The sequence below is a fragment of the Diadema setosum genome, chromosome 17 (assembly GCF_964275005.1).
Source record: "Diadema setosum chromosome 17, eeDiaSeto1, whole genome shotgun sequence".
Taxonomy (NCBI): Eukaryota; Metazoa; Echinodermata; class Echinoidea; order Diadematoida; family Diadematidae; genus Diadema; species Diadema setosum.
Window position 1 is genome coordinate 26,908,952 of NC_092701.1, and position 72,089 is coordinate 26,981,040.

The following is a 72,089-nucleotide window of genomic DNA, read 5'->3' on the forward strand; positions in this document are numbered from 1 at the left end:
ACTTGGTTCTTCGTAAAGACCGAAATCAGTATGGGGGAGGCATTTTTATTGCTGTACGAGATGACATCACAATCAGTGAATGCCCACATCTTTTTTCCGACTGCGAACTCCTATGGTGCACTCTTGAGTTAGCAAACACCAAACAGCTCTTCCTTGGTTCTTATTACTGCCCACCAAATGAGCGTCAAGCTAGTCTTACGGGGTTGGAAAACTCTCTTTCTACCTTGATGGGAAATCGGCGGAGTCATCCCAACATCCTCATCGCAGGGGATTTCAATCACCCTGACATCAACTGGGAAAGCCAGACCACAAGCAATCCCACCTCTGCCACAACACACCAAAAATTACTGGACATCCTGCTCACAAACTCCTTATTCCAGTTAGTACGTGATGTTACCCGCCCTTCATCTGGAAATGTTCTTGACTTAATCTGCACATCAAATCCTAGCTTTGTGACCAATGTAGAGGTTCTACCTGGAATTTCAGATCACCATTTGCTGACATACACCATCAACCTGAGTCCAAACCAACAATCTAAGCCTTCACGGAAAATCCACCAGTTCAATAAAGCTAATGTCGATCAACTCCAGGAAGCTACAAGAGCTTTCTCAGCTGAGTTCTTTTTCTCAGATCCTGGAAAGCGTTCTGTTGAATCTAACTGGATGATGATCTCAAATTTCCTAAACAGGTGTTTGAGTGAACTGATCCCATCAAAGATGAGCAAAGGAAAGAGGCATCTCCCATGGATTACCCAAGACATCAAACAGAAGATGAGAAAACGTGACAGACTGTTTAAGAAAGCTTTCCGGCAAGGTACTACAGCTGCATGGAAAGACTTCAGAAAGTTTCGAAATCAAGTAGCTAAGATTGTCCATGAAGCCCATGACAACTACATAAACAACATCATTGGAGCAAGTCTGCAAGACAATCCCAAAGTCTTCTGGTCCTACATCAGAAAATGCCGCACTGAAGTGATTGGAATACCCTCCCTGCGCACTGCTGTAAAGCTATGTTCTGCAGCTGCAGAAAAGGCAGAAGTGTTGAACAACTTCTTCCACACCACTTTCACCAAGGAAGACATGCAGAATCTACCATCAAAGGACCAGTCTCCCTATTTGCCCATCGGACATCTTCACTTTGATAGGAGAGGAGTCGAAAAACAGTTACAGCAGCTAAACCCTTCCAAAGCCAGCGGACCAGACGAAATTCCACCCAAGCTTCTCAAGCTTATGGCCCACGAAATTGCTCCTGTGCTGTCCTTTTTGTTTCAACAAAGTTATAACACCGGCACAATACCATCTCAGTGGAAACAGGCCCTTGTCTCCCCGATTCACAAGTCAGGTGAGAAGAATGACCCTTCCAACTACCGTCCCATCTCTCTCACCTGCATTGCCTGTAAGATTATGGAGCACGTAATTCTTAGCCATGTCTCCAAACATCTGGCATCAAACAAGATTCTCACTGATACCCAACACGGCTTTCGCCAGGGCTTATCAGCTACCACACAGCTATCATCTGCAGTACATGACTGGTCTTCCATCCTCCAGAAACGCAGCCAAGTGGATACCATCTTCTTGGACTTCCAAAAAGCATTTGATAGAGTGCCCCACCAACGACTTCGCATCAAGCTCCAATATTATGGCATCTCAGGTGATACACTAAACTGGATAATGGCATTCCTCTCAGACAGAACACAGTGTGTGGTTGTTGATGGTTCTAAGTCATCATGGCAGAACGTCCCATCTGGAGTCCCCCAAGGCTCAGTCATTGGTCCGACTCTCTTCCTCATTTTCATAAATGACATCCAAGAAAACATCAAGTCTTCACTTCGGCTGTTTGCAGATGACTGTGTCATCTACAAAGAAATCTTGTCTGATGATGACCATCACATTCTGCAAAAAGATCTCCTGCAGCTGTCATCCTGGTCTACTACATGGCAAATGAAGTTTAATGTTGAAAAATGTGCTGTCCTCTCCATCACACGTAAACGCACTCCTCACACCTACACGTACCGTCTTGGCAAAGATGTAATACCTAGGGCCAAAGAATACAAATACCTAGGAGTGACAGTGACTACAGACCTGCGATGGAATCAGCATTGCCAGAACATCAGGAATAAGGCAAGTCGCACACTTGGCCTCGTTCGCAGAACTCTGTCACCATGCTCTAAAGAGGTTAAATCCAGAGCCTACACAGCGTTAGTCCGTCCTCAACTGGAGTACGCTTCAGAGGCATGGAACCCTCACACTGTCACAGCCGTTAACTTACTCGAGCAGGTACAAAGATCAGCGGCTCGGTTCGTTTACTGTGACTACAGGAGAACAACATCCTCCTCAACCTTGGTTTCAAGCCTAGGATGGGACAGCCTCCATTCTCGCCGGCTCCTCTCTCAGTGCTCTCTCTTCCATCGATTACATCATCAACTCGTTTGCATGCCTTTTCCTCACGGAATCATACCAGCAACCTACTTCGGAAGACGTGACCACCCAGCCAAATATGTCATACCCAAAGCTACAATAGACGCATTCAAATTTGCAACTTTCCCAAGGTCAATTCGACTGTGGAATAATTTACCAGGATCTGTGGTACTCACTCCAAACCCAGCCACGTTCAGAGAGGTTGCGCTGCCCTTCATCAACAAGATGCAACCTCCTGCTGGGTCCCACATGCTGTAAAAAGGGACCAATGTTTTTACTTGCACAGACACTCTCACTTTTATTGTACATAAGAGAGACACACACAACCTTGTCACTTTGGCACCTCCATTGGCACATGACACGATTTGCATCCCGGTATAGCTTCCTTGGAGCTGCGAATGGGATTACTGCAACAAGTAACAAGTAACAAGTAACAAGTAACGATAATGTACAACGTTAAACAATAAGGAGTGTTGCTAAACATATTTTACTACACGATTATTACGACAGCAGACATGATTGTATATATTGGCAAAAGAAATTGTTGTCCCATAATGAAAATGCTGACTTAACAATGTTCGTAAAAAAGAAATAATCACCGGGGATATACCGTCACATAATTATTCTCGTGAACTGTGATATTACTAGGCCTTCCCGTCCATTTTCGCACTTAAAAGAAAAAATCAATTTCAGAGATTTGTTTTATTCAAATTCGTCCCAAGAAGCACACAGAATGCAAATCCTAAAATGCCATTGTGCCATTATGCCATTGTTATTCGTTTTTCATCAACCGTTTGCAAAGACAACGCACTCCAAATCGACAATTGTCATTGAAAATCATCCTCTCCGCCAATCGACTGGAGAATGTAAGGATCAAATTAGCCTTTTAGCCTTTGTTCGCAAAATTTCATGAATTTTTCAAACAAATTCTAGTCAGATGGTATTGATCTTTTCTCATTTTGGCACGATGCCTTGTGCGACAGGATATTGAAGGATAAACGGCAGTCAGAGAAGATTAAAGACAGTAAAGACATTTTTTAATCATGTCGTGGCAAAATTTGGACTAGAGCTCTTTAATTTCCTGATTTTATGTTATTGCATCTTACGTACTAAACAATCTTTATTCAACATAAAAGACGGCAACAAAAATTGATTTTTTTTTATTTTTTTTTACACCAACATGCAAAATCGTCTTTAATCATAATTCTCCTAGAAATCGTGGATCACCGTTTTCAGTTGTGTGACAGTACATACGTTTGTCTCCGTGTGTACTCTGATTAGGGTATGTTTGTATGTGTGCGTGTGTAGATATGTGTGTATATGTGTGTCTGTGATTTGTGTGTGGGGGGATACACGTGTGTGTATGTCACTCCTAAACATGGAAAAAGTGAACGGTTGCAGGACAAATTGAATAACCAAATTTGAAGGAATATTTGACGAAAATTATCGCTATACAAAAGACGGAATTGCTTTTGTTGTTATGTGTGAAGAGAGTGAGAGTGACGAACGAATTTGAATTGTAAATGAGGAGAATGTGTGACAAATAACTAAATTGAATAGACTTTGTTGAAAAATGATCGACAAAAGACGAATTTGAAACTAGGAATGGCATATTCCATATTTCTCGGGACGAAATTGAACTACTCACTGCCCTACTTTGGCTAAATGAAGCAAGTGACATCGAGTACAAATGCTACAAATAAAGAAAATATGTTTTTGGATAGGCCCTTCAACATGGAAATTTGAGATGAGAAATAATGTCGGTATTCGTGCAAGTCATATGGTGATGCGTTTATGACAATTCGAAGAATTTTGATATTTCCGTAGAAACTCATTATCATGTAACTTGCTTCCTTTTGTCAAAGTATTGCAGATTCATAGCAAACATGAAAAATCTGGCAAAAGGTAGCAAGTGACAATTGATTATCATGAGAATGTTACTTGCTTCCTTTTACCAAAGTATTATAGATTTGTAGCAAACATAGAAAATTGGCAAAAGGAAGCAAGTGGCAATCATATCATAAGGATGTTACTTGCTCCCTTTTGCCAAAGTAGTTTAGAATGTGTGTAAATATAAATGATTTGGCAAAGGGAAGCAAGTGACAATCATATCATGAGGTATTATAAATTTGTAGCAAACATAGAAAATTGGAAAAAGGAAGCAAGTGGCAATCATATCATAAGGATGTTACTTGCTCCCTTTTGCAGAGTAGTTTAGATTATGTGTAAATATAAATGATTTGGCAAAGGGAAGCAAGTGACATTCATATCATGAGGTTGGTACTTGCTTCCTTTTGCAATTTTTTTCATGCAATTTTTGCTTCCTTTTGCCATCCGAATATGTAAGAAATGGGCCAAAATTGTAACTTTTGGATTTTCCAGTTAAATACAGCATGCCTCAAATATACCAAATCAATAGAAAAGTCAATATCATAAAAATGTCACTTGCTTTCTTTTGCCAAAGTAGGGCAGTACAAATCTATGAAACTGAATGAAATAGTTTGAAAACATATATCAAGTGTACAAGCGATTTGGATAATGAAATACTTTTGCAATTCATTTGCTGAGGGGCACGATCAACCAAATGAACATCAAATCAAATAACTATTTCGAACAAGATACAGCCAGCGGTTCTGGAAAAGTTAAGGTTCTTCCAAAGAGTGTAATAACACTTTGTAGCCCCAACTCTGCGTTCACGTAAGAGCATAAATGCTCTCATGTTCAAGTGTACTAAAAAATAACTGCTACAGTGAATTTACAGAAACGTGGACAAACTTATTCTTTTAAAAGTTCATCTCTACAAAAAAGCAACACCAACATCCTCACTATCAGTCATTTAGGCCTACCTTGTACTAACGATGTTTATCAGACTATGTATGTCTGGACTCTGCAATGATGGAGGTGTTCATTGGTAAGGTGAATTGTTGGATTTGTGGACTTTGTTATGATGAAGGTGTTCATTGGATTTCGTAAGGTGAATTGTTTGATGCACATACATGTAGGTTACCAGATCAGAACTGATGTCACTTTTTCTATCCTTTGCCATCATTTTGACGCACACATTTCTAATGGTATCCGTCTAGTTTATAGAAACACATTGTCTTTATCAATCACGTTTCATCCATTCAGGCAGTTCAATATGATTCGACATTTGATAGGCAATACTTTCATTTATCTCCAAATCAGAGAAAGAAAATATAGGTTTTCCCGCTCAATTTCAAAATTGTATCACTCAGTTTAATGATAACATCATTAAAATTCGCGATAGTTGTGATCGCCAATGCAAATTGGCATTGGATTTCGTATTTGTTCATTCGATTTAGTTATTTTCTCAAAACGCTTTTCAAATGAGTCATTTAAATCTATAGAAAGAGCACACGCTTTAACGAATGGTTATTAAATTTCATTTTCTCTCGTTGGAATTTGCTCTTTGTGCAAAACAAAATTCAAATGAGTCACCTGCAATTTAGATAAAGAGCATGCAGATTAAGGAATGGCCATTCAAAATAGTTTTCCTTCGTTCGAAATAATTATTCTTGCAACACAACTTTCAAGAGAGTCATTCATATTTAAACTAGGAGCATAAAGATTAGAAAAGGGGCATTCAAAATCAGATGGCAGTAGCATAGGTGTTTCTTCAGTCATTCAAAATCATGAAAGGGCAAGCAAGTCTTAAATAAGTGCATCTAATTTAAGATGCATCTTACAAGTTGTAAACAATAAGAACCAGTTAATATATATCATGCAACGGCTTAACAGAGCCCCCTCATAATAATTGTGTAAATGAACATTGATGACAAATGGAAAATATGAATACATATAAAGATATAAATAACAATATAAACACACATATGAATAAATATACAATTTTAAAGTTGTGAAATGGTTTGAAATTTGATTGATTTGAGGTAAAATGAACTGCCGTTAAAAAAATGAAAATATATAATGGCAAACCTTTTCAAGAGAAGTATAGACATGATTAAATATATAGATAATAGAAAAAAAACCAACAAATTAAAAATGAAAAAATCATTAAAATCAAATAACGACTCATTAAACTGAATCCCCCAAAATGAAATTGAGCGCCCAAACAGGCTCCTCAGACCTACTTTTTTTAATTTGAATGCACGAGTATCGAAATCCAATACACAGCATCTGAAATTGTATGTACGTTCACGATTTCGTATGCATGTTAATTAATTGTTTTGCTCTAAAAATGAATCGAATGATGATAACACAAAATCAAATGCTCTGATATGAAACTAATTTGCAGATTAATTTATTTGAATGCAGGATTGTCAACAGGCATAGAACTTTTTTTTTTCAATTTTCCCGAATAAATGTCTTAAATTTTGAAAACAGATTAGTATACCTACAATGTATACTTAACACGGCATTGACAAAATTAACGCCTGACATAACTTTACAGAGGAGAGATGAAAATTTGAAATTGACGATCACTTACCATGTTAGTTTTTCCCATGGTACAGATATTGGATGTGGTCCCATACAGCAAGCTCGACAATCTGTAGCTCCGATCAACCACAACGTCGCGGGAAACAGACTGATTTACACATAGGTGAGCAGATGTTTTGAGCGAGGTGAGCTGCAAGTTCACTTGCTTCACCTGTCTCAGCGTTTATTCGTTGTCCTCTTGTTTTAACAGTGTGCGCCGTTCATTAGTCGTTGGCGAATCAACATACCAACACGCTTATACTCCAGATGACCATGTGTGTGTGCGTGATATGTGATGTGATATATGCTGCAGATATGTTGCACTCGTAATACACTTTTTTCTTGTTATTTTGATTTCACGCATAAATAGTGATTATGGTAGTGACTATCCCTGCGTGGTATGTTGTGTGTTTCTGCGTGCGTGTGTGTGCGTACGTGTGTATGCGTGAGGATGCAGAGGTTTGGGATGGATGGATTGAGTGTGTGCGCATGTACACGGAGTATGAGTGTGTGTGTGTGTGTGTGTTTTTTTTTTTTTTTTTGGGGGGGGGGGGGAGGGGGGACTAGTAGGGAATAAAGGTAGGATTAGGTACAGTACGAGGGATAAGAGAAATATAAATGTTAGGTTGGGAGCGTAAGCCTTCATAAAGGGTAGATTAGTCAATTGATGATACTAACAGAAAGGCTATATTTTTGTTGTTATGGGGATGGGAAGTTGGTTTTTTTATTCAAAAGATTTCATTCATATGTGTCTTGTGTACTTATTGAGTGGAGATATCTTATTTCTTGGGGAAAAAAAGGTGTATGTGTATGTGTGTGTGTATGCCATACAAGAAATTTTGTTATTGTTCAGTCTTTATAGGGAACAGTTAAAAAAAAAAAAATATTTAGTAGGCCTGCAAAGTTGTAGAAAGCAGCATGGAATGTAATGGAAGTAGAAGTTATGTCGCCCTCTACGTAATGAAACAACTCTAGAAGTTTCATTCCCACACAAATCATACAGTGTTGTATTTACAGCATCCATGCATGAGAATGTAAATTAACACATAAATTACAAGTTAGTATACAGTGATATAAATAAGATTTACATGACACAAAATCAGTTGAAATCATTCTCAAGTACATTATGTTCATGACGGATAAATACAATTGTGTCTGGTGGGAACATTCATAGAAGCAGATGATTGTGGGAGTAGATCCCCAGAAAGAAAGTCAAACACGGGTTACACTCACACACATACACACACACACACACACACACACACACACACACACACTGCACGCACGCGAATGCACCTGGACAAGCGTACATACACACAAACTCACACACAGCAAAGAAAAGAGAACGATAAAGAGGAAAAGGAGAAAACACCAACAAAACCGTCATAGGGTCAGACTGTGCCTTCAAGTTCAAGTTCAAGTTCAAGGAGATTTATTTCATTTCCAACAAACAAATAATTAGGAATACAATAAATGTTCGTATATACAGATGTCAGGAAATCAGTACAAAAATGCGATGAGACATAATGACATGTATAATAAAGACACAGGTAAATTATAGACAAAGATACAAATAAATGTTATGTCATTATGGTAAAGGCAGAAACAAAATTGCTGGAAAAGAGGGGACTGCTAAAAAGCAGAGCTTGTAGTATGCAGTCCCCTCATGAAAGAAAAATAGGAAAAAAAATCAAATTGCCAAAAAAAAAAAGAGGGCAATTCGCCTAAGTGATACAAAAAAGACAGAGTAATACACACAAACATGCACACACGAGGACGCACATTAACCAACACAAGACGGCTCTCTTGTAAAGGGAGAAATGATGAGAGGATAGAATGATTAGTGAGGAAAATATAGTAAGTCCGAGGTGGACAATAAAGGGGGGGGGGGAGGAGGAGGAGAAGGAAATGGGGGTCATAACCAGGGCACTGGAGGCACAAAAGGCTCGGGCTCGCCGAGATACAAAAAGTAGTAAAATTAAACAGGGGGCAACAATTTTTAAAATCAAAAGTAAAGAAAAAGAAAAGAGTAACTTACTGTCATTACTATGTAGCATACGATTTTTTAAAAGAAAAGGTATGAAAACTTAATGCTTCGTTTTATATTGTTATCAAGAGAATTCCAGAATTTTGGTCCAGAAAAGGAGAATAAAGATTTTGCAAAGACTGTCCTCGTCAAAGGCAAATGATATTCATGAGATTGACGGGTTGGATAAGCATGAAAAGTTTCGTTTTTTAAAAACAAGACATCGAAGACAATGGGGACAGAATGGTTGTTGAGCTTATACATGAATTGTTTTAATTGTAAACGATATAAGTCGTGAATTTTCACAATATTATTATCGTGAAATAAATCATTAGTATGACGTCTCCACGATTTGTGACAAATGATACGAAGAGCTTTTTCTGTAATAACAACATTCTTTCTGTGTAAGTGAAAAAGTGTTTCCTCATGCGAGTATCCCATAATTCAAGTAAGGTAGTATCAAAGTAGAATATACCGATAACATAAAAAATACATTTTTTGGAAGATAAAATTTAACTTTATTACACCTATATTCCTTGAAGTAACACGACATACCGAATCAATATGTAAATCCCAGATAAGTTTACTGTCCATAATCAAACCTAGAAATTTGATGGAAGAAACTTCTTCTATGATCGTGTCTTCCAGGAAAGTATTTCTTGGTAAATTTTTCAACGAATTACTCAACATCATACATTTAGTTTTTTGCAAATTAATTGACAGTTTGTTCGCTCTTATCCACTGAAGTAATTTCATTAATTCACTGTTTAAAGTATCAATTAATCGATCAGAATAAGAATCAGATAAAAACACATTAGTGTCATCCGCAAATAATAAAAAGAAGGCGGATGCTCGAAGAATTTGACATATCATTGACATAAAGAATAAATAAAAGAGGACCCAATGAATTTGCTTGAGGAACACCACATTTAACATTTTGCATAGTCGATGTGTGACCGTTGATAAATACAAATTGTTTTCGATTGGTAAGGTAACTCCCGAACCACTCCAAGGCCTTTCCTCTGATACCATAATGTGATATACTATATGTTGTGGTCTTTGGTACCAAAGGCCTTGGAGAGGTCCAGGAAGACTCCAACAGTATGATAAAATTTATCTATAGCTTTTGAAACCTTTACTAAGGAAGGTAAGGATTGCATGAGATGTGCAATGCTTTTGGCGAAAACCAAATTGATGATCAGAAATGATTTTGTGGGTGTCTAAGAACTTCAAAAGCCTGATGTAAACAACCCTTTCTAATGTTTTCGAAATAGAGGATAACAAAGATATTGGTCTGTAATTGGAGACAACTTCCCTTTCCTCTTTTTATGGACAGGAATTACTTTGGAAACTTTCATAATCTCAGGGACAACACCATTACTTATAGATAGATTGAATACATGTACAAGTGGATCAACAATATAATCTATAATACTTTTTAAAAGGACATTATCAATGCCGTCATATCCAGAACGTCTTTTATTTTTTAAATTCTGAACTATATCTAATAATTCATTTCTATGCAAAGGCATAAAAAAACAATGAACTTGGATTGGGGACTTCTAAATAATCTTGAAAATTCAAATGAGTATGTGGAATATTTTGGGCAAGATTACTTCCTATTTGTGAAAAATACTGATTAAAGATATTCACTATCGAGGTAACATCATCAACAAGTAAATCACCATATTTGATTTACGGGGTTTATCCTTATATTTGTTCATTGTCATATTAATGACTTTCCAAGTATTTTGAATATCATGTTTAAACAAACTTATCTGATTAGCAAAATATTTCCGTTTCTCATAACGTAATATTCGTGTGAGGACGTTTTTATATGAAGTCTACTTATCATGAGATTGCTAGGTACGTTTGATTTTGTCAGCATAATACAAATTATTCTTTCGATTAATTGATCGCAGCAAAGATTTAGATACCCATGGAAGTCTAGGGGATCTTTTATAATTTCTATATCTATTTTTAACAACAGGAACATGCTTATCCATAAGCGAAATTAAAGTACTCATAAACAAATCATAAGCTTCATTTGAATCTTCGGTATCATATACAAAAGACCAATCCACATTACCAAGGTCATTTTGCAACCTCTCTATATTACCAGGTGTCACCTTCCAGAAAGTTGACACATTGTCATTTATGGTACCTTTTTTATTAAGGGGTATGTGAGTGACAAATAAGGTAATGATCGGATAAATCTGAAAGAACAATACCAGAGACCGGTAAGGCATTAATATTACAAAATATATTATCCATAAGAGTTGCTGAGTGATTGGTACACTCGAGTTTGTTTAGCTATAAGGGGTAAAAAAAGATGTGGACATCATAATATAAAAAAAAAGGATTGAGAAGTATTCACAGTTTTAAACTTAGGTAAATCTATATTGAATTATCCCATGATATAACAATATTTATTATAAAATACTAGATTATGAAACAGAATTTGCAAATAATCAAAAAAAAAAAGATCTTGGGTATTAGAATTTGGAGGTCTATAAATACAAGTATATTTTTAGCATGAGCGACCTTGATTTCAACACAGACTCAGCAACTTCATCCATACAATTTAAACCATTATGTATAATATAATCAAGGTTTTGTTTGACATATAAACCAACACCTCCTCCCATTTTATCAAGTCTACTTTTTTCTATAAAATCATGGCCTGGAAGAGAATATGTGGAAGCAGAACCCTAAGTGATCCATGTTTAACTTAGACTTATTATAGCGAAAGATGAATCATGAATTATCAAAATTCTTATTCAAACTTTATGTTCAAATGCATTAAAGAAAAGTAATCATTAATCAAGATTTGAACTGATTTGAACTGATTCATAGTATAACACTTGAAAATATTGAAATATGAAAGAAAAGGATTGAAAATGAAATCATGTGGACCTGTTCTGCAATCATGCAGAATCTATATAAGTATAAATCATATTAATTCATATCATCACCAGAGTACTACAAAAGAGGTTCGTTTTTAAGCTAACGTTTGAATGAATACCAACGTTGCATTTCACTATCTAAAGAATTCCCAAATTTGGGGCCATTGTAAATAAAAGTATTCTGCAGTAGCTTCTGGTATATGAAACATATCACTTTCTATTTCTTTATTTTTCTTGAATAAGAGCTCCAAAATTTCAGGCAAAATGCAATTATTCAAGTTATACATTAGAATTCCCAATTTAGTATAAACCATCTATTTTTTTAATTTCACTATCTAAGTAAAGCGAATCAGTATGCGCATATAAATTACGTCCATGATTACATCTTAAAATTCTATTTTGGTAACCTATAACTTATCATTATTTACCTTGGCTGAACTTCCCTAGTCTTATATTCTATAACTTAAGGATGGCAGCATTATAGTTGAATATAACATCAAAAGTATTTTGATTGAAAAAATAATGCTTTAATTCATTTAAAACCTGCATTTCTTGAAATCAGCTTCTTCTAATAAACAAGGCGAATGCTCCAATTCAAGTGATCAGCAATAAAAAGCCCCAATAATTTTGTTGAATGTACGAGACGTATAAAAGTTTGATTAAATACAGTTTGTCAACACCAACAATCTTGAATTACGTTTATTGTGCGTTTTACAGACTTACATGATTTCGAAACTCTTTAATACAATATGCACATCCATTACACTATAAAGAGACACTAGTCATCTTACAGCATTGCCCAATAATGAACGAAATCGACTGTAATAATTGCTTCTGCAATACCGTGCAAAAACACGTTTTAGGTACGTTTTATGACTGCATTATTTTCTTGTGATGCCCTACAGATAGGTAAAATACCATTATTTTGAGAGCTCGTCCGAACTAAAATTACTAAAGGATGGTGACTAGAATGTCTTGTAAATCCTGTATAATATATGAGTAAACGTTTCCAGATAAAACACATATAATGACGAGTCTATTAGAATGGTATTCATGAATGTACAAACTTTCCTGTCACCAACTTTATCACACAATAAACCATCTGACAGCTTCCTTCTTTGTGTAGTAGATATTTGATGTATTTTTCAAAGCTCATAGGGAAGCAAACTAGTTGTTTTAAGTAGGGACTAGAAGACAAGAGTTCGTCGTCTTATCCGCTCATCAATAACGACTCCACACTATGACCTCATTCAAGGTACATTGTATAATTATGATGGATGTTATTGGCATTTTAAAATAGTAAATAGTAGAATTAAGTTATACATGTAATGTTAACTTGCATTTTGAATGGCTTCACTTCTTATACAATTTAACACGAGATATGCTTATTTTTTTTCTCGACAATATAAAATATATTGTTTGAATGATAAATCACTAGTTTGTCTGTCATGGAAATTCTTTGTACATTAGACATTGCAACGATCAAAATTCATATCAAATACATTACAAATACACCAGAGACATGTCACAGAATGCAGCTGAGTGTTTCGGTGTTTGTTTGTTTTTTCGTAAGGCATACAATAATTATTATGTAATATTAAGTGAGGATTGATATTCCGTCTGTCTCCGACCATAACATGGAGATGCAAAGGGCTTTGATCAGCAGAACTTTCTTTCTCCTCGGAATCTAGAAGTTGAAGAGAACACAAACTTATTTACTTGGACACCAAAACGTGCTAAAAAAAAGAAATATTTTTTCCCTGAAATTAGCATAATCATTGCTTTTAAAACTGTATTTTGTTTTTCTTTCAGAAATATATATTGATAGCACATGCGCGAAAAGTTTGGTGCTCCAAGAACACACGACGCTTGAGATGAAAAGATTTCGCCCGTGATCTATGGCAAGCTTCGTGTGAGTACTCCCGATCACTCAGTCATCACCCGCACACTCCAAGTGCTTCAAAGCCACTGCAACTAGCCCGACGGAACATCAGTTCTCCGTTGGAAACTCTCGCTGACATACAACCGCAGTCGATCCCGTTGTTCACCCAATCTGAAACCGAAATCGTAACCGAAACTGAAATTGTAACAGGTTACACACATTCAGGTCCGTATAGTACACAGAGTAGGGGAGGGGGAGGGAGAAGGGGGTAAGTAATGTCTTTTTAGGGGGGAAATGGTATCCATTTTTATGAGGTTGAAAGGTTATTGTAATGATCTCGACTAAAGCAAAATTTTCACATTATGATTATAGTGACTGTAAACTTTCTTCAAAGTAGGAAATAATCTCAAGCTATATAGGAACTTTCGAAACATGTCTTGTCCATGAAATTTAAAAATGGATGTTATTCGAGATATTATATAAAATACTCATTTGAACTCAATGTGTCGATTCTTACAGTCAGTTTACTTTAAAGGGACTGTACAGTACTGGTTGAGGTAAGGATTCATGTTTTGAACATTCCTAAGTGAGATAATGAAAAGCCTCTTATATATGGAATATGAAAGAGCATGTAATTTTAAGAAGGATTCAACGTTTATTTGATGAAAATTGGTATTCAAATGGCTGAGATATCAAAAAAAAAAGGGCTAATAATAAAAAGGCGACATGCCCCAACTTTATTAGCATCTCTTTGTTTCACCTTGTTTTGGATATCTCAGCCATTTCAAAACCGATTTTCATCGAATAAACTTTTGATACCCCTTAGAACTGCATGCTCTTTGACATCTCATAGAGTGGTTTCTGAATATCTCACAAAACGTTAAAAGCTAAATATTCACCTCGACCAGAACTGTACACGCCCTTTAAAGGTCTCTTTTGTTTTGTTTTGTTTTGTTTTGACAGGAAACTCTTGTCTACTATAACTTTTTAAGAATCACATCGGATGATATTAGTCTGATTTAAAGCAAGACTCCCTATATACTAAAAATAAGAACGGCGAGAGTTTTGATATTTGATTTCACAAGTCCCATGGAAAAAACGTTAATAATAAAAAGATAGCTGGAAGGGTGGTGTGCTAAGCCTCTTCAGTTTTTTTTTTTTTTTTTTGTCTACTTTCATTCTAACGTTCTGTCCGTTTATGTCGTTGAGTGTATTTCCTTTTTTCCTCGTCATTGTTTGTTTTGTGCTTGGGTTAATAAATATCAATCCAAGGAGAAAGCAAAAGTCATACTTATCACTAGTTTTAATTGGTTCATTATACTTGAAATTGCATCTGAACGAAAAGTGCGAACCTATTGTTACTGATCAGTGGGTACTATGGCGCGCCAGAGGGGAATCAAATATTTATGTTCGACACCAACTAAAAAACCATTTCATCAAGTAAAATTTCATTCAACAAAAATATATTCGACAAAATATATATTTGATAAAAGATATATTCAATAAAATATGTATTTGACAAAAATGTATTCAAACAAAATATATATTTGACAAAAAATATATAGGTTTGACCAAAATATATATTTCACCAAAATATATTTGACCAAAATTATATTTGACCAAAAATATATTTGACCAAAATTATATTTGACCAAAAATATATTTGACCAAAAATATATTCGACAAAATATATATTTCACCAAAAATATATTTGACACAAAATATGTTTGACCCAAAATATATTTGACCAAAAATATCTGACGAAAATATATTCGACAAAATATATTCATTTCAACAAAAATATATTAGACCCAAAATATATTTGACAAAAAGTGTTTTACATACATGGCTTTCCATACTTTCGAAAAAAAAAATCATTCGATGAACGAAAAACCATTCCATGAAAATACATTTCATGAGCTGAAATACGTTTCATGACCAAATACGTTCGACAAAACGAGTACGCAATATTCGCTGTGTACCAAGCTGGCCCATGCGACTTGTCTACATGCAGCGCAACACGTACGCATGCATACACTGCACGTGTACCATGCATAGCACACTACAGCTAGCTAGCCCGTCATCGGCGCGGCGCAGCCGCTGGCCGCCGCGGTGGGATGCTCGATCGAGTGGTGGGTTCTGAGCGCGGTAGCTTTCGCGATTTCGATGTCGATCTAGCTCAAGACTTCACGCATGGGCCATGGGCTTCCACTGTTCTGAAAGTGGGAGTAGGAATGATCCCGCCATGGCGTTATGCAAAAGATTCAGCACAGCTTAATCTCCGACATTGCCAGTTGGCGAGCGCGAGATCGGGATCAGGTCGTGGCCGTGGCAGAGCAACATCAGCGGTAACCGCATGCAGCAGCGACCCCAACACGTTACTGGTTACAGCGCCCCGCGCCGGGGTTACATCATCACAATACAAATACATATAGTACTAGTATTTCATCACATCATCACTATACAACCAGCTATATACCTCATCACTATACAACCAGATACATACTTCATCACTACAACCAGATACTTCATTTGATGAATCTTCAAGTCTGATTGGTTAAGAATTGGGGCATACAGTCAGCAATTACAGCAGGGGTCGCACTTAACTTTTTTTTTTTTTAACTAGCCAGGCGGACTACTTAGAATCAATTTTGACACTGAAGCAATATTTTGGCTAGCCAAACGGACTAGTTACTACAGAATTTTATGATTTTTAGCTAGTCCGACGTGATTTTGGGTGGCCAATGGCCAGCGGACCATCGTCAATTTCGAACCCTGAGTTCCCACAGGACCCAAACTGACCCATATTATACTAAACTGCCCTCTTGATTTGTAGCAGCACATTCATATGCACATGTAGGGTAAGCACTTGGCTTCAATAGTGAGAGAGGTGACCAATATCCAATATGATTGCAATGCACGTGAAATGGCAGCGCAGATGTGTGAATTGGCTATCCAAGAGCTATTGCCATCAACCTACTAAATTTTCATCTACAATTTTCTTCATTATATAATACATGTATGTACAGATATGAACTGCTTTTCTTCAAGGCAGTTGTTGCTATCGGTGCCCCTGTAAGGTTCCTTGGGTCATAGCACAGAGCCGAGATCCCTCGTGGTAATGATATCAACAATTCCCCGAAGAGCAGTCCATATTTGCACTCTAGGAGATTGTCATTAAAAACTTCATGTCTGAATAGATGGGAGAAGTGTTGTGTGGTGGTTAGTAGAGGTGCCATTGAACTACGGCAAACATATTCCATATGTAGTATAAAAATGTCAATAAATGTTTGTAGAATATGTTGAAGGAATTGAACTACAGTCAACCTTGCCCATGTTGAATCTATTTGGACTGAAGAAATAGCTTCGATCAGAGAAAATTCAACTAATGAGGGATTAAAATTAATAGAATGTACCGGTATAAAGAGAAGAAGACTTGAAAAGGACCTTTGACTTGGGTGATTATTTGACTTATGCGAGGCCAGCTTAAGCAAGGTTGACTGTATTTTCATTTGTGTTGGAACTTTTGCAGCAGTTATCAAAGAATGAATAAAACTGGATACAAATATAGAATCCATGTTATAAAACTTGCAAGGATGATACACTAATTTCATCACAATCACAGTCATGGATTGAAAAGGAACACATATGCTATTATGTGCCAAGTTTTTTTTTTTTTTCTTTTATGTGAGGGTGTGTGTGTGTGTGTGTTTTCATTTGATTGCTCTTATGGTTTGTTCACTTATAGGTCTCCATACTTTTCAACACTGTTATTATTCCTCAAGTACTAGTAGTATGTTGCACTGAATCTTGTATGAAAAAAACAAACAAACACCAAAACCTCTAATTTTGCAGTCATTCACCTGGAGCATATACATTTGTACTGTACTCTTCTGAGCAGCAGTAAACTAATTTGCCCATTCACAATGAACTGGTTGTTTCCAGTCGCACAACTTACAATATATATAGAAAACTTAGTTTGTGGGATGGCATCATTCAGTTGTGTACACAGCTATATGATGTACGTAGTAACTATCTCACTTTTTCAGTCATAAATTTATCTTGTGTATCATTCATCCACTCACGCATTCAATCACTCCTTTCACTTTGTATGCCAAGTTAACAAGGAAAGATATTCGTGCCATACCAATCACAAGATGGAAATTTAATTGCAGTCATTAACAATTCTGGACATAAAAGAAATACAAAGTTTATGTAATAACACTGTATATTCAAATTGGCTTGCCATTATTCAACAAGACAGCTTGCACTGCTGTTGTATGTATTCCACACAACCTACTAAAGAGCTCTGAACCACACTGCTTTCACAGTAGTTTGGGTACAGTCCCTTTGTTATCAGTCCATATTTTCCATTCACAACAGACCCAAGAGATGTCACCTGTAGGCCACACAGTTTTGGGGGATAAATTGTTTCCTGTCATGAATCGCCCACTTATGGCCAGAAGTAACAAGATTTCAGAGGCTGAACTTATTTCACAGATGAGCCAGCAGGCAGTATTTCTAACATTATGGCATTGTTATTTCATGTTACTAAGTAAGATCTGAATATTACTGAGTACATGTATTACCAGGTAAAATTTGTATGCTTACTGTTATGTTGTAAAAGTTGCATCGCAGATTACAATTTGCACTGAAATAACCCCCATATTTCTCCTGTTGAAACATGAGAGATATTGAAACATACATTTTCTTCATCAGACACTCACAGATAAAACATAATAACATATGATAACCAATAATTACAGTATATAGTGCCTTTTCAAAAAAGACTTGAAGCACTTCAACAATTACAACACTGATCCACTTACAATGTAACATGTAGGGGGCTCGTAGGCATGGCACATCCAGTCAATATTTGAAATATTACACTTTGAAAAGTCGCAAGTAATTAATGCAGGTTTGATTCATTTTAGAAGGGATCTTTCTTTTCTATCAAAAACAGATCCCTTAACTTCCAAGCTTCAATCATATTTCTTACATGTCATGTGGTTGAAGCTTCTCTGGCATTGCCAGATTAATGCCACAGTCAAGGTGTCACAAATTCCAATCTTTCAAATTCATGAAATCAAATTCCAATCTTCTACAATCTAAATGAGGCAATTGGCACAAATGTACATGCCTTGTCACATATCTTTTTTTTTTTTCTATATTTTTCAAATTCATTTCATTTCAGTCTCACAATAATTAATGAATGTTAATTTTGAATGGCAAGTACAATGCTTCTGCTCTGAAATTATGCTGTATACTGTAAACCTGTTTCAATCAGAGGGGGCAGAAATTTGCTTACGACACAAGTTAGCCTTAACCCAATGAGGACTGACTGATTTTGCGACAACAAGCATTTCCCATAGACACCTGCCCTAGTATACTCCGACTGGTTCTCAATTGGTTAAGAGGAAACTCTGTTAAGCCAGACTTGAAGCACCTCCAGACATAAAGATTCTTACTCGCAAGTGGTACATGTACACTGATCTTTGAAGGCACTGAACACATAATAAAATTCTTGCTAACATGAAAACTTGGCTTACACCAGTCTACTGTCAGCCGCCATTACAGGACAAAGATCATCAATGTAAAGTATTGTATCATCCAATGAAGTCCCATTCTCTGAGTATGACTACTGCACATCAATAGTTTATACAGGATCCTGCTGTGTACTTCACTGTGAAAACAACCTACAAACAACCAGAGTTAACATGATACAGACTACAACTGTGTCAAAGATAAGGTGGGTCTGAAAGTCAAGACTACACACAAGGCCTTATGAACATCAATGCTGAACTGTTACCACATACTAGTATATTATTCTGTATGTACAACTTTAATAAAGATGTGGAGTGTAAAACAGATGCACCCATCGTGTCACTGACTTCATTTGTATTTCCAGTTCCAGTGTATATTGTAAGCAACTTTGTTCAACTTTGTCAATAAACAAAACTATTTCACATTGATCACTTAAGTAAACAGGATTGAAGTCAACATCCCTTTAAAATTAACTCTGAGACAAATAGAACTATGCAGATATTCATCAGTCTAGAGATACCACAATATTACACTTGCTGTAGGAAGTCTTTAATATTAGAATCTCAGATAAGCTGCAAAACATGATCAAGAGAGGCACTCCTGTATGGATTGTACATTGCTAAGTAATTGAAAAATAAAAACTTTATAAGACCAAGGAGGTACTAGTACCTCCTTGATAAGACGATAATTTGTACATTTATGAATAATTTCTGAATCCGCAAGAAAGATTCATATACACTCAACAACACTGACAAACAGACAGACACACAATAAAAACTCACACACCTATGAAGGAACTTTGTTCACAATGTGGACTAAATCACATTTTTGAACTAAGGAAAACCCACTAGAACTTTAGAAGACTGAGAGCTAAACACTATCAATTCTGTTTATGCTCTTCCAGCATTATCACAGCCAATGTGAAAAACTGAATGTGGATTTTTCTTCCCAACACCAGGATGTAAATCCTGCCTTTCCACTGTAAATCTTACTGTTTTCAACAATCTACATATGGCAGTTTATAGTTTACAGTCAGGGGTCCTTCAGCTCATATCATGTAATCTAACAATGTAAGTACATTTCAACTGGACCACAGTGATCAAATTAATGTATCATAAAATTTCATTCAAAGTTAAATGGTGCAGTGTTTCGAGATATTTACGTACATTGTAACCTCTGGCAATTTAAAGAGTCATGAATACTGAGGAAACACCACAGACAATATTTTTGTACTGAGCAAGGTGATATCCAATATTCTTACAGAGCTAGACCTGCTCATAATAAAGAGGATAAAATGGGTTTACCCCTTGCATAGAGACTATAAAATCTCTATCCCATTAAAAGTGCTATTCATTGGAGTGGGTAAAAGGAAAGCGATGGAAGGTTAATGGCAGGATGATGTCACGGTTTAGGGACAATATGAAGAATGATAGGAAAATGATGTGATGTCACATTAGTGTCATGATGATGTCACAGTGTTTGGTGATGATATCACAATAATGTGAGAATGATGCTATGATGTTATAAAGGTATAAGAATTATGTCTTGATGACAATGACGATGATGATGATGATTTAGTCTTATTCATAGAGGGTAGCCACTTTAGTGATCTTTGCACTGTTCTCCGTGTGGTTCCTGTTCACATTCATGAATGTAATTCAGCTATCAGGATTCTGTCATGATAATCTAATGATGATGATGATGTGAGGATGTCATGTTGATAATGAGCTGGCGATGTGATAGGGATGTAATATTGTCATAAAAATAATACAAACATTATTATGATGTCATGATGACTGAGGATGTGACATAAACACATTGAGTGGATTAGACATTGGAATGATTGGCAATGAGCCATATAATCAATCTTTCGCCTTCCCCTAACATCATCAGCTATCAACCAAAAAAAAAAAAAAAAAATGGCTTGACTGGGAGTGATGGGTTGACATTGGTACTGGTATTCCTCTGAGTAACCAGTGCCATAAAACTTGCAAATATATCAAAGACGATTCTGACAGAGAATGTCATGACAACTATGAAATCTGTATGTTTACTTGGGAAAGGGGAGGGAGAGAACTAACCTGAATTCAATTTCATAGGGGCATGATTTGTTTTGTCCCTTTAAGCAGCATTACACATTAAAATGTTCTTGTCATCTTATCATCATACAAATCTGTAACTGCTGAAAGACTGCAATAGTGCAGATGAAAGAGTTGGTATTCATGTACCAATTGCAAAATTTCAAATACATGAGATCAAATGCTACAGATTCAAGAAATGAACTAAATATGAATGCATTACTCAATACTGGCAACCTTCATCATCAATAAAAACCATTATCAGTCATAATTGTTTAAAGTAAATGCCCATTATAAGAACCATGAGAAACACTTCAATATAAAACCTTGTGCAAACAGGAACACTTCCATAAGGCAAAAAAAAAAAAAAATCATTGTATTGGCGTAACCCGCCCGACCCTAGAAAACCCCCCGACCCTGAACTTTTCACACACAAAAAAAAAGGAAATACATCGTTTTTACTGAGAGAGGGCGCGATACGGGTTTGCGAATTATCAAAAACAACAACAACAACAACAACACCTGGTGTCGGAAAATGGCCGTGCAGTACAGCGTGTTGGCGACTGATAAGTCCGGTTCGAAGATTTTATTTAGTATTATTCAGAGAATCGATTTGTCAGTGGCGCTGGGTGATTTAGCCCAGGAATTTCTGACCGGTATGTCGTGACGGCTTTTAAACTGGTTATATAACAAATTTTTGGATGCAACAGACCCTCTCTATCGAATGGGGTTTCATTAAATATGAGTTTTACACCTAAAATACAGGTAGCAGGTACAATTGTACACAGTCTTCACTTATTAATGACTTTCACTGAGTATACCCAACCAAACAAATGTCCGTGCACCAGTACATGTATGAAGATTTTGACAGATTGAATGCGTCAGAAATACTGCAAAACCACATAAGATTCCTGCCAAGTATCAATGAGACCATCGTCAGGTCAAACAAGTTCAAAATCACACAGTTGCTTGATGATGTGACGCCGACTCAACCGCCGATGACCCTACTTTTAATCTCCGGCACAACTAAGACAGAGGAAGTCAGCATCACCAAGAAACAGATATCTGAAATGAGCAACAAAAATCAGTCAATCGAGAGTAAGTCATTAAAAGGAGTTCTATGGAAAAGGGTAAAACTGTGCCTGATTGCCCCTCTAATTAAACAGACATGGAAGTCATTGTAGTGCATTAGACATTAAATTAGTCAATTATACCATCCAGTCAGCAGCCTATGAAACCAAATATATAGCATTATTTTCCTACAAATATCTTATAAAGTGAAAAAAAGTATAAGAAACCTCTAATTTTCTCAAAACATGAAGCAGAGCAGAATACAAGAAATCCTACAGAAGTGCTGAGGTTTAGTTGTGAAGAAGTACAATCATAATGACAGATGTTTTACACATAGTTAACTCATTCAATTTTTTTACTTTTAAAGGACACATTTGTACACATTAGCGTACAATGGGCAATAATTTTACAATGTGTACAATTAACAATTAGCCTGTGATATTTAAATGACGGCCCTTGGTTTCAACAATAACATGGCAAAAGTGTGTGCGAATACACCAGTGGGATGGGAGAAGGGGAGGGAAGTTCATGCCACACTCACCTTATACTGACAGTGCTTCCATCTGGAATATTTCCTGTAGTGGTGGGAAGTAGATAACCAACATCAGTTACATCTTGAAGGACAGCTAACCAAGGCATGATCTGCATGTTTGACAACATTACTTATCAAAATTATCACTCATTACTTTATGTTGAAACGTACTGACAAAGTCTGTACACAATTGAGTAATTTCATCACCAGTGGTGCATCAGACAGTATGTATGGTCTTGTATTCATACATGTATGCTACACGTCTTTTTATGACTTTGTCTGACACAGAGAAGGCTGAGGCAGGATTGCATCTAATCGAGAGGAGCAGTCATTATTACAGTGCCATCTGGACTGCTTGACAGGCACAAGTTGATAAATCCCAGCTCAAGATAGTATCATGCTTGTCCTTATACTCTGAAAAGGCTTCATGGAGCAAAACAATTCATTGCATACTGTATGTGAAGATGAATGCTGCTACTGCATGTACTAATATACACAGCCAAGTATCTATAAAGACAATGGATAAATCTAATCAAATCAATACATGCATCATTATCTAATATTACAATCCGCATTACAATCCGCATGACAAAGCATCTGACAGAAGATAGCTTGCTAAATGCACTAATGTCATCACTCGGCACAATGTAGCAAGGGCATAATATTACAATTATGTAAAGGAAGAACTTGACCAATATTAATAGAAATGTGTGTACAGTCATGGACAATAAAGGGAGCACTAACCTCTCTCCAGAAGACCCAGAGGATCCCCACGACGATGATGAGGGCAGACATGACTACATAAATAAGAAGAGGTCTGGTGATCATGGGGTCACGAACCTAACGAGGAGGCTTCCTTATTACATCCTTGTCCAATGGCTCCACTCCGAGACTGGACAGAGGAGTGGGGAGAGAATGAAACATTATCATACAGAAATGTAAACTACAGAATGCACAATTTTTTTTTTCATGTCAGTATTTGTTCATTATCCATCTTTGATAATACATGTATACACACTCTTTCTTTCTTTTTTTTAAAGAATGAACATATATTTGTCCTTTCTTCCAAATTAACAATAAAATCTGTAGCCATATAGACAGAAAGGATTTTTGGAAACAACATTAATGTGTAGAGTAGAAATAGTTGGCGTCCAGACTTTCCAATAAGAAGGGTCACAAAGAGAAGGAGAGTGGCATACAAATGAGACTTCGAAACACTGCTGATTTGAGAGGTATTGATTTTTACTTTTACAAAATTATTTTCCCCATGACTGAAGAATTATAATGGTACTCACTAAGATGCTGCTTTAGCCGATGAAAAGGTAAAATGAAATATTTTGAAACCAAAGCTTTAATGAGGTTCAAAGATATTTGCTTGAAGAAATTTGATTGATTGATTGATTAATTGATTGATTGATTGATTGACTGATTGATTGATTGTGAATCTTTATGCAGAGTGGCCTGATTAGACTGAATCAGAATAATGACTGCACTGCCGGCATAATTGCCCTCCCCCTTCAGAATACTCTCAGACCTGCTGATGTGTGCACATTGTGGCTCACCCTTGAGCAGGTGGTCCTTCCATGATGACGTTGATCCAAAGGCTCTGCATGGCATTGAGTGGGTTGGGAAACCTCATGATGATGGATAGGGCTATCAGGGTCCAAGGCAGCTATGCTCCTACCAACACAGAGAAACAAACAAACAAACAAAATCATATGTTGCAATCTATCTTCATAGATCCTTCACTTCATACTTTTGCATAATCATTAATGTGTCCATGCAAATTGGTCATTACGGGATAAGTTTTCATCAATAATTCAAATTTCAACTGATTTCTTGCAAAGTAGAAATCAATACATAATCTTATCACAATTTGTATTCATGTTTGTTTCAATCAAATTACAAATGATTATAAATGATTACACATATTTACATCATATTTGTTATTAAGGGGTCATTTTCAATAAGACTACGTTGTACTTCTCATGATTTCTCCATTATCATATTTGACACAGTGCATTTTTGTTTGTTTGTTTGTGTTTTTAATACAGATTTTGTCAACCAATAATGAAAGTGAAAATAAATGAGATGAATGAATGAAATGGATGAATGAATAACGTTTGTTGGAGAATAAGCATCAACCCATTTTAATTCTTCCGTGAAAACACTGTTTAGAGTCTTTAATGCCTATATTTGAATAATTATTCCACCATACAATTATTTTGAACGGAATGAAGTATACAATCTTTCGTTTTTGGCATGCAGAACTCAATTGAAGCAAAAATAGTGAACCATTTTAAGCCAAACATTTTCGTGTGTATTCCAATTTTGCAAATTTTGTGAGATCAAAGAGTCACAAAATCAAAATACATGTACATGCAAAAGTTCTTGTTTACACTGTATGCACTGTATGCATTGAATTCAAGTGGCATGCTGAACTAGAAATGTCGCTAAGGAGACTGGTATGCCTCCGCCATAATGCATGATTCTCCTAATAGGTCTACTGTACATGTGGACAATGTGTGATTACATTTTCACACAATTGGCAAAATATTAAAATAACAAGTTTGTCACAAATGTGTTGAATATTCACCTTCCTTGACCTAAGTTTAATTGGATGAATAGGAGAGCATGCATTTGGGGATTTAAGGACTTTAACTTGACTTTGCCCATTCATAAGTTTATGCATTGAGTACTTTTCAAGGTATGGAGAAAAAGTGCAATTTCTGTATTGCAAAGTACATTGTTACCATTTTCATCTGGCCTTTGACCGTAAAATTCATAGGATAATCACTGTCAGGCAGAACATGCATAAATATGTAGAAAGTTTCAGGATACCTTGAGCCACTTCTGAGATATGGAGGAAAAAGTTAGTTCAGCACTTTCCCTTGATCTTTGACCTTTTGACCTTTAAGGCAAAAAAAAAAAGAAAAGAAAAAGTTTCCAGAGAATCTCTATCAGGTTATACATGCATACACCAAGTGTAAAAAAAAAAAATAATCCTGCTGGCATTGCATAAATATGAGGGAAATAGTAAAATGTTGAAGTGTTGCCCTTTTCTTTGGCCCCTGACCTTTGACCCCATGAACCCTAAATTCTCTAGATAATCATTGTCAGTCAGTACATGTACATTTGTATATATGCTATGTTCCATGAAGATACCATGAACAATTTCCAAGTTACGGACAAAAAAATATTGTTACTTGACCTTTTGACCTTTGACCTCATGACCCCAAACTTCCACCAGAGAATCTTAATTGGGTAATACATGTATACATTAAGTTTTAAGAAAATATCTTCAGGCATTGCATAGATATGGTGGAAATAGTGAAATTTTACGTATTTGACCTTGACCTTTTGACCTTTGATCTTGAGCATGTGCACCCAAAAGTTGATAGGCACAACTTCACCCCCTAATACACATACATGCCAAGTTTCATTACGATACCTCAAAACGTTTTTTAGTTACGCTGTCCACAAAATTCATTACGGACGGACAACCCGAAAACATAATGCCTCCGGCACCACTTCGTGGCGGAGGCATAAAAAAAAAAAGAAAAAAAAAGGCTGTCAGCTGTGATTCAAGAAAATTTCACACTGCAAATATTTCTTGCTTTACAGTATGCACAAAACTACTTCCATTGGGGTGTAAGAACAACATTTTGTGTAAGTAGAGAATAGAGATTTTTAAGAATTGGGTGTGCACTTTTGATTATTGCAACACAAGATAGATACTCTAGAATCTACTTTTTGAAACAAAAATTTTTACAGTATCCTGTCTTCATTTCTTTCTGAATCTACAACTCCTCAAAGATTAGCTGATTGATGTAACTACCTTTATGAGGGTCGTAAAATTTTGATATACACTGAACAGGATCCTCTGATAAAATAGTTATCGCAGCACAAGCATGGCTCCTGTAAGCAATATGTTGATTAAACAGAATTTCCCCACTAGTTAAAGTCAGGGTTAACCACTCTGGAATTGGACTCCAGCTATCACTGGGGTAACATGACTCTCACCTGGTATAGCCATTGAAGACAGCTGCTCTGGTTTGTCCAAAAGATCCACATTCTCTCGACGGAAAGACTTTGACTTGGCACCAGCAAAGTTCCTGAAAGAATACAAGACAAGCTTATCAACAAAGAACATGATACATGTACTACAAAATACCACAAATCATAAGCAATTACATCTGGTACAGAAATCCTATGACCCACCAAACAAACAAATAAACACAAACTACAATAACAGTGAACATATTCTGAACAAGACACTTTTTTCTTCTTTTAATACTGCACAATTTATTCTGACAAATGAAGTATGGAATTGCGACTGATTGACAAATTGCCCCACATCGACGTAAATAAGCACTGAATTGATCAGTGTTTTAGTAGTAGCCATGATAAAAAATCATGGGCGTACATAGTCGAGCAGGATTCGAACCTACGACCTCCTGATCACCGGACAGGCGTCATCTCCACTAGACCACCGAGCTTTCGCCCGACAGCAAGTGTTGGTTCTAATCCTTATAGCATGCAGCGGGTACTGCTTTGTTATTCAAATTCATGAAATTCTTCCGTCAAGATGTTTTCATTGCGATTGATTGACAAATTGCCCCACATCGACGTAAATATCATGGCTACTACTAAAACACTGATCAATTCAGTGCTTATTTACGTCGATGTGGGGCAATTTGTCAATCAGTCGCAATGAAAACATCTCGACGGAAGAATTTCATGAATTTGACGAAGTATGGAATTGTTTGCTTGATTTTCTTCTGAACTTAATAATCTATGCTTTATAATAAGGAGCTACAGTGTCAAACCTTGGCAAAACCATCACTGGATCAATAGAGATCAACACAAAGTGACTCACGTCTTCCAGTCCTCTTCTGTTTCCCAGATCTCGTAGACGACATAGTTTACAGGTCCCCTCATGGCCTCAAACATTCTCACACTGTAGCTGCCATTGTGTATTAGTGGAAACAACAGAAATACAATGCATGACATTACTGGGTAAATACTGTATACATGTACCTTTTGGAACATAATTGTATCAACATATAATAAACTTGATGTTGAAAAGATGAACTGAAATGTTTCCAATTAGTACCATATTGATGTACCGGTACTTGTTTCAGGTTTCTCTAGGTACTGCTATTATAGTTTGCCTACAATATATTTAGAGGCACATATATTGTAATTCTGCAAGGGGGAAAGCAATGATAAATGATGATGATGATGATGATGATAATCATGACTAGAAACATCATTTTCATTATTCAAGTAATAACAACAGTGATAATTCATCATGAAAATTTTATTATGATCACTACCATCACTACTTTATTATTCCTAATATTACTAGCTTTGAAAAAACACACCAAATCACTATATTCCAAGTTTATCACAAAAGTAAAAAACATTCACAATGGGGCATAAAGTCTTGACTTCCTAAACTTCATCTTTGAAACTTTAGTTTCAACACACACACACACACACACACACACACACACAAATAAATAACAATAAAGAGGTAAAATTTGAACAACAATTTTCAAACAGTACAAGTACTTGACTAAGTTAGTACTTGACTGGATTAGGCATCCAGAATTCTGCTCTGTTGAAAGATAGGGATGGCTGTTTATATCACATACCTAGATCCTCTGAGAATTGTTCATTCAGCTTATTCAATCTCATAACTTTCCATAAGAAACATCACATTCATAGAAGAAAAAAAAAAGAAATAAAGTCAATTTTCCTAACTCTGTGATTAGTATAATATTACTGAAGCACTTTCCATTCAAAATATCACACCAGTGGGAATCTAGCAATGAGGACACGATGTCTTACCTCACACATCCATCATCTCTTCCTGCTGCATCAACGTATGTCCTCAGGTTGTCACGGAAACTTCATATTCTTTTCCTCCTGTACGGCGAACTACCTCCCGACAATGAATGCCTGTGGAGAGTAATCGTGATCGCGTGAATAACTGCAGTCAGCAACGCGCTGTCGTAATGATACTGACCTGTGTGACAGTAACTCTAATTGTTAGTCTCATGGGGGGGGGGGGGGAGAACAACTAGCAATCTATATTTCATGATGAGTTACACATTACTCCAGGTTAGAAGGCATATAACCTTGTTTTTTATGATGTCTATGATGGTCCCCCTTATTTAAAAGCCACCGTAATGTGTAACGTTAACATTAGACAGCGCAAGCTGTGAGCGCGAGCAGAAACAACCACAACTAAGTCAACGTTGAATTCAATGCTTCCCCATGTCTCATTTAATTCAAATTTATGTGAGTGACTGGAAATGAGATACTAAGGAATCCCTGAAATTTTGGTGGAATTTGGTAGAGTGAAATTTGAGGTATATCTTCTTGCCTCTTAGATACGATATTGGCTTACTGCCAATACTGCATTAGGGCAATTCCGCAGTTAGGTGGACATGACATGGATAAAAGAAATGTGCCTCTTTACCTTACTCCTTGATTTAGGTATCAACTAATGCCATGGATGTTCACCAATCACTAAGGTCTTTCAAATTCAGTAGATTTTATTTTTCGTATTTATAGATTTCGCGAGATCTAAAACCATCATTTAAAATGTACATGTGGGACTGGGGATGCTAAAATTCACTTAAATGCAAATTACAGTGGGTTCCTTTGAAATATTTTCCTCAAAGTTTTGCTAAAGAGTAAAAGATGAATACATTTAAATACTCCAGAAGTCATGTGACATTTTGTCAATTACAAAAGGGTGAAATGACCTGCGGAATTACTCCGGACAAATGTAACGTTACTAACCGTAACGTTACTAACCATGCTTTTGGGGGTCTAGCTAAGAAATTATTGGTCGAACTGCTAAAAAACATTGTGTAAACATTTGTCATGATGCAATAATGGAAATTTATGCAACACTTTGTTTGAAGTAACTTGAATTTTTGCACACTTTTTGTTACAAGACATTGATTTTTTTGTCATGTCCTTTTTTCGTAACGTTACTAACCAGCCCTTTTAGTTGCCATAGCAATTCTAATATTTCTTGGATTGCATTCATTCTTTTCTGTACCATAAACCTGGGAGGGATGAACATGTTTTTGACATAATTTTGACTTAAAATGAATAAATTGTAATTTAGTAGTAAAAACAAATATCTAAATTTGTTCAAATGTAACGTTACTAACCGCGGAATTGCCCATTACCATTTTACTACCGCCGGAATCTGTCTCTAAGAAGCCCATGACCGACGGCAACGAGAAGAGACAGATCTCAGACAAATTTCAATGGTCGCGTTCTGTCCACACGTAGGTCCTAGTGCTCCTCTACAAGTTAGCGTGGATATGTCTTCCTGGACATTTTGCTGACTAAACCATACAGTGACGATACAGATACAGATCTCATCGGTCTACGACAGTTTACCAACCTGGGGTTGCTGAGGCTGAGCCCGTATCCGTATAGTGCCGGTGCGGTGCCGGTGGTTGAGCCTGAGCCTATTTACAGCCTCAGGCTGTGGTCTTGCCCTTGGCCTGCTTGATGTTTGGGTTGGAGACCGGATCGTCATGGCAGGCGCTGCCCAGTCACAGCCCAGTCGCTGTACGTAGGATATTCGCACAGCGTACCTCCGTCTGGTCGGGCTATTCGTAAACGCTGCCGCTGATGTAACCCCCGCCCGGGGCGGCCGGGCGCTGTACCAGTAACGTGTTGGGGTCGCTGCTGCGGTTACCGCTGATGTTGCTCTGCTCGTGCTAACTTAGTCTCCAAGTATGTCCATGACCGGGCGACCTGATCCCGATCGATCTCGCGCTCGTCATCTCACTGGCAATGGCGGAGCTGAATCTCTTGCATAACGCCATCGAGATCGTTCCTACTCCCACTTTCAGAAGAGACAGACATCGAAATCGCTAATGCTTTGTTTAATAGCGCGCGTACTACACGCGAGCGTCTAGCGCTATAGCTCTCACCGCACGGTATACGGGCTAGCAAGCGCGCGCGGATGTGCATGCGCATGCAATTTGCAGATTGATGGTGTATACCACAGTGTACACGCCACGACACGTGCAGTGTAAGCTTGCGCTGCGCTGTATTGTCATCGAATGACTTTTTATTTTTATGGAATGATTTTTTGTTCATCGAATGGTTTTTTGTTCATCGAATGATTTCTTGTCGTAAGTATAGAACGCCATGTCAAATATATCTTGGGTCTAATATATTTTTGGTGAAATATATATATTTTTTGTCGAATATATTTTGGTCAAATATGATTTTTGGTCAAATATATTTTTTGTCAAATATATTTTGGGTCAAACATAGTTTGTGTCAAATATATTTTTGATCAAATATATTTTTGTGAAATATATTTTTGCTGAAACATATATATTTTTGTCAAATATATATTTTGTCGAATATATTTCGGTCAAACCTTCATATTTTCTTGTCAAATATATATTTTGTTTGAATATATATTTTATGAAATATATATTTTATCGAACATATTTTTGTGGAATGAAATTTAAATTGATGAAATGGTTTTTTAGTTGGTGTCGAACATAATTATTTGATTCCCTTCTGGCGTGCCATAGGGTACTCCCAATGCAGGAGTATATTCTTTGTGATTGGTTTTCACCGGACATGACTTTAATAGCAGGATGAGCATAAGTTTAATAATAGCCAGCCAATGCTGACTGTTTCATACGGGTGCTGCTCGTTATTTCGAAGGTTCGTTATTCCGAACGTTCGTTTATCCGAAACACACGAATTCCCTATACCTAGAGGTTCGTTAATCCGAAAACAATAAAGGGTTCGTTAATCCGAACATTCATAACATTTGTGGCGTTATTCCGAAGGCTCGTTTATTCGAAAATGAAATATTGCTCGTTATTTCGAAGGTTCGTTAATCCGAAATTGAAATAGGGTTTGTTATTCTGAAGGTTCATTGATCCGACAATGAAATAGGGTCCGTAACGAACCTTCGGATTAACAAACTTTCGGAATAACGAACCTTATTTCATTGTCGGATTAATGAGCCAACGGAATAACAAACCTCATCACATTTTCGGATTCAACGAACCTTCGGAATAACGAAGTTTCGCAATAACGAACCTTCGGAGTAAAGAACCTTCGGAATAACGAATCTTCGGAATAACGAATTGTAACCGTTTCTTACTAGGAGTGCCTGAGTATAAGGAGGACAGAGGGCTGAACGCGATACTGTCTTCATCCGCTGAGTTCCTGCACTGCCAGCCGGGCATATCGGCTGGTACGACTCCAGGTCTCCTAGCACGCCTCGTGCACTTGTCGCGGCGGGAGCAGCCCAGCCAGATGTAAGACTCAGGGCCGACAAACTGGCACCTTTCCTTGGCTTCCAAAACCAGCGACAGAACCCAGGACTGGTTGTAAGGGATGGCTAGATGCTTGCCGTGTCCCAGGCAGTGATTATATGCTTCCCAGTATATCATCTTCGTGCAGTTTATGATATGCGCATCTAGACAAGTAAAAGAAGGACAAGTACAAGCCGTAATTTAGTCTATGACGAAACATAAAATGTTATGGATGTCCTCTTTATTCTCCTCCTCTCCTTTTCAAAAACAAACAAAAAATAAACAAACAAGCAACAACAAATAAAGAAGGCAAACAAACAAAACCAAAAAAAAAAAATGAAGTTTACTTATTGCAGCAGTTTTATCATCCCAGCTTCCCAAAACGAAGTGACTTGCTGTAATCAATTTGTCGTATATCTGAAAGTACAATCGCATCGTTTCGAACCTTCGATTATTTTGCATCCTTTGCAATGTAGTAACACCTAGAAAAGTTATGACGGACTCTCTCCCCGTTTATATAGGCAATTAACAATGAGATAATTTTCTCGCTGTGATTTCTTTGAAGACAATCGTAATCTCAATTATGGAAACACAAAAGATGATTGCTCTTTCAATTTCCTGTGAAATCTAATCGCAAAGAAAGCATTTCAATTACATATATATATATATATATATATATAATTAACTCCACACGGTGACACGACATTTGCTCCAGCGATAATTGCTCCGGTCTCATATTCTGCGAGGATAGGATTACGGTCATTGTTTGTGGGTAGAATTCATATTCGCCTTACCGTGCCAGATGAGCAATTGCCGCAGGAGCAAATGTCATGGAACCTAACTTAACGATACCTGAATCAACCTGTGTTGATACAGCTGTTATTGCTCCCTCTTGGATGGAGTAGTCAGAAGACAGCCAATTTGTTTCGTTGCCCTGACGTAATGACGATGCATTGGGTAATGCTTATAAAGATAATAAAGGGGAAATATGTCTTCATTTAGTTCAGTGTCATGGAGAAATGCATCTGAATAATTATATTATGTTGTATATCTCTCATGGATCATAACTTCACGTACCTATTAACCATGTCATGTAGATATCAATCAATCAATCAATCAATCAATCAATCAATCAATTACTCAATCGATCAATCCATCGATCGATCGATCAATTACACAATTATAGTAATAATACTAATACTAATATGGACTTATTTATCCATGGTAGCCCCTTACAGTGTTTCTACTGCTCTACCATAGGGCCCTGTCATTATTATTATCCTAGCGTTGCCAGGTACACAGTTATACCATGGAGCTACCAAAAAGATGTAGCTCCATGGTTATACCAAGGAGGTACTAGCTCGCCTAGTACCTCCTTGGTTATACACCTGGGTCAAGAGGCACATTGTGGGTAAAAACGTCTTTCATTGCAACTGATTGACAAATTGCCCTACATCGACGTAAATAAGTACTGAATTGATCAGTGTTTTTAGTAGTAGCCATGATAAAAAATCACGGGCGTACATACTCGAGCAGGATTCGAACCTACGAACTCCTGGATCACCGGACAGGCGTCATCTCCACTAGACCACCGAGCTATTTACGTCGATGTAGGGCAATTTGTCAATCAGTTGCAATGAAAAACACCTCGACGGAACAATTAAATTTCATGAATTTGGATAAAAACGTCTTGTCCAACGCTCTTAAAACATCCGGGTCAGAACTGACCCGGAAAGGGTCCGTTGGGGTCACACCCCGTTCCGGATCAGAAATGACAAGGAATGGGGTCAGATATGACCCCATTCAGAGTCATGAATTGGGTCAGGGTGACCCCATTCCGGGTCTTCATGATCAAATTCCAAGTCATTTTTGACCCGGAACGGACGGGTGTGATCCCAACGGACCAGGTTCCGGGTCAGTTCTGACCCGGATTTAATTTTTTATTATTTTTTTTTTTTAGAGTAAAGGACATAAGCACTGGGCGGGGTTCGAACACGGGTCCTCCGATTGGAAGTCGAGAGTGTTATCCACCATGCCAGAGCGCCCCCACTACAATCTCAGTATAAGAGTAATGGAAGGTCGAGCCTTAGATGGTCAACATCTGGAAGCGAAGGTCAGTTATTCGGGGTCGAAACGTTTTAATACAACTGACATAACAATGAATAACCTATATAGTGGTAATTTTGTCAAAAACGACAGGAAGAAGTATCTTGTCAACTGTCCATATTTCGTTGTATTAGATTTACATTTGCCTAACATCGTCCATGATATGCACGATTTAATACATGTATTTCCCATTTTGTATTTATTTTGATAGGGCCAAACTCCACACATCATCTGTTATTTTTTGAGGAAGAAATCCTTATACAACATGTACTCATACAGAGTAATTCTTGTGATGAGCCTACGAGATCGTTCTTCCAGAAGAAACAGTGGCTGCTGCGACTCTTAACACAATTTGTAATATGATTTTGGAATTTGGAATTTGGAATTTGGATTTGGAATATGTAATATTAAGGTTATTCAGAAGTTAAGCGAATTTTGGGATTACCGAAACATTGGAATAACGAACCTCCGGAATAACACAACGGATGAACGAATCTCTAGGTATAGGGAATTTGTGTGTTTCGGAATAATGAACCTCCGGATTAACGACCTCTATATTTTTTTTTTTTCGGATTGACAAACGTTCAGAATAACGAACATCACTCGAGAGTGGCATACACATGCTCACACAATTCTAGTAGCGCTATTCCAACGTTGCTCAAAATCGGCAATCGATTACTGTGTGCAGTTTGCTGCCCGTAATCTTTATCTGCGATGCAACTTACTAGTTAGTAGAGAACTTGAGTTAACCCCGTTTTATAACTCACAACGTGCAGTGTTTAATCAATCTCCATCTTACTGATTTCGCAGTTTATTCCCGAGAAACCAGGGAAGCAGTCACAGGTGAAATTCATCACGTTTTCTTCGCACAAGCCGTTCTTACAAGGATTTGAGTGGCAATCTAGAACGTAGAAAAAAATGAAGCCTCATTTTACATTAACACAAATGCAAAGTAAATAGGACCTAATTCGGCAGGTAGCTTATACAGCACAGTTGAGTAAAAAGAAATAACCACAAAAATCAAATCTAAAGCGAGGTAATCGCAATTTATATCACAGTCATCCAATCAAGAATTGGGATAATGTTATAAGACAGACAATTCTCTTCTTTTTGTGTGTGTGTGTTTCACGTGCAGTCACTTAAAAGTGGCCAGGTCGTTGGAGAATCAATGGTAGATTTTTTTTTTTCTTGTTTGTCTGTTATCAAACACAAAGTAAGACAGTTTGGGAATTGTTCAATTGTCACATAAAGTGATTGATGGCATAAAATGACATAATACGGAAGCTTTAAGAATCTCTGATGTCATATCCTCACAATTAAATCATCAAAATCATGTTTTGGTCAATGATTCCAGGGGCGGACCCAGGAATTCAGAAAAAGGGGTAAGGGCGCCAAAAATATTTCTGGTGCCACTTCCGGGTTTCATCGGCTGACAAGCATTCCGTTTCTCCTGCCACTTCCGGGTTCCATCGGCTGACAGTTTTCTGCTCCCACAACAAATCGGCTGACAAAGATAGTATCTTCAAAAATTAACGGCGGCGCCCGCGCCCGTTTTTATTTCTTTCTTTGTATTTCTTTTGTTTAAAAAAAAAAATGGGGGTCCGCCGTCTCCCCTCTCTGGATCCGTTTATGGATTCTATGGATTGTTGCTAACAAAAACAAAGTAAAACAAAGTGGTCTTAACAAAAAATAGGTCCCACCATTTTTACTATAGGACATACTTGCTTTGGAATCTCAACCAATTGAAAACCAATTTTCATCAAATAAACTTTGAATCCCGCTTGGAATCGTGTGCTCTTTCATATTTCATAAGAGGTCTCTCATTATCTCACAAAAAAAGTTGGTAACCTGAAACTCCATCTAAATCCGAACTATATCAGCCCTTTAAGTTTTGTTCTGGAGCTCTTAAACACACACACACATACAGACAGACAAAAAAAAATGAGTAATGAAAATGATATATCATCACTTATAAGTGTACCTGGAATACGACAGATACGATATCCAGGTGATGGGATGTCTGAACGAGCCTTCCCGTAGCATGCGGACGACGGACCGAATCTCCGGGGAATAAGTTTAGGTATAAGTTGAATATCACTGCCGTTGACTCGCTTCACTTCACAACGCTTTTGCATGGGCAGATCGTAGTTGACGTTGTAGTTGCCTCGGCAAATGCTGGAATGGGCTATAAGACCACAAATTAATTGGCGTTAATTACATCACACATGGACTAGCGTGATTTTAAATAAAAACAATTTAATGCTTTACTAATAGGGAAGAAAAAAAATTGTAACAATGAAGTTGGTTGCATTGATAGATAGTAATGTTTCTAAATGATCATATCATAAGTAGTGAAGCCGCACCGAAAGTATGTCCCTTTCGGGATATTCTTTTCTTTTCTTTTCTTTTCTTTTCTTTTCTTTTCTTTTCTTTTCTTTTCTTTTCTTTTCTTGCTTCTTCTTCTTCTTCCTTTGTTACTGTTAACGCTGATTTTGTTAATGTTATTGTGTTTTCTAGTCTATTTGTATGAGTAGCAAAAGTGCGCTTAGAAACGTCAGTATGAAGCACCATATAAATGCAGTTATTATCATTATTATTATTATTATTATTATTATTGTTATTATTATCAAGTATAATCTTGAAAGACGTCATTCTATCCACGTTTTGCTGCATGATTTTATAGATTTTGTTCACATCACTGGAAGAGGACGTGTTAAGCAGATATGTTCCTATTTATCACAATTAATTTCAGTGTCAAGATTAAGTAGAAATTGAAAAGGTGAAATTAATTTGTCACGCCATACTGTCGCTATTTACCAACTATATACACCAACTGCTGATCTGTAAATTAACAAACATGTCGGAAAAAAGAAACCAGTTAATTCACAGATCAGCAGTTGCGATCTTAACAAATTTTATTTGTAGAGGGAGACAAAGTGAAGAAACTCGCATCTGAACCTTCACCCCTCTGAATAATATCTTTATTTCATATATACACCAAGTAGCGCTTTGCGATCAGCCGGTGGAGTATTCGAAGAACACACACACACGCACACACACACAATCTTACTTTGAGTCTTATACATGTTTCAAACATTCAACTATGTTTGTAATGCTCTTCTTAATTTATTTGTTTGTTTTTTAGATGAAAGAAATTAAAAAGGGGAAAATATAAAGGGAGCTCAACGGGCGCGCTCGCGCTCCCTTTAATTTTGTTTCTTTTGTGCTTGTCAGCTGATGAAACCCGGGTGTGGCACCTAATGGCTTTGCTCACCCCCCCCCCCCCCTATGGAATTTCTAGATCCGCCCCTGCTTCTTTACCGAGGGTAGATAGCCTCTTCAGTGTAACCACTGATTTTCCAGAGGCCGAGCCTTTATCATTACTCCAACTTAACCATCCCATGTAATAGACCATCGCACGTATTAGTACATGTATACTAGTATTATACTCAGTAGACATCGAGCGTAACCGTCTTGTCTGACAATGTCTGATGGTATTATATACACACCGGAAGGGACATGAGGAGTCAGAACCCATGCCACCTCCCTCTCCTCTCCCTTTCCTCCCTCCCCCACATGTGTACATGTATACTAGTATTATACTCAGTAGACATCGAGCGTAAACCGTCTTGTCTGAAAATGTCTGATGGTATTATATACACACCGGAAGGGACATGAGGAGTCAGAACCCATGCCACCTCCCTCTCCTCTCCCTTTCCTCCCTCCCCCACCCCGCCACATTAATGTACAGTCAAACCTGTCTATAGCGGCCACCCAAGGGAGACGAAAAAAGTGGCCGCTATAGACAGGTCATCCAACTTTGTGTGCATTGCCTACATAATGTGTCATCGTTAAAGTACTTACATGTACATGGATTGTATGTGTGTACGTATGCACACGTGTGTTTCATGCATTGAACAATGCCGGTGTTTATGAAATTGTTGCACATCACCATGTGTACAATCGTGAAGAAAGCTAAACACTAATGCATTATAATGACTAATGAGTGATGACTGCAGCGATGGCGAATATGGCGATCACTAAACGTTGCCCATGAATGACTGGCACGGCTACAAAGCAGAAAAACACGCTGAATTATCAGCTCTTTGGCCGCTATAGACAAATTAAAATCTACCACGGAAAACAAAATTTATGGCCGCTGGCCGCGCTAGACAGGTGGCCGCTATACACAGGGTCTTTAACAGGATTTTTCTCTCGGGGGATTTTTCAGTGGCCGCTATAGACAGGTGGTCGCTATAGACAGGTGGTCGCTAAGGCAGGTTTGACTGTGCCATAAAGTAGCTGGTTGACAACTGACAATCTCACTATAGCGCAGATGAATTATGAACATCACTTTTCAGCTAATGGAATTTCTAAGTAATTGGACCGTCAGATTATAGAAATGATGCGTGGAAGTTTTACCTGTGCCGAGCAGACAACAATAGGTCACCATGGCAACGATGACAATCAGCGGAGGCAGTTCGACCCTCTGTGTGGGGAGATTTCGTGAAACACGATCACACCGAAAAGAAAGAAAGAAAAAAATACACAAACAATCCTATTCGTTTGATGTGTGTTGTCTTGACGTTGGAATTATTTATAAATAACTTTCCGCAGAGCTAATGAACTATTGAAAAAGTATGCTTGCGCTTCTGTAAATGCGGTGAGTGCGTGACGGATACATTCATAATGTGACGTGATGCGGTTATGTGTGGAACATTGAACGTTAAAAAGATAGTATAGTTGTGGATGAGATGGGGATGCAGGTTTTTCTTTTAGCGAAATGATTTGAAATCACCTATACGAAATATTGAAGAGCATACATCGTGTAAGATAAATTGAAAGTTTATCTGATGAATATTGGTTTTGAAATGCCTGCATGGGCTATCCAGAAAACAAAGTAAAACAAAATGGTCCTAATAAAAGATGGGTCCCACCTTTTATTATGATCTCTTTGCATCTGAATATCTATGCCATTTTAAAGCCGATTTTCATCAAACTGTATAAACTAAAAATTTCCTCTCAGAATTGTATGCCCTTTAATATTATTTTCATCTAGGTTGTTTCTTACCATCTTGCAAACCGTTAAAATCCTGAATCCCCATCTCAACCAAAACTATATATACCATCCCTTAAATGCATGAATTATGCATGCCTTTTCTTCATATCTTATAGAAGAAGGCCAAAAAATCACGTTAAAACTTTAAAGCTATGGCGTATACGTTCTATGACAACAGTGCAGTGTGCCTGATTAATTGCATAGACATGCATAATTATTTCAAAATAGTACATCGTCCTTCCGTTCATGGTCTGCAGAATTACTTTGCTTTGAAATACATCGTAGGATATTTACCACTGTCTTGGCGGAGAGAGAAAAGTACAGGCTATTAGTACAGTTCCACACCATCATAGGTCATCTGAAATCATCACCAACACTGGATCACTTCAAACAAAACTTGAAGACCTACTTATTTTGATATCCCAGTATGTACACTGGCCTGGCAATTTGTATATAGGCCTATATATTCTATCTCCTATGGCGACCAGGGATGACATCTCATAGCGCTTTGTATCCAGTGGAAAAGGCGCTCTAAAAATATTATTATTATTATTATTATTATTATTATTATTATTATTATCATTATTATTATTATTGTTGTTGTTGTCGTTGTTGTTGTTGTTATCATTATTATTATTATCATTATTATTATTATTATTATTATTATTATTATTATTATCATTGTTATTATGTTAATTGACATTATCAAATTTATAAAGTAGATTAAACGGAATCGAATCAGAAGAGTTTCATGAAAATAGGGTCAGTGGATAAGAAACTTATCACGTTTCAAAATTTCGTATATATTTGTATACGGAATCAAGGATCAATCACGGATAGGTAACGACGATTTTACAAGAGTGTGTCTGGCCTCCCCTGATGAAGAAGTGCATTGATAAGGTGACTTTGTTTGAAAAAAAAATATGATTTTGAGTCACTGAATCACAACTAATGCATTTTTCTGTTATTGCTACATTTTGAAACAAAGCCACAATCTTATTTTCCATATTGATCTTGTTTCATCGATTCACGCGGTTCAGCATTAGTCAGCATTCAATAGGCAATTATATATATATAAATAAATATATATATATATATATATATATATATATATATATATATATATATATATATATATAAATCATTACTGCTCACTTGATTTTGTTACAGGGATAACAACAAACCAAAAGCCTTATATTGTGTCAATAATTCTTCTGTGTGTTTTTTACTTTATATTTTACGCTATAGGTGTTTTTTTTTGTTTTACATAATGATGTTACCTCAATAAACGTCGATGGAGGGCAATTTGTCAATCAGTTGCAATAAAAACAGTTGAAAATTTCATGAGCTTGAAAAGCAATTTTGTCATTAATGTACAGTGGATGAAACAGATTCACTGTCATATTTCCAGAGAAAGTGGGATTTTGATTTGCTTTTGAATATTGGAAGTGAATGACAACATCACGCTATTAGGAAGGTCATTCCAGTCTTTCAGTAGGACAATGATACCATCTTTTTTTCTTTCTTTTTTTTTATGGCGAAAATGATTCTTGTCAACTCGTAAATGCCTAAGACGTCTTCATCGGGTATATAGGGCAAATATGATATTCGTGTTTTTTTTTTTTTAACATGGTTGAAAATACATTGGAACGATAATTTGCGGAAAATCTGTACAGAAAGATAGCAACGTTATATGAAAATGAATAATTACTAACCTTGAATACTTAAAAAAAAATAGTCTATTTGTATGAGCGAAAAAAAAAGGAAGGATTCTTAAGAATATAATGCATAGAAAATATTTGTGATCATCGTTAGGTTCATTACACTATGTAGGTAGACATGCATGGAAGTTAGCCGAAAAAAAAAATACCCGTGATGCAAATAATTTGCAAGGCATGATTTCCAACAAATGATGGAAATTAAATTGGAACTAAGTGTCACTCAAATTAGGTGCGTAATTATGTAAACCCAAACGTCTATTACTGCATTCTTTTTCCTGCATAAATGTCTCTCGAATACGACAAGAAAAAAAATAATTATAGGCCTACTTCAAACGGCAATGACCATATAGTGTTTGACATAACTTTACAGCCTAGAAATGGAGATAATTAAAATGAAGATTGCACTTACCATGTTGGTTTGTCCAATCCAGCAGGTATTTGATATGGTGACATGCACGCAGCAAGATTCTTCCCCTGTATACGCTATATTTGGTCTTTTGTGTCTTTTTTTTTTAACTCAATCACCTCATAAGCAGTATGTGACAAAAGTTATATCGAAACAACGTTCCGAGGTGTTTTGTAAGATCTCTTTGCAGAGGGCAAAAGTTACGAAAGCTAAATCAGACTTGAAGCATTCAAAAGAACTTCATTCTGTCATCTTTGTCTTTTTCTTACTCTGCCTGAGAATAAATGCTGAAAACGAGAAGACGTAACGCTATTACCGTAACTAAGTCGTGCTCAAGAACAAAGTTGAAAAGGATGCCCTAGATACGGTGTCTTGTAATGTAAGTCGTTAAACTTGCTGCATTCATTTCTGTTTGTCTTCGCAGACGACGAGAAGCTCGGATGACCTGCAGCTCCGATCGATCACAACGTAGCTGGAAACGACCGAGTGACACAGAGGTGCGCAGATGTAGCTGCATCACAAGTGTACTTGCTATAGCGTTCATCCATAGTAGGAGCCTAGTTCATCCCTGTTCTTCTAGCAGGGAGTGTGCTCGGCTCATTATTCAGTGGAGAATATGTCGCCCTCTTTTGAAATGCTGGAAGAACACTATGCTACGAAGAGGTTATACTCTTAAAAGCTGCAATTAAAGACTATTAGCGTACCATTTACCGAGTTTCAACTTCAATCATTTCCCACTGCATGCGCAGTAGCAACGTAACAAAAACAAAAACGCAAAACACCCCCCCCCCCCCCCAAGAGGGAATTATCTACCACAACCGTATCCGGGCAATTACCCCCGGAGGGCAATTACCCCCCGGCCAAATACTGGTTAGTGGTAAGGTAAGAGTAAAGATTAGGGTTAGGGTTAGGTTTAGGGTTAGGAGTTTGGGTTAGGGTTAGGGTTAGGTTCAGGATTAGGATTAGGATTAGGGCCAGGGAAAGGGTGCGGGGTAATTGCCCAGGGGGTAATTGCCCTAGACCCCTTTCTGAGTCACAATATGTTATACAACTGGTTGTAAGTATATGAATGTTATGTAGGTCCTATGTAGGGGATTTTATGATTAGATGTACAATGTACATGACCTTTGCGTGGGCGTCTGTATATGTAAGCCATCAGGTTTTTTCAATACCTTTTTACACTGTGACCTTATCATTGGCATGCTTTCTGTAAAGACGTCAGAAGTAGTGACAAAATGCATGCACTCTCGTTAAATGACGGTATCCCCCTCGAATAGTATACTACACAAGGTGGGCCACAACTTCAAATTTGAGCATAAAAGTTATTACAAGGTCTGTATGTTTTATAGAATATTATGGAAAATGTTTCTGGGCTGAGCGCACATCACGAACCCACAATTTCGGGGCGTATTTCCCCCCTTGTGATGCTCATGTTCAATGTTTTGTCACGTTTTGTGCACATTCTTTCAAAGTACCACTGGTAGTTTTATGTTTTTCAAGTTTTGCACATGATTTTGAACAGTCAAAGACCAACATTACACTAAATGGATACACATTCAGGACAGTACAACAGATTCAAAATTCTCCCCGTAATTATTTTCCAACCTTCAACTTTTCCCTTTTCCCTCCTCTCTGTCTCATCTTTCTCCTCCAAACGATTTCCTGATTCTCACTCTGTTCTTCCTTATACTCTCTCTGTCCCCGATTCTACCGTCTCCACTAGCATGACTAGTGCAGCTTCAGCATCCGGCATATGCACTGCTATGCAACTTAACCCTTTTCATACAGGAACCCATTAGCCTCTATATTAAGTCTATGGAGATTTCAGAATTCAGTATCAAACGAGTTAATTGTGACTATCTGCCTGTCTCTCCACTCACCCTATGTCGCTTCCCTCCTAAACTCTCCTCTTTCTAGACTCTTCTTCTCCCAAACAACGGTCCATGCAAGGACCACGTATAAATGGTATTACCGCGAACCTCTCTCCCTCCGATTCTAAAAGTTTAATGAAGTATTCCGTACATACACATTCACAACAGTAACAACTCTAAAATGAAGTCTTCCGTCATTGATGCATACTACTGTGGGCGTTTATTGTACGTTTTTATAGATTAATATTATTTCAAGACGTTTTAATATAATCATATGTACATCCATTACACTATCATAAAGAGACAGTGGTTATCTGACAGCATTGCCAAATAATGTTGATATTGATTGTAATAATTGCTTTTGCAGTGCATTGTGTATACCGCCCTACTATACGATTGGCAAAAGGAAACAAGTGACAAGGGACCCCTTTAAATGAAGGGGCAAAATACATCATTATTCATAATAACATTAGGGCCAGACCATGACATGATGTCTTGATTTAGACTATTCCTTCATGCAATAAGTCCTTCGCTCAAAACTTTACATCCCGGGCATGTCGGGAAAAAATGCAACATTTCATCTTCACACATTAGAAATTGTGATGACTTGTAACGTGCATTCATTTGCCAAAGTATAAAGCGTGTCCCTAATGAAACTGTACACTTTCAAAATGGTCCCAAAATGAAAAATAAAAATCGCATTTGGAAAACTTTCCATAGTTCTCAATAGTCTCTTCTTATCATTATTACCATGACACCAAAGATAAGAAAATGTTTTGTGCCTGAGTTTGCACCGCCCACTTTTTTAAGCTATCCACTTTGGGTGAGGTGAAAGTGTTGGTGGGTGGGTATGTTCGTGAGACGCGTTCAACTCTGAGAGCTAGTAGTATTTCATTGTCATTATAGGTCCACCCTTAGGCATTAAGCTCCACTCAAAACCACATTATTTCCTTGTCCAGAACGTTATACAATTTTCTTTTGGGGGCACTGGCAGGCGCAGGTGTATGCTACGCCAGTATAGACAGCTGAATGTATAGTGAATTCCTGCACATGCAGGATACTTTTAATTGGATGGTATGGTTTTGGTTGAGACCTGGCTTCAGGTTCTCAATTTTTTTAATGTGATAAAAGATCATGTATTTCCAAGAGAAATTCAACGTTTGTGTGATGAAAATTGGATTTTTTTTATAATGGCTGAGATGCCCAAAACAAAGCGTTCCCAATAAAAAGTGGGGTCCAACTTTTATCAAGATTGCTTGTTTTACTTTGTTGTTTTTTTCTTAATATCTCAGCCATTTCAAACCGGTTTTCATGAAACAGATTTTAAATTCGTTTTAGATGCATTGTATGCCCGTTAGCATTGCATATAAGTGTGTTTTTGTTAATCTCACAAAAGTTAAAAGCTCAATCCCCATGTCCACGAAAATTATAGGGCCTATAGCATCCCCTAAATGTAATTTACAAAAGTGGACAGTGCTCACCTATGCTTTAAATATTTTTGGACTTTTGACGTCATGAGATAGAAGATACCTTCAGCTAACCGTAATAATATTTATGAATATTTTCCTCAAATTTAGTGAAACAAAGTGTATACGCATGTTTTGAGGGCCATTTTAAAGGGGATGGCTAGTACCTGATCAGTGGGAATCAGTGGGAATGCTGGGGGATGATTGTATCTATTGTTGTGTGAGAATTATTTGCTTCAGAATGGTCTCATATTCAAATAATGTCGCCCGTCACTGTACAGGCATGCTAACCTGGAAATATTAAACTGCACATTTCTTGAATATTAGACCAATCTGGAGCAAATAATTTTCACACAATAGATACATAATGTACTCTTAAATGAATCCCACAAGGATTGGAACAATCATCCCCCAGCATTCCCATTGATTCCCACTGCTCAGTTACTAGGCATCCCCTTTAAGAGTAAATCACTTTCTTGGGACACAATGTTTACATGTGATACAATACCATTTGAGAGTTCGCTCCGATCTAGAATGAATAATGATGGTGACTGGCATGTATTGTAAGTCCATGCACACCTTTCTAATAAAGTACAGTTTGATGAGGGCTATACATTTGTACTTATGGCGATGAATAATAAGCATCAATTAGCGCTCACATACCAACTTTATGAGACAATGAAGTTATTATCTGATACCTCCTTTATTGCTCCATGACAGTTGTGTAGTTCAGATTGCATTTATGTTTTACAGATCTACAGGGAAGCAATCATACACACAGAGATCGTGGTCTTTACGTTGATCCACAACACCTAAACACTTAGTGTAATCAAAGTAATATTGCATGGATATTCGTATTCAAGATTAGTTATCTAGCAGCATACACAGCAGTCTCATTTCCCCGTATAAAGTGATAGTTAACCTTGAATTGCAGTTTGAATGGCATCAAGACTTACATAACAATGTAGCAGAGGATATACATAATATACATTGTGTCCCCCTTTTGTGTGAAATCACATTTCTTTATGTTCTATGATCAAAGTATCATTGTAGAGATACCACTTGTATTTTATATCAGTTAGAAAAGCAGCATTCAGTATATACAGCATGTCTCACCTCCCCGTATAGATACAGTGATATTTAATCTTGAATAATTATTGCAGTTTGAATGGCATCAATAATAACAATATAGCACAGGATATACATACATTTTCCCTAAAATTTGTGTGAATTCACATTGCTCTTATTATGGTCTAGAATCAAAGTAACATTGTATAGATATATACTATTTTGTATTTTATCAGTTAGAATAGTAGTGTACGTTAGCAGTCTCACCTCGCCGTATACAGATACAGTGATAGTCTTCATGATCTTGAATAATTCTTGCAGTTTGAATGGCATCAATTCTTATAACAATATTACACAGAATGTGCATACATACATTTCCCCTAAAATTTGTGGGAATTCACATTGCTCTACAGCCTAATCAAAGTAACATTGTATGGATATCCCTCGTATGTAGATCAATAATAGTAGCATTATTTACAGCGATCTTCTCTCCATCTACACAGTGATACAATTGCAGTTTGAATGCCATTGATTCTTATAAACATTACATACATTATACGTTTTCCCCACAAGTGTTGTGTGAATTCACATTGCTCTATACTAAACTCTATAGCGTGTTTGGCTTTAATTAATGCTGTATGCATTAAAAAGGAATGGATATTGCTGACAAAGAGAGGAAAATAAATACGCAGCATCCCAATTTAATATATTATCACTAGTAGGCCATTATACACTTATTCAACTTGTGGTAACAAGGGAGAATTCCTTCAAAAGTTTTTCCCGAAGGGCTTGGCAACAAGACAGTGTTTCGGTCTAACTTCGTAGGGCACATGATGTGATTTTAAGGGAGAATTCCTTCAAAAAGTTTATCCCGGAGGGCTTGGCAACAACACGGTGTTTCGGGCTAGCTTCGCAGGGCATATAACGTTATTTTAAAGGTCCTATTTACCTTTGGGAACAGTGATTAAATAATGTTCAAGATATCACATTTTGATGCATAATATGTGTAGGTCTGGCGTATCACAAGACATCCTACCACATACAATTTATGTAATGTAGCCTAAAATATAAGGAGATATCAGCATTCTCATTAAACCACAACTGTATACGGTTTAGTCTGAAAACATTTTTATTATAACTATTGTTCATATTTTGTGTATTTAACAATATAACATCGATTATACGGATTCAAATTTTTACAGTCGTTGTTTCTATCCCAAACTCACATTTTAGAACTATTATAAAGCACTAATGCTGGGTTTTTTTTTTCAGCTGCAAAATGGTAAATTATGCCTTTAAGTAAAGACATATTTCGTCTGTCTACAGCCATATTATATCTCTGTGAAGAGTTTGAGCAAAAAGTCTCTTCCTGTTAAACTTTGAGATTGAAGTAATTCAAAGCGGCTTAATTGGATACTAAAACGTGGTACAGCCAAACCTGTCTATAGCGGCCACCAAAGGGAGACGAAAAGGTGACCTTTGTAGACAGGTTCTTTAACACGCTTTTTCTATCGGAGAGAATCATTGTTTTAGTGGTCATATACGGTAGGTGCCCGGTATAGATAGGTAATCGCTAAAACAGGTTCGACTGTATATACAGCGTCCCATGGAAATCTGAATCCTTTCTGTAATGTACATGTGCATTTCTGTTTTTTGTTTTCCTTCCTTGTTCTTTTAAAGAAATGATTAGCCTGGGAAAGCTTCGATATTTTCAGTGATCACGAGGTTTACCACCTCAAGAATGATGGGTGCGTTGTCAACAGTCTGCCGATGGTGTAGAGTATGACTGTGTGTGCATTCCTCATCAGTCCAACACGCAAACTACAGGTCCTAGTACCCACTGAGACCACCACCGCCACCAAGGGCACCAAAATCCACGAAACTTCAGATCGCCGCTGACCCTCGCTGCCATGCAACCGTTGTATGAGGACGCGATCCCTTTGTCCTCCCACTCTGAAGTCACAAATTGTATTCGAAAACCAAAACTGTACACGTTAGAAACAGGCCGTAGCCAAGGCTGGGGGACAGAACAATTGGCCCCCAAACATTGTTGAAGTATACCTCTTGATAGCACAAATGCCAGGTCTTTTATTAATGCAAAGGAATTGTGAATTATCAATGAAATTTTTGCGAAAAACTGGGGCATTGGGGCTACGGAAATTTCTTGTACGATGTGAGCTATGTTTGATGTCAATGAAGACAGCATAAAAGGGAATTCCAGACCGCTTCAAAATTAGTTTGACAAGAGGAAATACAATCTTTTAAGCACAAGCATAAGCGAAACTTTTGAAGTTTTTACAATTTTCATTTTTTCCCCAAAAAGTGATCCATATAGGCTGCACGTATAGTTGATTATGACTGTGCAAATAAGTGAGCTGATGTCATTGCCTCACAATATTTCATTGTGTGTAAAAATGTCGACAAAAATTAAATTTTACGTTTTGCTTAAAAAGCTTTAAACATAATGCTATTCTTCTCTTGATAACTTTAAAGTACTAGGATTTGAAACCGGGATATAATTGCGTTCGAACAAAAAAGGAAAACAAACAAGAAACTGGAAATGTCAAGATTTATATTTCTGCGTAGAAACTATATGACAAGTTCAGAAGCAATGACATCATCAGCTCGAGTATTTGAATTATACATTCATGATAATTGACTCTTTTAAATGATTGTGTGAAAATTAGCCAAACTACACAAATTCATATTTTTCATAATTTCTAACGGATTTTGACCAAATCTCCAACTACAATGATAATGAAATTTTACACTTTTTTATTAGACGATAAATTTATCAATATGGAATTGTTCTTTAATTTTGTGGTGAAATTACACTTAAAAACCTCTCAATTTTAGCCATATTGTAATGCAGACATCATGCATTAAAAGATCAGAATGTACAGAGCGTATCAAAAAAAAAAGGTAATCCAACTTTGGAGGGCTGCCATTTTTTAATTGTCAGTTATGAAGAGCACAACAGTAGTGATAAGGAAAGAGGAACTCTTCCTCTTTCCATTGATACCTAATTATGTTGACAATGGTCATGCATGTCTGAGCACATTGACTTTAAAGACAACAATGACAAATTGCACTTTTTTCAAGTTTGCGTGTTATTGTGAAGGAACAATGCATGTCTGACTGCATGGATGAGATCTGTCAATGAAAGTGGTCAAATCATCAGGCCAGCCTGCACAACTGCAGATTCGTGTTTTAGGGTTTCTTCTAACGTTTTATCGTTCATAACCATCAACATGGCCACGTTGTCGATATTTTGTCCTTCCCATTAAGGCGAAACCATTATCCATTTTAATCTCTTCATATTCAAGACATGGTTTGCCACTGGGTTGAATATGAACAGAGAAAAATGGATTGTGTGGGTTGGCCTCTGTGGGAGCGACCAAGTTATCGGACAAAAGGCCATGTTAAAGGTTATGGACCGTAAAATGTTAGGAGAAAACCTAAACACAAACCCTAAACACAACACCTAAACACAAACCTGCATTCGTACAGGCTGGCCTATTTGGCAACTTTCATTGACAGATCTCATCCATGCAGTGAGACATGCATTGATCCTTCACAATAATACGCAAACTTGTAAAAAGTGCGATTTGTCATTGTTTTTAAAGTCCATGTGCTCAGTCATGCATGACAATTGTCAACATCATTAGGTATCAATGGAAAGAGGAAGAGTTCCCCTTTCCTTACAACCAACATTGTGATCTTCATAACTGACAATTAAGAAATGGGAGCCATCCAAAGTTGGATTACCTTTTTCTTTTGATACGCTCTGTATAACGAAATGGGGTTCAAGAGTCTTGCTTCCGCTACGAAGTCGAGTAAGACAATAAGAGCCCCAGGGGTTTGCCGCTCACATGAGGTTTGAGACAAACTAGATGTAACCTCTCTGTGGTTTCCCCTTATCACTGCTGGATGAGAAGACTACCCATATAGTGTATAATGTCACATACGTAAAGAGAATTTCACAAAATCTTATTGTTTGAAAAAAGGGCAAATTTCCTCGACTTGTCCCCTGCCTTCTGAAAGAGGCAAGTCAAACGTTATCTTATTATGCGAGAAAAGTAAAAAAAAATGTTGAATTTTCTTTACATTTTCATCATTACGTTAGTTCATTGTGACCGCCCCTGCAATGTGAAACATGTCTTGAAAGTAAAATTGAAATAAATACAAAATAGAGAAATAAAAGCAAACCAAATAAGTACTACATACATTCCTGGAGGAGAGGAGAGTAGTTGTTCACTGAGAGCCAGCACATCATACTATAATTCGAACAACCTTTGTCTGTTTGTCTGTTTGTCTGTTTGTTCCTCTACTCCTCCCAGGTCCTTGGTCCGATCTCCATCAAACTTAGTGGGTGGATGCATGTTGACCGCAAAATTGCACTTGAGGGATTCAGTTTTGGAAAGGTCAAGGTCACTGGGGTCAAAGGTTAAATAATTTCTAATCTTCGTCAGCTGCAATAATCAAACACCCGATAGAGGGCGCTATGTAGGCCTACTAGTACTTATACGGGGATTCCCCAGAAATATAATCAGACACCCGATAGAGGGCGCTATGCAGTCCTACGGCACTGCTACTCATATGGGGATTCCCAGGTGTACGCCTACTTAGCTTCCAGCAAGTTTGGCCAAGATCGGACCAAGGAGTAGCGCAAAACAGTTATTTGACCTCCACTGGCCCAGTGACCTTGACCATTTGTGGGGGAATCCCCATAGAGGATTTCTGGCACTCTACGGGTACATTGACTAGTATTGCAAACATTACTTGGAATTGCAATTTGCATGGGAATAGGACTACAGTGTGGGAAGCTCATAATTGCCACCGAGAAGATTTTTTTTTCCCATTTTTTAGAGAAGACAAGAGGGCGAGAGGGCAAGAAAGCGAGATCTCATAATAGGTATGAAATATCTTCCAGTGTCTTCGTTTTTCCTTCTCGAATGCTGGAAGTCGAGATAAGACTTTACATCTTTAGATCTTGCCTTCACGCTTTCCCGTACCTGAGGTGCCGAGATCTTGTGCATCGCCCTCTCGCTTTCTTGGACCTATATGGCAGTGTATGGGAAGTTGAGAAGACGAGATCTTGTATCTCACCTACTATTATCTACTTGGTCTAATCTTGGACCCGTGAATTAGGCAAGAAGATGAGATCTCGCCTTGTCGGACCCGAAAAAGGTCCTATTATAGATGCCGGTGAATTATCTTCTGTTTTCGGTGGCACTAAAAGCCACCAAGTGCTGAATGCACGTACCATCTTCAGAGCGGCATGGCCAATAGTCCTGCCGACATTCCGAGGTACGCCACCATCTGCAGTAGCATGACCGTGACAGCCAGATATAGGCCTCAGAGTCGTGCCCGCACCAGTGCCTGGCCGCTTGGACCAGCGACACGACCTGAGACTGGTTGTAAGGGACGGGTAGATGCTTGTCGAATTTCTGGCAGTAGTAATATGCTTGCCAAAATGTCATCTTAGCGCAGGCTATGCTGACAGCATTATCTATCATATAATAGTTGGCGAATAAAATGAATAAAGTGAAGAAGAAATGGTCACTTCACGAAAAGAATACCATTCACTGAATGTCTTCTCCCCTTCTCCTCTTAAAAGAGAAGTGTTAGTTCTCGCAGCTGCTACATCATCAAAGCATCCCAAATACAAGTGACAGAGGGTGTCCAACCATGTCCATGTCAAGAACGGAATTGTTACCATGGTTACGAACCCACGATGAAATATATATATATATATTGTGACGAATGTTCGCGTCGCAGACATATATCCCACTGGTCCTTACGCCATATATGTGTTGTGAATAACTTTGGTGGTAGATGTGTGTGATGATAGATTGGTGTCTACGACGAACTTCGGTCAGGATGGCCAAGCTAGGCGCGAGTTCGTTCGGCCGCAATTTACGGCCCAAGATACCAGTTAATTCCTACCAGTTATTTATTCCTACCAGTTATCTACCAGTTATTTATTCCTACCAGTTCTCCATCAACAGTCCATCATACCAGCTTCACACATTTACTACTGAATTACGGCTACCAATAGAACTATCTTTACTACCAGTCATCACCAAAGACCACTCACCTGCACTCACTTAGGGTCCTCACGTAGGAAAAATCACTCTTCCCTCAATGGTTTAACTTCCAACTGGTAGTATTTAATTCTGAATACTTGAATAACAGTCCATCAATCCAACACGCGTTTACAGTTCACTGCGCCCACACGGATTTGCTACCATCAAATTCCGAACCTTAAGTCCTGCTCCAGTATGCTATAGGTTTTACTAACGTAGACTAGCGTCACACTTAGCCCCTGCATTAAATCTGCCAAAGGCTCGAACGCTAAAGCTCGATCCACTCAACACGTGCTACGACATGTTTACCCTATCCGTCCCAACTCGACATCAACTCGTGAACTTAATTACCCTATTATATCTTTACTCAATAATTATAAGCGTAGTTAATCAATATTTCTACCACTAAATTACCAATAAAGGGAGCAATTCTCACCAAACCCCTACATATTTAGTCTCAAATTACTGGTATCTATTATTTCTCTCTGAATCATAAATCATCTTACCCCCTCCATGCCCCTATCTTACGTAATATTCAATAATTTTACCAAAACCGGGATTTTAGACCTCGCTTAGTAACGTCATTACCATATAATAATCGATTACACTTTTAGTACTATCGATAGTGAATTATCAATACACAGCTTATTATACACAGACTATACAGCGGAATTGATCGATTTCGCTACAATATACATATATATATATATATATATATATATATAATTTATTTATTTCCATTAAAGATTAATAAATAAAAAAAGATCCATTTAAAATTGATAGAAAGCGGTACATTAATTTTGTCAATCTGACTTTCAGCCAGCTGGAAAGGACAGTTCAGTGAACACAGCATAAAAGATACGCACATGGTATTATTAAAAAAAAAAAGAAGAAAAGAACAATGCACACTTTGTCATGGTAACAAAAAAGAAGATGTAATCGTAACGATGAAAACGGGTGTTCGACTAAAAAGCCAAACTTGTAGAACGTAGAACACTGGAATGAAAACAACAGCGACGCCAATATACCAATAAAATGTGTTTATATTAAATTCATCTCTCTACCATTGTATATTCAATCATAGATAACAATATGTATGATACTATGAATATGATACAAGTATACAATCAGAGCATTTACTTTAGTAACACGATGAAAACTGGTGGTGAGCAAGAAGTACCTCTCTTCCCCAGTTTAGGTAAATAGATATATCTCTTCATGATGTATTTTCTTCGCAGTCTACAAAACAATCCTAGAGCTGACCAATGTGCTTGCCCACTGCATCGAGATTACCTTTGTCAAAGTGTTGCGATACATTTGCCGTGAAGTTCAGATGGGTTGAGCCGTTGATCTCATGATACCTATATGGCGGCATAGTTGCATTAGCGTTCGGATAGGTTGGCAACAAAGACCCAGGAGGTAGCTCGGGTGTTCCTTCATCACCTTCTTCTATCTCCGTCACCCCTTCTGTAGCTGCTGCCGTGTATGTATCCACATCGACGTAAAAGGCAACATGAATTTGCAGATGAAATAAAAACCCAGATCAAGTGCCTCAAAATAGTTTTAAAATGTTAGTTAGGGAAAGAAACAACCAATGTACCAAAGTTGATCAGTATAATCAATGTTAAGTACTGTTAGATGTAAAGAAAAAGTTGAATAGTTACAATAAAATTGTTTCTATAGTATAAACCGTCTGCAGTTATGGTTTATTGAGAATAATGGTGATAATTCCCTATAAATTATTTCAGGCTTATTGCGATTTTTTCTGGGGGGGGGGGGGGGAGGGGGGTTCAGAGTATTGATTTCTCTGCTCAAGGACCACAATGAATTCCACAAATCTATACATGGAGCTGTCAATTTATGTACTACATGATGTGAAATTATGAAAATGCCCTGGGTCCCGTTGCATAAAACTTTTTTAGCAACCATAAAAAATTCAGGTTGGGATTTGCCCAACCTGAATTTTTTAAGGTTGCTAACCTAAGAATGTAAAATCCGTTGCATAAAAACTCTGGTTGGGAGCTTCCAACCGGAATTTTGTGATTTCAAACGGAAAAAATCCGGTTGGAGTTTTATGCAACGGGCCCCTGGAGTGCTCTTTGACATAATTTATCGTACGTACTCGGCTGTGATAGATTATTACTGCTTTCTATGCAATACCCTTGATAGTTATATGCAAACTTAGTACCCTTAAAAATTATGGGGTCTAATTCCACTATATGTGTTATACTTGAGGAAGTAATACACGTTGAACTTGTTAACGTGGGTCATTCCTGTTTTGTTATTCTTATCATTGCTCAAGCAGAGTAAATAATTTGATTATTAAGAATTTTGACTTCACATTATTTATGTTACGTGCATTATAATACCCTGTACATTTTGGTTAGTTCATTGGTTCGGTGGTATTTTTAAAATAATGATAGTGTTCCCCGTCTGTTGTTTTCTTCGATGAAACTTGTGAGGATATTATGATCAGATAAATATTTCACTTTGTCCCTTCATTTAACAATCATGTTAATTCGTTTAAGTAAAATTACACCGATTTCAAATACTGAGGACTTTAACCTTGTGATGTCAGAATCGGCGGTTTGTTTTGTTGGTGTGTTACATTTTTTTTTTTCATCCGAGAAGATGGCTGGATAGCCCATATTCAGCTGCACTAGCTGGTCTTCCATGGGGTCAAGTATGACGTGAGGAGGGACCACTTTACTGGGTTCATGCACCCTGCTCTTTTCAATGAACGAATTTGACGAGGGATGATTCTCACACACGCTTTGCATGGTTAGGTAAAGTACAGGTATCTTTTCTTGATGTGCTTTCTTTGCATTCTATAAAACAAACTTAGAGCTGCGGATGACCAATTATGCCTGCACATTACCTGTGCCAAAGTGTTCCGTGAAGTTCATAGGGGATGAGCCGTTCATCTCATCAGGGTACCCAGAAGATATACTGGTAGATAGCTCGGGTGTTCTTTTATCACCTTCTCTTACCGTAGTCCCTTCCATTATAGCTGCTGTCGCCGTATCCACGTCGACGTTAACGGTGATAGGTGTTCCGAGCAACGCTATATACACATATACATCACCCGAGGGGGGGGGGGGGAACCCAGTGAATTATAATCTGTTTAGTTTCGTTGCCTTTGGAAAGACATTATTTTCAAAAATATTAGAGGTTGTAGCTCACGTTGATAAAAATCAATCCACATAAAAATACAGTAATGATGACAAACACCCATTAAGACTATGATAAAGCCTAACATAATATATATTAGGCTATAACTATATTGTAGTTATGATGATAATGACCATAATGATATCAAATTACATCTTATCAATCGCTTAATACAGAAGTTTCTATAAAGCGCTTGAATGATAGGCCAACGGATGTAATCGCAGTAAAGTTATATGGGATGGAAGCGTACAACAAGTATATAACAACCAATTCAAAACGATTAAACTCGTTGTCCAAACGATAAAAGCTAAAAACATTTCATGACAGCTGGTTATCTTAACATGATTTATCGTACAGGCTGTAAGATGGCTACCTTGTGCAATACCATTGCTTGGTATAGTATTGTTATTTTGATTTTGGTCTAATTCTGCTATCCGTGGTATACTTGAGGAAGTAATCCCTATTGAAATGGTGCACGTGATGTGTCATTCTTTATTTTATGGATCTTCAAGCAGAGTAGAAAATTTTAAAAGTTTTGACTTTACAGTTATCATAGGTGCATTATAGTACCCTACATATTTTTCTTTGTTCATTGGTTCGGTGGTATTGCTCCCTGTTAATTTTTTTCCTTTGATAAAACTCGTGAGGATAATGATCAGTAGGACTGTTTATTTCACTTTCTCCCTTCCCTAAACACTCGTGTTCATTCGTTCTATAGGGAAATTCCAATACTTTTCCAGTACTAACTTTGTGATGTCACAATATCTGTGACTAATGGCACAGCCTTTTTAAAAAATCTTTTTATCATTTCATTGATGCAATGGTTTATGGCTCACAGGACGGCTTGATGAGTGATTTGCATGAATTATCACTCATACAGAATCGCAGCGCTTCTCGAAATTATGTCGCTTAAAATGGTCAGTTAGCACATTATGCTAGGTTTGTTCCCCTGATCTCCATTTTAGGATTAATCTCGTGTTACAACTCAGAACGTTCAATTTTTATAAATCTTCATCTGATTTCGTTATTTGATCCCTAAAACCAGGGAGGTACTAGAGTTAATGTCGTTTTACAACTCAAAACGTGCAGTTGTTCTCAATCTATTCATCTTACGGATTTCGCAGTTGATTCCCGAGAAACCAGGGAAGCAGACACAGGTGTAATTCACCATGTTTTCCTCGCAGGAACCGTTCTTACAAGGATTCGAGTGGCAATCTGGAATGTAGAAAGAAATTAAAACCTCATTCGTGTAAACACACACACACACACACACTCAAAGCAGATTAAATATTCTACTCGGCAGGTAAAGCACAGGATAGTAAAAAAAAAAGAAAAAAAAGAAAAAGAAAATAGGAGGGAATCAGCTTGTTCCTCAGAGCATTTCTTGTGAAATCTAAGTGCAAATTATATAATCACATATCAGGCATTGAATGGATAACGTTACCAGACAATTCCCTTCTTTGGGTTGCTTATTTTCATTCCAGTGACATCATGGCCATTGCAGATGGTTAAAGAATAATGACAAGTTTTTGTTGTTGTTTGTTTGTTCACTAGAAAGCAGTATAATAAGCGGTATCATGATTAAATTTGCAATTCTGCACTGTATACGCTTAGCTGCTCAAGTTGGTTTTCAAGAAGGAACAGAGTAAAATTAGGCAATCTGAGCTGAAAAAAGTACAATATTGATTCGATACAAAATAAGGCAGTTATGGAATTTCTTGGACCTTATTGGCCTATCGTCGAGCTAATGGGCCCTTTTTTCTGTGTGTGTGTTTTTTTTTTTGTTTTTTGTTGTTGTTGTTGTTGTTGTTTTTTGCTTTTGCCTGATATCGAGCTCGTGGGCTGTATACCCGTATGTATTCATGCTATTAGCATATATATATATATATATATATTTATTTATTTATATAAAAACAAGTAAGTAATGGAGTCTACGTGGAATACGGCAGATACGATATCCAGGTGGGATGTCTGAACGAGCCTTCCCGTAGCACGCGGACGACGGACCGAATCTCCGGGGAATAAGTTTGGGGATGAGTTGAATATCACTGCCGTTGACTCGCTTCACTTCACAACGCTTTTGCATGGGCAGATCGTAGTTGACGTTGTAGTTAGGCCTACTTCGGCAAGAGCTGGAATGAGCTAAAACCACGAATAATGGTGGGGGTACAAAATCACAATGATTGGTTTAAGTGTTTTGAGTAAATAATTGTATTGTCTGGAATATACAATCATTTATTTTTAAAAAAAACTTTTTTTTTTTCAAATAGTAGATCCTTTATCTTATGTCGAACAATATGAAGATTGCAAAAGTTGTTCCGGCTATCTATGAGAAAGGGGAGAGGACGATCTTGATACACATGTAATTACAGACCTATATCTTTATTAACTTTGATTTCTAAAATTATTGAAACAATAATATATATATATCCGAACTGTGACATTTCTTACAATAAGTAATATATTTTTAAATGTAAAGTTTGGATTTAGGGAAAAGCACAAAAGAACGCATGTGCTACTTACATGACACATGATTGCGTACCTTTTTTGAGAAGAAATAATACACATGCACATGATGCATATTCACGCACAAATAGGAACCTTCCTGGACTTTCCCAGGCTTATAACTAGGGCTTTTCCCATCTTTCAAACCAAAAGCACTCTTGATTATTTCTTCATTAAATGTAGGGTTAAGAAAAATATATAGTTTCAGCTTAGGTGTATTAAAAAAAAATCACTGAACTGTTTGCTTGATGGAGGGACATCTTGTGACAACTATTTTTCTCTAATTGAGATTAAAAAAAAAATATATTAGACATGAACTTTCAGCCATACCAGCGGGTGCTTTGCTGGAGGCATTAACTCATCGTATTTCTGAAATCGCCGAGACACAAAGACAGACAGACAGACAGACAGACAGACAGACAGACACACACACACACACACACACACACACACACACACACAATCATAAACGAGGAGAGACGCTTATAAACTACTTTTTCTAAAATTTTTCTTAAAAAAAGGTAACAATGAGATGGGTCTATAATTTTTCACCATTGATGGATCTTCTCTTTTATAAATGGGGATAACTTTGGCGATTTTGAAAGAGTCTGGAAACTTACCGTTAAGTAGGGATAGATTGAATATATGGGTGAGAGGGGCTGCTAAGGGGTAAATTATTTTTTTTCAAGAAATTCACCCTTAAGTTATCAGGCCCACAGGATTTACTACATTTAAGAGATCGAACAATATCAATAATTTCCGATTCATTAATTGGAGTAGAAAAAAAAAAAGAATTTTGATTACTTTCAGGTAAGTAATCTTTATGGTTTTGAATAGATGCTGCTAGAGAAGGACCAACATTGACAAAGAAATTGTTAAAAATATTTGCAATTTGGTCAGGATTGGTAATAACATTATCATTATGAGTAATGCTATCAGGACATTCCGTAGGTTTTTTTTTTTTTAGTATTTCATTAACAATCCGCCAAAAAGCACTTTTATCATCCTTATTAGATTCGAGTTTATTTGAAATATATGATTTACGTGAAACTCACATCAAGGTAGTTAATTTGTTTCTATATGTTTTATACCTTTTCACATTTTCAGGAGTATAGGGTGTGTAGGTGTATAGGGTGTGTGGTGATGCGTGTTTGTGGGTGCAGTTTTGTGCCTGCATGAGTGTATGACCCCGTTTACAGTGCGGGGCCGGGCCGCAATTGAGGCTGGGCTCGGCCGCGGCTCGGGCCAGCCCCGCTTCAGTGTAAACGCGCAAAAGGCCAAATGCGGGGCCAAAATTGGCCTCACATTTGGCCTCTCTCTGGAGGTGGTCTCGGCCGCGGCCGAGCCGCGGCCGAGCCGCGGCCGAGCCCGGCCTTTTCTCAGTGTAAACGCAAACTGGGCCAAATGCGCGGCCAATTTTAGTCTGACTTCCAAATCCTCTGCTCGTACTATTTCGCTATTCAGGATATTAACCCCTCAACTTCGAAAGCTAGTATAGTTTAAGGTAGTTTTGTCCTGCAAAGGATTTTTCCTTCGGCAAAGGCCTTTGCCCGAACGGCGACTTCGTCACCGCGGAATCCAGTTGGCAAAGGGTCTGAAAACCAGACTATACCAAATTGCGTTTGTTTACAAGCAGAGCGCCACTACGACAAAATATTGAAAGGTTTGAATTAAAAGTGCGGCCGAGCCCGGCAGTGTAAACGGACAAAATTGCCGGGCTCGGCCCCGCAATTGAGGCTGGGCTCGGCCGCGGCTCGGCCCAGCCCCGCTTTAGTGTAAACGCGCAAAAGGCCAAATGCGGGGCCAAAATTGGCCTCGCATTTGGCCTCTCTCTGGAGGTGGTCTCGGCCGCGGCTCGGCCGCGGCCGGGCCCGGCCTTTTCTCAGTGTAAACGCAAACTGGGCCAAATGCGCAGCCAATTTTAGTCTGGCTTCCAAACCCTCTGCCCGTACTATTTCGCTATTCAGGATATTAACCCCTCAACTTCGAAAGCTAGTATAGTTTAAGGTGGTTTTGTCCTGCAAAGGATTTTTCCGCGTTAATTTTGTCCGTTTACACTGCCGGGCTCGGCCGCGCTTTTAATTCAATCCTTTCAATATTTTGTCGTGGTGACGCTCTGCTTGTAAACAAACGCAATTTGGTATAGCCTGGTTTTCAGACCCTTTGCCAACTGGATTCCGTGGCGACGAAGTCGCCGTTCGGGCAAAGGCCTTTGCCGAAGGAAAAATCCTTTGCAGGACAAAACCACCTTAAACTATACTAGTTTTCGACGTTGAGGGGGTTAATATCGTGAATAGGGAAATAGTACGGGCAGAGGGTCTGGAAGCCAGACTAAAATTGGCCGCGCATTAGTTTTGGCCCAGTTTGCGTTTATACCAAGAAGAGGCCGGGCTCGGCCGCGGCCGAGCCGCGGCCGAGACCACCTCCAGAGCGTGGCCAAATGCGCGGCCAAGTTTGGCCTCGCATTTGACCTTTTGCCCGTTTACACTGAAATGAAGGAGGGCTCGGCCGCGGCCTAACCTCGCACTGTAAACGGGGTCTATACCTGAGGGGTTTGGTGTACGTGGGCTACGTACGTATGTGTGTTGTGTGCGAGCGTTCGTGTGTCTACGTAAGCCCGCAGGGGATAAAAGGAACGAAACATTCAAGCGACACAATTCGCACAACATGCACAGCGCTCCATCACACACACACACACACACACACACAAACACGCACGCACGAACGGACGCGCGCACATACACACTTCCTTGAAACCTCACCGTGACTTTTTACATGGCTTGTTTGTATGGATGGAGCCATGTAAGTTATGTTTTGGCATTTCAATGACTATGTCAAGAATGATATTACCCAGCAAAATGTGCTTCGAGGGCGGGCGACAATTTTTGCCGTCAGCCCTCATCATAAATTGTCGCCAGACGACAATTTGTGACGGGGCGACAATTTAAGCCGCCATCTCCGTCAAAAATTGTCGCCTGTTTCAGGGGGTGACAATTTTTGACGGGGCGACAATATTTATGTCGCAACACACGGCTTTTCCAAGAGGGCCAGCTGGCCAGCCCTTGTCATCAGCCAAACATCACCAAGCCCAGGCCTATATCCATAATGTGCACTTGCTTCAAGGGGAAAACGATATCGTGCATGAAGCATCTTTTTCAATCATGGAGGTGGGAAGGCCACCTCCCCGGTCCAATGATGCTCTACGTCTAGCGAACAGTTTAGTCGAGGAGTCCGTATCTATATGCGACTTCTCCTCCCCATCCCCGCATTAATGTTCCATGACAATAAAGCCAATCGACAGTTTCACCAGCGCAGGTGGACTATGCTATACATCAACGAACAGCTCATGGAATTAATTGGACTGTCAGAATAGAAATGATGCGTGAAGTTTTACCTGTTCCGATCAGACAATAGGTCACCATGGCAACCATTGCAATCAGCGGAGGCAGCTCGACCCTCTGTGTGGGAAGGTTCGTGAAACGCGGGATCACACCGAAAAGAAAGAAAGAAACGAAACGAAACATGCCGCGTAAACCTTCAACATATACACATTATGCCCTGTAATTTTTCATAATGATTTCAAAATGGCGAAATCAAACGACGAGAATTGCCGGAGTGTCATAAAAATCGGATATGAAATAAGAAAATAATGGCACATATCTGTATATTTTAAGTCTCTGATGGTTTTCAATGCCCATCAGTATAGTTGTCACAAACACAATCATCATAAATCACTCCAAATATCCAAGTGACTATCATACAAGTCCTCACTAAATTTCCTTGTAATCGATGTCATGAAAAAAATCGAACAAATTACATCGCCCGCAGTCAAACAAACAAAAATGCTCGTAAAATTCAAACAATTTGTGACGACGATAGCTAACTGATAAGGAAAGCGGAGGAGGTATACTTGCTGTTATGGATTATAGACAAACATTATATTCTATGAGTTTTGTGAAAATAGAAAAGCTGAGCATACCAGTTAAGGAGAGAGCTATAAAGCGACGACGTCATCGTCCAATCTAATTTGCATATCATTATTATTGTTGACTAAAGTAAAACTGAATCATGGCAAAAAGTTCAATACACCGCGGCGTAGCCAAACGAAGGGGCAGTCCTCTCCTCCTCAAGTTTTTCACACTTTTTTTTTATTGACAATTTCCCAACTATTCGATGAAAAATGCTTAAACGAGATATTTCACTTTCAATTTTAAAAATGCAAAAGCTCCCTTGTAAGGGGAGTGTTAGGGATAACCCTCTTCCACACCTCCCACTGACGATTGTAGTATTTGAGCTCACATCACTTGATCTTTTGTATCAATCGCATGTTTTAATGAAAAAAAAAGAACGCTGGATCATAATAATGCATGGACATGATAGAATGTATTATGTGAATGTCCTTGTATGAATATTTTCTTTTTCTCTGACTTTCATACTGTTCTTTCTGCATTTAAATTGTTCCCTCCTCCCCCCCCCCCCAAAAAAAAAGTTTGTAAATAAGGCATTTCTGCTCAGTATATCCAGAGTAAGTTTAAGTTCTAATCCAAATTTTCCCTCCCCCTTCCCCTCAAAAAAAAAAAAGAAAGAAGAAGAAAAAAAATCCTGCTTGCAGCCATAAAATACTCAAATACATGTTTCTTCGCTTGATATTTTCATTTTAGGAGAGTTTAAATATTTAGCCTTCCGCGGCCAGCCAAAATATGCACCTCCTCCCGCATCCCCCCCCCCCCCCCCAAAGAAAAAAAAAATCCGGTTAAATCCTGACTACGCAACTGATCCATACCTTCCTCATGCAGTATCTATACGATTATAATGAAAATTTCATAATTCTATTTGTTTGATATGGATTGGTGTTCTTGACGCTGGAATTAAATAGCTTTCCACTAAACATTACTAATGAAATTATTGGAAAAAAAAAGTACGTTTGCTGTTCAGTGGATACGATGAGCGCATGACGGATTTACGTTTGTGTGTGTGTGTGTGTGTGTTTGTGTTTGTATGTGTACTATACTTTTCTACTTTTCTACGACAATAGCTCAGTGTCCTTCAATTGCACAGACATGCATATTTCAAAGAAGTATACATCGTCCTTCAACCGCAGAATCACTTCGTATTGCAATGCATCGTAGGCCTACCACTGAGGGAAACGTGCAGGCCAATACAGTATGTCCCAAAAAGAATTACAACGGGGCCCTCCACAATGATATCTTTAAAAATAGTGAATCAATCTAAATACAAATTCAGGGTATGAAACTATAATTCATTGCCCACATCTTACAGAAAACCCCACTCGATTTGTTTCAGTGGTCAAAGAGAAAGACGGAACTTTGTAGAGAACGTCAGGAATCTCTTCTGTCCAAGTTCTGTCTATTATTCACACACAAGATCATCGAAATGCTACGCTCGGAAGAATCCGATTCATGACATGCTTTACAACAATCCACATTTCTCTGTGACCGCTTAACCAAATCGAATGGGGATTTCTGCAAAATAGAGCTAAAATGTTATCTTTTAAGACCCTGAAGTAGCATCTAAAAAATTTAATCATATTGGGCGTTATCAATGCGAAAATCTGATTGTAATTTTTGGGGGACATACTGCAGTAAGTCGCCCCAAAAATTACAATCAGATTTTCGAATTGATAACACCCAATATGATCAACCTGTGCAAGTGCTACTTCAGGGTCTTAAAATGTAACATCTTATAGCTCTATTTTGCAGAAAACCCCATTCAATTTGGTTAAGCGGTGAAAGAGAAATGTGGATTGTTGTAAAGCATGTCATGAGTCTGATTCTTCCAATTTTAGCAATTCAGTGCTCTTGTGTGTGAATAATAGGAAGAATTTGGACAGAAGATATTCCCGACATCCTCTACAAAATTCCTCAATTCTCTCCACTGAAGCAAATCGAATGGGGTTTTCTGTAAGATGTGGGCAATGAATTATAGTTTCATACCCTGAATTTGTATTTAGATTGATTCACTATTTTTAGAGATATCATTGCGGAGGGCGCCGTTGTATTTTTTGGGGGGGACATACTGTATAGTTCCACACCATCTATGGAAATCGACTTTACAGTATAGATTCACCTGAACCAAATCATAAAAGTTCCATCCAGATGGGGAAATGGATAAGAAGATGATGCCATTTCAAAATTTCCAATATTTGCATACGGAAAGGAAATAGAAGGTATACATAGCGATCATTACTCAATAGTAGCTGCTTGAGGAGTTGATGTTTTCAACTCAAAGCTCTCCCTTTTGATAATGCATAAACATGTCATCAAAATATTTTTTTTTTGTCGTTACATAAAGCACTTCAACCACACCCCCCCCCCAAGTAATCATTGTTAGCTCTATAGGCCATTTCAACACCACACTTGCGAAGGACACGCGATTTTCTTTCTGTATGCCAAAATGATTGCTATACACAGTGAAATGACAAGAACGTGGAAAAGCTTATCACTAAACATTTTCATCTGTTCCTTCACAAAAAAAGCGACAACAACATCCTCACTACCAATCATAAATATATATACCTGTTACCAACGATATCTATTAGATTGTAGGTGGGGGAAAAGTTACTTTGTTATTGAAGAGAATATGATATTACAATGTACACTTTTGTACAACATTGCAATGCATATCAACATGGGGTCTTAGTGCAGTAACTACTCGGTATATGCTAGGAGCAAGTATATGCATGTGAGTGGGTGTTTGTTTTGTTTTTTCTGACTTGGCGTATGGGAATACGAGTGTCTTTCAAATTCTCATGATAAACACTATGTCAGTCCCTTGTTAAATCCCAACTCTATTACATTGCAGTGAAACTTGCCCTGTTTAGTTTACGGCATCTACATCTACAAGGTTCTGAAGCAAGTCCACCCAGATACTGGAATTTCGAGTCGCGCCATGTCCATCATGAACAGCTACGTCAACGACCTGTTTAGTTTAGATTCTGAAGACCTGAGATGATCAACGATGACTTTTTATGTCAACAGATTTTTTTTCATAATAAATCTTTATTTCAATGATTACGATGTACACATGTATATTGGGCATTTTTCATGAGTTCGCCCATCAACGTGATGCATTTATGGCTCTATCAACTGAGACTTGTATCTGACGTAGGTGTGGTGCCTAAACATTTTATCTGTTCCTCCACAAAAAAAAAAAGCAACAGCAACATCCTCACTGCAATTGATTGACAAATTGCCCTACGTCGACGTAAATAAGCACTGAATTGATCAGTGTTTTTGTAGTAGCCATGATAAAAAAATCATGGGCGTATAACATACTCGAGCAGGATTCGAACCTACGACCTCCTGATCACTGGACAGGCGTCATTTCCACTATAGACCACCGAGCTTTCGCCCGACAGCAAGTGTTGGTTTTAATCTTCATAGCATCTTTACGTCGACGTAGGGCAATTTGTCAAACTGTTGCAATGAAAACATGTCGACGGAAGAATTTCATGAATTTCAACATCCCCACTATCAATCATAAATACATGAACCTTGCACTAACGTTATCTATTAGATTGTGTCTGGAATCTGATTTAATGATGAAGATGTGCAATGAAGGTGAATTTGTTGACACATGCATTTTTGGATCACCGGATCAAAACTGATGTAAATTTTTTTTTCTATCCTTTGCCACATTTTGACACAAACCATTACTATAGCATGTATAGTATCCTTCTGGTTTATGGAGACACGTTTTTTTTTTTTTTTTATTTATTAATCCCGTTACATCAATTTATACAGTTCAATTAAAAAAAAAATATGATTCAACATTCGATAGGCGATAGATATCAGTACTCATTTTCATTCTCTGATAGGGCTAATAACAATGGAAATTCAAAAATCTACATGCTTATTGATAATTCTTCTTTTGAAATCTTCTTTGAAATCTATATGATGGTGGATTTTTGACCGCCCCCCCCCTCTCTCTCAAAAAAAAAAATCGTATCATATTGGTCACCTACGCAGGTAAGAAGGCTTAATGATATCATCACCTCACAACGCTCTCTATAAGGTTCGTAAACCTATTGTTACAATCTTGCTTTTGGTAAATAATTTAGCAACTTGTAAAATAATTTAGCGATAACATAGACACATTTCTTTAGAAAAGTATTCCTGGGTTATTGCAAAAGTACTACGATTTGACGGAAAACATACAACTTTATTGGTATATTTATATATTCATATCGTGTCCACATGAATTGGAGTGATAATTTTATGCAAAAAGAAAATGGGAGACTTGTTCGATGAGGTCATAACAATCATTGTTTACGTCATTTGGCATGATTGTGTGGTTACAAAATCGACTCCGGTAATACTGTTTCATGAAAACACGTCACATCTTAATGAGATTCTGTAGCTTTATTGTTTTGCAACCATTTTTTCCCCAGATAAAACTCATCTACCATTCCGATCGTTGACTCTCCTACATTACATCCATCAACCCTCTGTTTGCCATGTTTATTACCTTTTCAGAGTTAGGCGTGTGTGCACAAATTTGTGCCCATTAAAGGTCCTGTTTACCTTTGGGAGTAGTGATTTATCTTCTTTTTTTTTTTAAGATATCACTTTTGATGCGTGTAGGTCTGTTGTATCACAAAACATCCAACCATAATATATATATATATATATATGAAGAGTTTGTTTGCAAAAACCGATAAGTCCATATTTGCCAAATGGAGATATTTGCGATTAAAGGTCAAGAAAAATAAAGAGAATAATAAGAAAATTGTTGCTTCTTTTGACCATAACTTCAAAAATATACCTTTATATGTAGTGCCCAATATATCATTTAAAAGGTATTATTTTGTACTTTATGACAGAGATCGTACTTCAAAATCTTCAAAAATGGACTTATCGGTTTTTGCAAACAAACCCTTCATATATATATATATATATGTATATATATATGTATATATATATATATATATATATATATATATATTGCAATAAAGCCTAAAATATAAGGAGATATCAGTTTTCTTCTCAATAACCATAACTGTAGACGGTTTAGTCTGGAAACATTATAACTATGAATGGTTCACATTTTGTGTATTTAACAATACTTAACATCGATTACACGGATTCAAAATTTGACAGTGGTTGTTTCTATCCCTAACTCACGTTTTAGAACTATTCTAAAGTACTAATGCTGATTGGTTTATGTTCCATCTGCAAATGGCAAATTATGCCTTTAAGGCATTGGCACAGAAGGGATTAAAGTCATTTTGAACAAAGTGTCGGATTTCAAATGGCTCTTTATCAAACATCTTATAAACAGTGACCTCAAATATGCGTGATGATGATGAATGTTTTGACTGTTGAAAGCAAGATTATACATTGGGCCCACATTATGAATATAATCAATATAATCATCATTATCACACCAGGTCACGAGCTTATTACATACGTGGATGGAAGTATCTGAGGTGTTAAATCCTCAATGCAAACGACGTCTGACTAATATGGTAATGAAAATGAAATCGAAATTATTTTTTTTTTCAGTTGTTATACTCATTATGTGTGCACATACCAGCAGTAGGCCTACGTTTTTTTCTTTTCAAACCCTCCTAGAATTCACTAATTGCACATTTTGTTTCCCAGCATAAATGTCCGTCGCGTACTATAATACTGTTATAAACTTTGGAAAAAAAAAAAGATCATTTACAATGTATTTGAAAACGTCAATGACTAAATGAGTGTCTGACATAACTTTACAGCGCTGCAGAGAAATTGAAATAAAAAAAATAATAATGCTAACACTTACCATGTTCATTAATGTCCAATCCCGCATGCAAAAGACTTGGTTGTGAAGAAAAAAAAAACAATCTGAGATTGATGGTAAATTTGCGTTTTGCAGAATTCCAGCAGAGCGTAAAAGTTTACGCGAGCTATATCAGACTTCAAGCATTCATGCCGACATCATTCTCTTTATTTTTTTTTCTTTATCTTTTTTTTTTTTACTCTGTCTGAATGTATAATGCTGAAGACGAAGAGGAGGAAACGCGATTAATTAAATCGTGGATAAGAACTAATTATTTGAAGAGGTTGTGCCTAAATACGGCGTCTCGTAGGTCGTTACGTTAGCTGCATTATTGTTTCTGTTTGTCTTCGCAGACGAGAAGCTCGGATAACCTGCAGTAGTGCAGCTCCGATTGACCACAGCGTCGCGGGAAACAGACACATTTTATAATTATACAGTGATGCGCAGATGTTTTGGAGCGCAACTCCAGTTATTTATATGCACTTAGCGTTCATTCGTAGCCCTCTTGTTTTGGCAGTGTGCTCCCCTCATTATTCATTGACTAATCAACACCCCCATCTCCAGATGATTGTGTGTGTGTGTGTGTGTGTGTGTGGGTGTGTGTGTGTGTGTGTGCGCGCGCGCGCGTGTGTACGTGAGTGTGCTGTCTTATGTAGGCCTACAGAAAGTTTTACAATTTGTAAAAGTTTGTAATTTGTAATTTATAAGTTGTAGAATGCGGCAAAATCGCGTTGGAAGTAGAAATTATGTCGCCCTCTTTTGATTTGATGGACGAGAACTATGCTTCAAATGCCAGTACAGACCTCCGGATGATTTTTAGACTTTTACATTTGAACGACTATGAATTAGTTATGCTGAGTAAAGAGTTTCAGAATTTATAGTGATTGGGATGAGGAATAAGATTTTTTTTTTCTTTCAAATCTATAACAAGTTTGATGTGAACACCTCTTATGATAATTTTAATAGAAAAATACAATATTATTATGATAAAAATTGTCCATTGGTAAAGTTTAAAAAGAATAATAAACATGGGAAGAGGCCTTGGATAACAAAATCGATATTACGTTCAATACATACAAGAAATAGGCTTTATAAGATTTATATAAATGATCCTACTGATTCTAATTTGAGAAAATATAAGATATACCGAAATAGATTAACAACTGTGATAAGAGATTCACGAAAAGTATATTATTTTGATAAGTTGAGTCAAGTTAAGTCAAATATGAAGGCCACATGGAAAATTATAAATGATTTGGTTGGGAAGAAAGAACAACAATTACCAAAAACAGACTTTAAATTGAACGATTGTATTATTGATCAGGAAAATGTAGCAGATGCATTTAATTCTTTTTTTGTTAATGTTGGTCCTAATCTGGCAAAAACATTTGATGATGTAAATGAAGATTTTTTGAAATTTTTGCCAGACCCTATTTCCTCATCGTTATTTTTAAACCCTACAAATCCCATAGAAATTATCAATATTACGAAAAAGTTGAATTCTAGTAAGGCAAGTGGATGTGACAGAATAAGCACATTAGTACTTAAACAAATTATATATCAAATTGCTGATCCACTTACTCACATATTTAACCTTTCCATACAGTCTGGAAAATGTCCCAATTCGTTAAAAATTGCTAAGGTAAACCCAGTGTTTAAGAAAGATGATTTTTGCCAAATTAGTAATTACAGACCAATTTCTATTCTTCCTAGTATTTCCAAAATTCTTGAAAAAATGATATATGATAGGTTTTATAAATTTTTGCAAAATCATGCAGTTCTGAATTTACATCAATATGGTTTCCGAAAGAATTATTCTACAGATTTGGCATTGGTCCAGTTGTATGATCAAATTACAAACGCAATGGCAAATAGAAAACATGTTATAGGAGTTTTTATGGATTTATCTAAGGCGTTTGATACGTTACAACATGATATTTTACTTAAAAAGTTACAGTTTTATGGTGTCCACAGTGTTGCACTCTCGTGGTTTAGGGATTATTTATCATGTAGACAGCAATATGTTATACATAATGACAAGTCGTCAAATTTTTTACCGATAAAATGTGGTGTGCCCCAGGGCTCAATATTAGGTCCCCTTCTCTTTTTGTTATATATCAATGATATTGTTAATTCGTCGTCTATATTATCATTTATATTATATGCCGATGACACGAATATTCTTTATTCACACGATAATATAGAAACGTTGGTATCTACACTTAATGCAGAGTTACCAAATGTTTCCAACTGGTTTAAGAATAATAAATTATCACTTAATATTGATAAAACAAATTATATTTATTTTAAGCATATGAAAACTCACACAGATGATCTTGTAAATAATATAAGAATTGATAATGTATTTCTTGAACGTAAAAGTTCTATTAAGTTTTTAGGTATTTTTATTGATGAAAACCTAACCTGGAATGATCATATACGTTATGTTACAACCTGTATTTCTAGAAATATAGGTGGTCTTTCAAAGATGAAAAGTTATCTTCCTGAACATACTCTTTTTATGCTTTACAATTCTTTAATCCTACCATATATTATGTATTGTAATCTAGTGTGGGCTACAAGTTCAAAAACTAAACTCAACCCTATTTATTTACTACAAAAGAAAGCCATTCGCATCTGTACTGGATCACAATACTTAGCCCACACCAGTTCACTTTTTTATCAGTTAAAAACACTGAATATATTTGATATAAATACATTACATTCTTTGCTTTTTATGTATAAGTATTTGAACAACTTACTTCCAAACATTTTTCACGATTTCTTTAAACTGAATTATACCGTTCATTCATATCCCACTCGTAATTCGCAAAATTTTCATTTAGTAAATCCCAGATTATTAATTGCACAAAAATCTATAAGACACAATGGACCAAATCTTTGGAATACACTCCCAGATTATGTTAAATCGTGTAAAACTTTATATTCTTTCAAGGCTAGATTGAAAACTACATTACTGTCAGATTACAATCTATGAATATAGCATTTGAATATATATATTTTTTTGTATGATCACATTTCTTTTCCTGTAAATTGGATTTAAAACTACAATAAATATACGCAATGTTTCTGTGTCTATCATTTCATTTCATTCTCATTATCTTCAGCATCACCACTATCACTTTCATCTTCATTATCACATTTTTCTTCATCATTAACCTGTCAACATCATCATACATCACCATCATCATCATCATCATCATCATATTTCACGTTACTCTTATTCGTACCTATGCACTATACATATGTAAAAAACAATGTATTTACAGTGTTTTATATTTTGTAGTATTTCTCCATTCCGCACACAATATAATTTTTTTTGTGTATTATGTAGATAGGTCCCTGGGCTGCCACGTGCTCAAGCTTTTGCTTATAGTGGCAGTCCTTCTTCCGCATAATTTCTCAGATAATTATTTGGAAAATTGGTAATACGATTTATAATTTGTTAATGAAATTAATTTACACATCGATTTTCCTTCTTTGAATCATGTACTTGTAATCTGCTTACTGATATTCCATGTGATATTACGGAAAATAATTTTGATTTATGTATGAAATTGTGTTGGAAGAAAAATAAATCAACAAACAAACAAACAAACAAGTTGCAATGAACAAGGATGATGACAGGGCAGCCTCACCATAATGCATGAGTTGGGGCTCAAGGAAGCAGAACAATAGAAGAACTTGCAATGGCATGCGTAGATTCTAAGCTGGATTCTACACAGGTGAACTAAAGAGAGTTTGTTTGCAAAAACCGATAAGTCCATATTTGCCAAATGGAGATATTTGCGATTAAAGGTCAAGAAAAATAAAGAGAATAATAAGAAAATTGTTACTTCTTTTGACCATAACTTCAAAAATATACCTTTATATGTAGTGACCAATATATCATTTAAAAGGTATTATTTTGTACTTTATGACAGAGATCGTACTTCAAAATCTTCAAAAATGGACTTATCGGTTTTTGCAAACAAACCCTTCACTTGTTAAGAAAGCGGTATTGTAGTGGAATTACACTGCTACATTTCAGGCGCGGTGGAGCACCCCAATTATCTCGCAGAAATCCATCGGCAGCCGAGCCTCATTTGCATAAAGTAAACAACATGTACTCGCGTAGTTGAGAAAAAGTAAACAACTTCTCAAGCTATTAACAATTTCAGGAAACCTATTTTCGGATTAAAATTGAGTTAGTTTGAATTTGAAAACATGTCCGAATATGCACATATAACATATTAAAGGATTTGACAATGATAAAATGTGAAATTTTAGCGAAAACCTGGCGAGCAAAATTACCAAAAATATGCCTCGAAAATCATCCTAAAATTCACGAAGTGTGATTGCGGAACAAAAGCGCCATTCAAACAAAGTACACCGAAATTTATTTATCTGCTTGCATTTTGAATTTCATACCATAATATTCCCGGCCATGGTTGTGTCGGAAAAAAACAGAAGGTGATGTCAAAAATGACACGAACGCAAAGCGTACAGGTCGGTCCCATGTAATCGCGTCACTGTGGCGTTGCATGTCACAGCACACACAACGCATTGCTGCATGCAGCGTGCGCGGCAGCAGCTCAGCAATC

At 37.2% G+C, this 72,089-nt stretch overlaps 1 long non-coding RNA gene and 1 pseudogene across 1 annotated transcript; both read right to left on the minus strand.

The window, feature by feature from the left end:
• Positions 1-22,017: 22,017 nt before the first annotated feature.
• On the minus strand, positions 22,018-23,677 carry LOC140241008 (uncharacterized). The gene is made up of 3 exons (XR_011902052.1): positions 23,656-23,677; positions 22,921-22,954; positions 22,018-22,373 (listed from the first exon to the last, which is right to left on the minus strand). It is a non-coding gene; the product is annotated as an uncharacterized lncRNA (long non-coding RNA).
• On the minus strand, positions 23,673-30,484 carry LOC140240572 (N-terminal EF-hand calcium-binding protein 1-like; annotated as a pseudogene).
• Between the last annotated feature and the right edge of the window lie 41,605 nt (positions 30,485-72,089).